The sequence below is a fragment of the Ailuropoda melanoleuca genome, chromosome 8, assembly GCF_002007445.2.
Source record: "Ailuropoda melanoleuca isolate Jingjing chromosome 8, ASM200744v2, whole genome shotgun sequence".
NCBI classification, from domain to species: Eukaryota; Metazoa; Chordata; class Mammalia; order Carnivora; family Ursidae; genus Ailuropoda; species Ailuropoda melanoleuca.
In genome coordinates, this window is record NC_048225.1 from 126,148,522 (window position 1) to 126,219,781 (window position 71,260).

General features: G+C 44.0%; 2 protein-coding genes, 1 non-coding gene and 1 pseudogene across 8 annotated transcripts; all 4 read right to left on the reverse strand.

Annotated features, from left to right (window-relative positions):
* Nucleotides 1–563: 563 nt before the first annotated feature.
* Nucleotides 564–30,749, reverse strand: LOC100471155 (T-cell surface glycoprotein CD1a). 5 transcript variants are annotated; one of them, XM_011217683.3, is made up of 6 exons: nt 3,864–4,054; nt 3,130–3,396; nt 2,164–2,442; nt 1,685–1,963; nt 1,258–1,348; nt 564–1,110 (listed from the first exon to the last, which is right to left on the reverse strand). In XM_011217683.3, the coding sequence occupies exons 1-6, from the start codon at nt 3,922–3,924 to the stop codon at nt 1,017–1,019; spliced, it is 1,071 nt and encodes a 356-aa protein (XP_011215985.3). In that variant the 5' UTR covers nt 3,925–4,054; the 3' UTR covers nt 564–1,016. The 5 variants fall into 5 exon arrangements, with proteins under 5 accessions (XP_011215985.3, XP_034523226.1, XP_034523227.1 ...); XM_034667335.1 differs by lacking the exons at nt 1,258–1,348; nt 1,685–1,963; nt 2,164–2,442; nt 3,130–3,396; nt 3,864–4,054 and adding exons at nt 27,780–27,870; nt 28,200–28,478; nt 28,661–28,939; nt 29,397–29,705; nt 30,261–30,749 and having other exon boundaries at nt 604–1,110; XM_034667336.1 differs by lacking the exons at nt 1,258–1,348; nt 1,685–1,963; nt 2,164–2,442; nt 3,130–3,396; nt 3,864–4,054 and adding exons at nt 27,780–27,870; nt 28,200–28,478; nt 28,661–28,939; nt 29,439–29,705; nt 30,261–30,748 and having other exon boundaries at nt 604–1,110.
* Nucleotides 17,022–20,289, reverse strand: LOC109488341 (T-cell surface glycoprotein CD1a-like). Of its 2 annotated transcripts, none has more exons than XM_019793617.2 (6): nt 20,143–20,289; nt 19,168–19,434; nt 18,258–18,515; nt 17,779–18,057; nt 17,355–17,445; nt 17,022–17,207 (listed from the first exon to the last, which is right to left on the reverse strand). In XM_019793617.2, the coding sequence occupies exons 1-6, from the start codon at nt 20,201–20,203 to the stop codon at nt 17,129–17,131; spliced, it is 1,035 nt and encodes a 344-aa protein (XP_019649176.2). In that variant the 5' UTR covers nt 20,204–20,289; the 3' UTR covers nt 17,022–17,128. The 2 variants fall into 2 exon arrangements, with proteins under 2 accessions (XP_019649176.2, XP_034523230.1); XM_034667339.1 differs by having other exon boundaries at nt 19,144–19,434.
* Nucleotides 30,750–44,397: 13,648 nt separating the features above from the next.
* Nucleotides 44,398–47,288, reverse strand: LOC109488614 (annotated as a pseudogene).
* Nucleotides 47,289–62,249: 14,961 nt separating this feature from the next.
* Nucleotides 62,250–66,075, reverse strand: LOC100470906. Its single transcript, XR_004627431.1, has 6 exons — nt 65,733–66,075; nt 64,949–65,215; nt 63,981–64,260; nt 63,503–63,781; nt 63,076–63,166; nt 62,250–62,929 (listed from the first exon to the last, which is right to left on the reverse strand). It is a non-coding gene; the product is annotated as a T-cell surface glycoprotein CD1a (transcript).
* Between the last annotated feature and the right edge of the window lie 5,185 nt (nt 66,076–71,260).

The following is a 71,260-nucleotide window of genomic DNA, read 5'->3' on the forward strand; positions in this document are numbered from 1 at the left end:
GTCAGTCCTCAAATCGATTTCTTGGGTACTCAGAATGACTTGATATTTATCGAGCTGTGTTTAGGGTCCAGGCAAGCTTGGGATCCTCCTCTTACGCCACCATGTTAACTCCTCCCTGCAGACCCTCTTGTTTCTTTTTCTGTCCTTTCCTTTAACTTTCTGGTGGTGAGAAGGCTTCAGATGTACCCTCCTGGCAAGTTTCTTCTACACAATTTCTCTGCCTTGTTGCACACATATTTGATCTTCAGGCAGCTTCTCCGGTGCTGAAAATGGGTTGTACTTGTTTCAGGCTTTATAACCCACACCTTACCATCCAGAACAAGAGAGAGCATCTCATTCCCCTGCCATCAACCCCAGGAATCAGGCAACAGGTCCAATCCTACAGATGTCTGCAGTTAAATAAGTGGAACGGTCACAGGCAAAACTGTGTTTCTCCTCAGAGGGTCAGAGACATCAGCAAAGATCCAGAGGAGTGTGAATTCCCTCAGCCAGGTGATAAGACTTTTAACGAGAAGACCATCAACCATCTCAACTACTACCAACATGTCAGGAAGTAAAAGAACAAAAAGCTATAAATGTGGCATATATTCAACACAGATTTTTATTGAGGACATGTCCCATGCAGGTGAGATTCCTTGCCAAGATTACAAATATTAAAAAGACATGGACATTGTACTCAAGAAAAGAAAAGGGACCTAAGTGGGGGTGAGAAACAAGGGGTGGGAGGTGAAGTGTAGATTTACAAAAGCTCAGCAAAAGGTGGTGAAAATTCTCACCAGGCAGACACTACTTCTACTTGTGAATCAGGGAGGACTCACCAGAGGAAGTGACTTCTGATGCCTGTGACCCATGGAGTGCTGGGACTTCATTTTACACTGAGTTTAATTTTGAGACTTAAGCTCGAGAACCAAGTCAGAACAACAAATCGCCCTAAATTACACTGAGCTTATATTGACAACTGATCGTTAAGCAGAACTGAAGGACAAAATTGCACACAGAGAGTTGCAAGGACGTTACTACTGAGCTGGGTTTAGGTAAGTACTGGAGCCTGGGATGCTGGGATCTCGCCCAGAACGGAGGTCAGTGCATGGACATCTCCAGTGTGTTTTCCTGGGAAGAACAGAGGAGAAGTCAGTCTGCAGCAGATGGAAGTGAGGACAGCAGAGGGGAAGAGAACTAGGAGCAGGAGGGCTGAAGACAGACTGAAAGGTGGGGAGACACATGGGAAAGAGCAGGAAGGTGGCTCCAGAGACTTACCAGCACCTCCAGAGCCACAGCACCAGACCTGCCACAAGCACCAGGGACACTATCACCACCAGGAAGACCAAGCCCCTGGAGTGGGGCTGCTCTGTGGGTTTAGTGCACAGAGGATGTCATTTCCCATCCACCCCGGGTTGAACTGCATCTCCCTAGTCCTCTTTGCTCTTGTCACCCTCTGCATCACCAACTGCCCTTCCTCCTCTCTCTTCTCCCATCCCGCCTTAGAGATGGACCTTCACCCAACCCTCTGCATCCTCCCACATCTACAGGACACTCACCCTCAGCTCTTCCATTTCTTGGATTACTGAGTATTTTAGTCCTTTGTGGTCTGGATTTCCTACAATCCCCAGTTTTTCATCTGGCTCTCCTGCTCTGCTGGAACACCGCTCACCCCTTTCCCTACCAGGTTCCAGCTTTTTCTCACCCCAGTAGAGGACCATGTCCTGGCCTCCTAGACTGCTGTGTCTCACTCGGCAGGACAGGCCAGCTGCCTCCGTGGCTTTCACATCCAAGGACATCTGAAGATACCACGTCCCATCAGCATGGGGCAGGACGTCGCCTCCCTGGGTGCCCCGCTGCTTCTGCTCGCCCCGCATCCACATCACCCACACGGGCTTGGGGTAGAAGCCGGAGACGTGGCACACCAGCAGCAGATGGCTGGGACCCGGACTGGGGTGAGCGGACAGCCAGGCCTCTGGCCTCACTGCAGACACAGGACAGGTATTCACAGACTGAGAGCGTAGGCCTTCACATCACTTTAGATAGACACAGCTTTCCACCTCTAGAAACCTGTCATCATCATCCCCTCTCCCTCTTGGCTCCTTCTTATCCTGAATTTGAGGGAAGGGTACAAATTTATGAGTGCAGAATAGAGAATTATTGGAGGGAGAGACCAGGACTGACCTTGTCGCTGGAGATATGCCTTCCCTGCATCAAGAAGACCCAACAGGAACTGAGGGCAGGTGTCACTGAGGATCTTGTATAGTATTTCATTGAAAACATGATACTGATTGAATAGTGCGCCGACCTGCTGAGCCCTACTTCCTCCTTTTGGAGATGCCAACCATGATGTGTTCTGGAAATTAATGAGATCTGATCCTTGATAAGCAATCTGCGCAAAGCGTACTGATACTTCTCCAAAGTGGAAATCACAGCCTCCTGCGACCTGTACCTGGAAAGGATCTGGGGTAGAGAGACTATGAGTTAGAGGACAGGGGGAGGGAAAGAGATGAAATGACATGAGTGGAAGCCATGATGTTAGAAGCAGAGGGAGAAGGTCAGGGGATTGGAGGGAACGGAGCACAGTTTGGTTTGACGGCAGGTTCACCCAAAGGGGAAGTGGTGGTGGATGGAGGCAGAGGAAGAGGTGAATGATAGAGGAAGGAACAAATGTTGGAGGAGAGAGATGAAGGGTGTGGGCAGAGGATAGGGAAGGTCTCAGTGGGAGAGCTGGGGTAAAAACAATCTAGGTTGAAGGGGTGCAGTGGGTACAGGGAACACATAGATGGAGTTCACTAATGGGATTGAATGGGAAGAAAAGTACAGTTCAAGGAGTCATCACAGAGTGAGGGAACAGAGGGTTTCTGGTTGCAGGCCAGGGAAAGGAATGATGTCAGAAGACACCAATTGGGGACAGGAGACCACATCCTGTGGTCAATGAGAGGAGTAGGTAGTAGCAGAGGACAGGAAGCTTTTCAAGAATCGGGGTCTGGCTTCTACCCTCCGCATAGATGAGTGTGATTCAGATTTATGATGGGGAGATGTGAGGTTCAAAAGCCAGTGGAGGTTCTTTCCTAGGGGAAGAAGGAACTCAAGAAGACACACACACACCAGCCACCTCCAACCCACCCTGGAGGGAAGTGAACTCACATTCAAGCTGCCATTGTCTGACATGGTTATGAAAGATCTGAAGAAGCCTAATGGAATATGTATAGAATATCCTTTCTAGTTCCACGAGTGTCTCCTTACTGAAGTTGCCCTTGGACCAAGGCCACAGGAAAATGAAAGCGCCAGTCTTGCTGTCCCAGCCATGAGTCTGCAGCTCATCCAGCCAAGCTGAGCCTTGATTTTGTGTCCAGGAATGGTTGTAAAAGGATGAGGTCAGGATAATTTGGAAAAAGGTAGGCTCCTGGAGAGCTGTGGGCAAAGAACAGATTGAGGAAGAGGAGGGCATTGGGAAGAAGACAGAATAGAGAAGAAGGTGCCAGGGTTGGGAACTAAAATCTGGAGGACAGGGAAGCCATAGTTATCTCAGGAGATATGTGCTGCCCCAGAACCCTTGTCCCCATGTATGTGCTGAGGAACCCACATCATGAACACATACACAGAGACAAAAATACACATGTTACACACACAACCACACAGAGAGATGCACACATGCACACACATACACACATATACAAACAGGGAAATACAGGCACATACCCACACATGTACACACACATACACACACCAAGATGTACACAGGCACCTACATACACACTTACACACACACATGTTGAAACACACACAAGCACATGTTTACACATCACACACAAAGACTGGCACAAACACACACATGCACACTCACATGTGCACCCACAGGGCGGGGCCAGAGATCTCACCATCTTCACTGTCACCACCTGGGAGGAGAACTGCGAACAACACAAGTTGCAGGAACAGCATCGTATCTGCAGATGTTCTCTCTTTCTCTGACAAAGTCAGCCTTTGACGGTTGTTTTAACAAACCTACCCACACACAGCACCTCTCCTCTGACTTTCTTCTCAACACACCAGCCTTTCCTGATTCTCTGCGACAATGCAAATGTGCTCCTCCCTCAACCCTGGACACCTACTCAGACTCTCACTTCCCCTCTTGGTCTGACTCTCCTTTCTTGTTTCCAGCTTCTCCTTGTCACCAGCTTCCATCCTGCTCCTTGTCCCCTAATTCAGAACAAATCCTGTGTGGCATAGAAAAGTCACCCTGCCTCTCAGGCCTTTCCTTCTCTGGATAGTAACACATGAGAACACACAGGTCCCTGCACCCAGCACTGGAACCTGCTGTCACTCGGTCCTTCCTGCCCTTGTGACACCCCCCATGTATTTTCTTCCCCATCTCACTCCCACCCCAGTCATTCACATCTGACTTCTCACTGCTTGTGTTAAAAAACAAAATCAACCAGGTATATTTGAATATCCAGTTGTTTTTATTAAGTGATTCAAGAATGGGGCAGCACCCCATCTGGCAGGTATAGAGGAACTCTGAAGAGATGTATAAATGGGAAGAGTTTATAGGAAGGAAGTTGACAGAAGAGATAGGAGTGTTTCAGGGAAGGTCACCTTCCCTTAATTAGGAGAGCAGGGGTGTTATCATGCAGATGACCTCCCCTCCTTGCAGGTGGAGAGGCCCCATGTGACAGGGAACCTCACTGGTGCTGACCAGAGAATTCTCACTGATGGATGAACATTTCTGGGGGAGTGGTAACTGTAGTTAGGTTAGGGATTAAGCAAGTTTTCGGTACTTGACCTGGCCTGAGGTGCCATTTGGGGCCAACTGGTCTCTTTAACCGTTGCTCTATTTGCTTGTCCAGACTCCCCCATGATTGCCTGTGTAACAGAACCAGCAACCACTAGTTCGCCATGATTCTTAGGGAGGAACCAGTAGCCATCACAGAAACCACAGGACATTGAAACATCTGAAGAATACTCCTTCATTCTGACTTGCATTCATATATACTCTCTCACCAAACAGTCACTTAGCATCTGCCTGGATCCAAGGACCTTGCTACACTCATGAAAATAGTTTTCACAATGCCATCACTTTATGCAAGGAGCATTTAATTCTACTTGGGAAGAAAAACACATAAACCAAGATCTATATATTCTGGTGTGCTGAGTTACTTTTTCTTTGTTGGTTGGTTGATTTTAAGTTCTAGTACCATTAACATACAGTGTTATATTAGTTTCAGGGGTACAGTATAAGGACTCTACAATCCTATACATTACTCAGTGCTCATCAATATGACTGTAATGCTAATCCCCTTCACCTGTTTCCCCCATCCCCCCACCCACATCCCCTCTGGGAACCAGCAGTGTGTTCTTTATAGATAAGATTCTGTTTTTACCTTTGTCACTTTTTTTCTTTGTTCATTTTGGTTTTTTTCTCAAATTCCACATATGAAGAAATCATATGGTATTTTTCTTTCCCTGACTGATTATTTCACTTACCATCATACTCTAGCTCCATCCATGTTGTTGCAAATAGTAGAATTTCAGCCATTATTATGTGAGTAATATTCCATTGTGGGTACATACCACACTTTTTTTTTTCCATATTCCTCTCTCTATTGGCACTTGGGTTGATTCCATACATGGAGTATCGTAAATAATGCTGCAGTAAACATTGGGGTGCATGTTTCCTTTCATTTTAGTGTTTTCACATTTTTGGGGGTAAATATCCAGTAGTAGGATTATTGGGTCATAGGATAATTCTGTTTTTAATTTTTTGAGGAACCTCCATACTGCTTTCCATCATGGCTGCACCAGTTTGCATTCCCATCAAGTGTACAAGAGTTCCCTCTATGCCACTTTCTCTACAACACTTGTTTCCTGTGTGTTTTTGAATTTAGCCAATGTGACAGGTGTGAGCTGATATCTCTTTGTGGTTTGGATTTGCATTTCCCTGATGATGAGTGATGTTGAGCATTTTTTCCTGTGTCTGTTGGCCATCCGGATGTCTTCTTTAAAGAAATGTCTACTCATGTCTTCTACCCATTTTTAATTGGATTATTTGTATTTTGGTGTTGAGTTGTCCAAGTTCTTTATATATTTTTGATACTAACCCTTTATCAGGTATGTTATTAGGAAATATCTACTCACATTCAGTAGATTCTCCAATAGTTTTGTTAACTTTTTCCTTTGCTGTGCAAAATCTTTTTATCTTGAGAAAGTCCCTATAGTTCATCTTTGCTTTTGTTTCTCATGCCTTTGGAGACATGTCTAGCAAGCAGTTGCTGCGGCCAAGGTCAAAGCGGTGCCGCCTGTGTTCTCCTAAAGAATTTTGCTGGATTCCTGTCTCATATTTAGGTCTTTCATACATTTTGAGTTTATTTTTGTGTATGTTGTGAGAAAATGGTCCAGTTTCATTCTTCTGCATGTAGCTGTCCAATTTTCCCAACACCATTTGCTGAAGAGACTGTCTTTTTACCATTGGATAATCTTTCCTCCTTTGTTGAAAACCAGTTGACCATAGAGTTGAGGGTCAATTTCTGGGTTGTCTATTCTGTTCTATTGATCTCTGTGTCTGTTTTAGTGCCCATACCATACCATCTTAATAGCTTTGTAATACAGCTTGAAGTCTGGAATTATGATGCCACCAGCTTTAGATTCCTTTTTCAACATTCCTTTGGTTATTCAGGGTCTTTTCTGGTTCCATACAAATTTTAGGATTATTTGTTGCAGCTCTGTGAATAATGTTGATGGTATTTTAATAGGGATTGCACTGAAAGTGTAGATTACTCTGGGCAGCTTTGATGTTTTCACAATATTTTTTCTTCCATTCAATGAGAATGTAATGTTTTTTCATTTCTTTGTGTCTTCCTCAATTTCTTTCTTAAGTGTTCTATAGTCTTCAGAGTACAAATCTTTTACCCCTATGGTTAGGTTTATTCCTAGGTATCTTATGGTTTTTGATGGAATTGTAAATGCACTGATTCCTTGATTTCTCTTTATTCTCTCTTATCATTAGTGTATAGAAATGCAACTGATTTCTGTGCACTGATTTTATATCCTGCCACTTTGCTGAATTCCTGTATGAGTTCTAACGATTTTTGAGTGGAGTCTTTTGGGTTTTCAACATAGCATATCATATCATCTGTGAAGAGGGAGAGTTTGACTTCTTTGCCAATTTGGATGCTTTTTATTTCCTTTTGTTGTCTGATTGGTGAAGCTAGGACTTCCAGTACTATGTTGAACAGCAGTGGTAAGAGTAGACATGCCTGTCATGTTCCTGACTTTAGGGGGAAATCTCTCAGTTCTTCCCTGTTGAGGATGATATTTGCTGTTAGTTTTTCATATATGGTATTTAATATCATTTCATATATGATATTGAAGTATGTTCCCTCTATCCCTACACTGCAGAGAGTTTTTATCAAGAAAGGGTGCTGTATTTTCTCAAATGTTTTTCTGCATCCATTGAAAGGATCATATGGTTCTTGTTCTTTCTTTTATTAATGTGGTGTAACACATTGATCAATTTGTGGATGTTGAACCACTCTTGCAGCCCAGGAATAAATCCCACTTGGTCGTCATGAATAATCTGTTTAATATACTGTTGGATCCTATTATCTAGTATCTCTTTGAAAATAGTCACATCCATGTTCATCAGGGATATTGGTCTGTAATTCTCTCCTTTTTTGGTGGGGTCTCTGCCAGGTTTTGGGATCAAGGTAATTCTGGCTTCATAGAATGAGTTTGGAAGTTTTCCTTCCATTTCTATTGTTTGAAACAGCTTCGGAAGAATAGGTATTATTTCTTCTTTGAATGTTTGGTAGAACTCCACTGGGAGGCCATCTGGCCCTGGACTCTTGTTTGTTGGGAAATTTTTGATTCCTGTTTCAATTTCTTTGCTGGTTATGGGTGTGTTCAGGTTTTCCATTTCTTCCTGTTTTAGTGTTTATAGTTTATATGTTTCTAGGAATGCATCCATTTCTTCCAGATTGCCTAATTTGTTGGCACATAATTGATCATAATATTATTTTATAATTGTATTTTTCAGCATTGGTTATGATCACTCCTCTTTCATTTATGATTTTATTTATCTGGGTCCTTTCTCTTTTCTTTTTGATATATCTGGCTAGGGGTTTATCGATCTTATTAATTCTTTGAAAGAACAAGCTTCTAGTTTGGTTGATCTATGCTACTGTTATTTTGACTTCTGTATCATTAATTTCTGCTCTAATCTTTTTTATTTTTCTTCTCCTGTTGAATTTAGGCTCTATTTGCTGGGTTTTTTTTTTTTTTTCAGCTCCATTAGGTGTAAGGTTAGCTTGTATATTTGAGACTTTTCTCATTTCTTGAGAAAGGCCTGTATTGCTCTCTACTTCCCTCTTAGGACCACCTTTGCTGCCTCCCAAAGTTCTGAACTATCATGTTTCAATCTTCATTTGTTTCTATGTATTTTTTAAGTTCTTTTTTAATTTCCTGGTTGACCTATTCATTCTTTCATAGGATGTTCTTTAACTTCCATGCATTTGTGTTCCATCCAAATTTTCTCTTGTGATTGAGTTCAAGTTTAAAGCGCTGTGGTCTGAAATATGCATGGTATAATCTCAATCTTTTGGTACCAGATGAGACCTGATTTGTGACCCAGTATGTGATCTATTCTGGAGAATGTTCCATGTGCACTCGAGAAGAATGTGTATTCTATGACTTTAGGATGAAATGCTCTGAACACATTTGTGAGATCTATCTGTTCCAGTGTGTCATTCAAAGCCCCTGTTTCCTTGTTGATCTTCTGCTTGGATGATCTGTCCATTACTGTGACTGGGGTGTTAAAGTCCTCTCCTGGAGGAGAGGCAAGATGGCGGAGGAGTGGGGGACTCCGTTTCAACTGGTCCCCTGAATTTAGCTGAATATCTACCAAGCCAGTCTGAACACCCACAAATCAGCCTGAGATGTAAGATTATCCGCCCGGAACTCTTCAGGGGCAGAGGATCATCAGTTGAGAGAAGGAAGGACAGAGTTGTGATCGCACGGACAGATATCGGAGGGTAAACAGAATGGGGAGGGAACCACCAGAAGCTAGCCACTAGGAAGTAATATGATACCACAGTGAAAAAGCATCCTGCACCTGGGGACCAGTGATAGCTTGGAGAGTGGTGGCAGAGGGACAGGAAGGGCCTGATGACATTGCTCAAACAGAATCTGGGAGCCTAAGGGGCAAACGCAGGGACCAGGGCAGCCACTTGCATAGACCCAGGGGGCCGGCTGCCACAGCACAGCCTGCACCCACCCAGACTGTGATCGCTCTTGGTTTTGGAGGCACAGGGGGCAGAGACAAGCAGGAGGCTGGGTCAATGACTACTGAGAGGGTCACTGGGGGCGTGCACCGCCTGTGGGGGGGAACTTACAGAGGGGGAGACTGTGTTCTGGAGGGTTCAGAGAGGAGCAGACTGTGGCTTCTCTCCTCTGGGACGGAGGCTTGGGAGTGGACATTTTCCTTTGCTCTGACCCTCTGAAAAGGCATGAAAGCCGCCAGAGAACAAAAGTCCAAAACACCATTTTCCACGGAGCCCAGCCCCTTGATAGGGGGCAGGGCAACTCTGCCCAAGCAAGGTTGCCTGAAAAACAACGGGCAGGCTCCTCTCCCAGAAAACAAGCTGGAAGAACAAGAGGATGACAACCCAAAGGTCCCCATAAAACTGTAAAACTCCAACCAGGGGACTATAGTATATTGAGCTCCTGGTGTTGCTGCACAGCCTATGTATTTCTTAGATATAACTTTTTAAAAAAATTTCTTCCTCGTGTTTCTTCTCTGTTTTTTTCTTTTTACATACTTATTTCAACTAGAGGTTTAATACAACATATTCCATAGTAAGTTTTTAACTTGTACCTTTTCACGCCTTTATTTTTTTCTTTATATAGATAGATACAGATATAAGCATCAATGTAGTCTTTTTTCCCCTATTCAATACTACCTTTACATATGTACCAGTTTTAATTTCCCTGTAACTCTGGGAAGTAGGGTTCTCTAACAAAGAGAACAAATTACACCCAGGAAGACCTGAAACACCCTACCTCACCCACATTGAGAGATTATAGCCCCTTCCCCCTCCCCCCATTCTTGTTCTGAACTTTATAAATCTCATTCTTGGGTTTCATTTTGGCTGGACTTTTTTTGGTGGTGGCTTCTGATCACTCCGAACTTTCCCAGGGTGCACCTTTCCTGGATTCTGGTTGATATTTTGGACTCTGTACACTCCCTCAACTGCCCCTCAACAAAATGAATAGGAGGAGGAACTCCCAACAAAGAAAAGAACCAGAGACAACGGCCTCTCCCTTAGACCTAATAGATATGGATATAAACAAGATGTCGGAAATAAACTTCAGGGTAACAATTATGAGGACAGGGGCGCCTGGGTGGCACAGCGGTTAAGCATCTGCCTTCAGCTCAGGGCGTGATCCCGGCGTTATGGGATCGAGCCCCACATCAGGCTCCTCTGCTATGAGCCTGCTTCTTCCTCTCCCACTCCCCCTGCTTGTGTTCCCTCTCTCGCTGGCTGTCTCTGTCTCTGTCGAATAAATAAATAAAATCTTTAAAAAAAAAAAAACAATTATGAGGACAATAGAGGCTTGAGAAAACCATTAATGGCAACATAGAATCTCTAAGAGTAGAAATGAGAGCTAATCAGGCCAAGCTTAATGCTATGAATGAGATGCAGTCTAAACTAGGTACTCTAACAGCCAGGGTAAATGAGGCAGAAAACGAATTAGTGATCTAGAGTATAAACTGATAGAGAGGAAGGAACAGGAGGAGGCCTGGGGGGAAAAACAGTTTAAAATCCATGAGAATAGACTTGAAGAAATCAACGACATCATGAAATATTCCACTGTCGGAATTATTGAGATCCCTGAGGAGGTGGAGAGAGAGGACTAGAAGATATATTTGAGCAAATTGTAGCTGAGAATTCCCTAATCTGGGGAAAGAAATAAGCATTCGTGTCCTAGAGGCAGAGAGGACTCCTCCCAAGATCAAGGAGAACAGACCAATGCCTCAGCATGTAATAGTAAAACTCGCAAATCTTAGAACCAAGGAAACCAACCTAAGGGCAGTTAGGGGGAAGAGATTCCTTATGTACAGAGGGAGGAACATCAGAGTATGTCAGACCTGTCCAGATAGACCTGGCAAGCCAGAAAGGGCTGGCAAGACATATTCAGGGTGCTAAATGAGAAGAACATGCAGCAGCCAAGAATACTTTATCCATGGGGCGCCTGGGTGGCACAACGGTTAAGCGTCTGCCTTCGGCTCAGGGTGTGATCCCAGCATTATGGGATCGAGCCCCACATCAGGCTCCTCCACTATGAGCCTGCTTCTTCCTCTCCCACTCCCCCTGCTTGTGTTCCCTCTCTCACTGGCTGTCTCTATCTCTGTCAAATAAATAAATAAAATCTTTAAAAAAAAAAAAAGAATACTTTATCCAGCAAGGCTGTCATTCAGAATGGATGGAGAGATAAAGAGCATCCAGGACTGGGAGAAACTGAAAGAATATGTGACCACCAAGCCAGCCCTGCAAGAAATATTAAGGGGGATTCTATAAAAGAGGAAAGACCCCAAGAGTAATATGGACCAGAAATTTACAGAGACAATACATAGAAACAGGACTGTACAGACAATAGGATGGCAACAAACAAATAACTTTCAGTAGTAACCTTAACTTGAACAACTGAAGTGCTCCCATGAAATGACACAGGGTTGCAGATTGGATATGAAGACAGGACCCATCCATATGCTGTCTACAAGAGACTCATTTTGAACCTAAAGACACCTCCAGACTGAAAGTGGAAGGATGGAGAACAATTTTTCATGCCAACAGACCTCGAGAAAGCTGTGGTAGCAATTCTTATATTGGACAAATTATAATTTAAACCAAAGACTGTAAAAACAGATCCAGAGGGACACTATATCATTCTTAAAGGGTCTAGGCAACAAGAAAATCTAACAATTGTAAATATCTATGTCCCCAACATGGGAGCATCCAACTACATAAGCCAGCTGTTAAGCAAAATAAAGAATCAGATCGACAATAATATGTTAATAGTAGGAGATTTTAACACTCCACTCTCAGCACTAGACAGATCATCTAAACAGAAGATCAGGAAAGAAACAAGAGCTTTTTTTTTTTTTAAAGATTTTATTTATTTATTTGACAGAGATGGAGACAGCTAGCGAGAGAGGGAACACAAGCAGGGGGAGTGGGAGAGGAAGAAGCAGGCTCATAGCAGAGGAGCCTGATGTGGGGCTCGATCCCATAACGCCGGGATCACGCCCTGAGCTGAAGGCAGACGCTTAACCACTGTGCCACCCAGGCGCCCCGAAACAAGAGCTTTGAATGACACATTGGACCGGATGGACTTCATAGGTATATACAGAGCATTCCACCCTAAAACAACATAATACTCATTCTTCTCAAATGCACATGGAACTTTCTCCAGATTAGACCACATACTGGGTCACAAATCAGGTCTCAGCCAATAACAAAAGATTGAGATTATGCCCTGCATGATATCAGACCACAATGCCTTGAAACTGGAATTCAATCACAAGAAAAAAATTTGAAGGAATTCAAACACTTGGAAATTTAAGAGCATCCTGCTAAAGAATGAATGGGTCAACCAGGAAGTTAAAGAAGAACTTAAACAGTTCATGGAAACCAGTGAGAATGAAAACGCATAGGTCCAAAACCCATGGGATACTGCAAAGGTGGTCCTAAGGGGGAAATACATAGCCATCCAAGCCTCTTTCAAAAAAATTTAGAAAAATCCCAAATGCACAAGCTAACCCTATACCTAAAGGAGCTGGAGAAAGAACAGCAAATAAAACCTAAACCCAGCAGGAGAGGAGAAATAATAAAGATTAGAGCAGAGGTCAATGAAATAGAAACCAGAAAAAAAACAGTAAAACAGATAAAAAAATCTAGAAGCTGGTTCTTTGAAAGAGTTAATAAGATTGATAAACCACTGGCCAAACTTATCCAAAAGAAAAGAGAAAGAACCCAAATTAATAAAACCATGAATGAAAGGGAGAGATCATGACTAACACCAAGGAAATAGAAACAATGATTAGAAATTATTACCAGCAACTATATGCCAACAAATTAAGCAAACTGGAAGAATTGGACGCCTTCCTGGAAACTTACAAACTACCAAGACTGAAACAGGAAGAAATAGACAATCTGAATAGATGAATAACCAATAATGAAATTGAAGCAGTAATCAAAAACCTCCCAAAAAACAAAAGTCCAGGGCCAGATGGCTTCCCAGGGGAATTCTAACAAACATGTAAAGAAGAAATCATACCTATTCTACTGAAGCTGTTCCAAACCAAACAAAACAAAACAAACAAACAAATAAAAAAAATAATAAAACCAGAAGGAAAACTTCCAAACTCCTTCTATGAGGTCAGCAATACCCTGATCCCAAAACCAGGCAAAGACTCCATCAAAAAAGGAGAATTACAGACCAATATCCCTGATGAACATGGATGAGAAAATAATAAGATCCTAGCTAATAGGATCCAACAGTACATTAAAAGGGTTATTCACAACCAAGTGGGTTTTACGCCTGGGATGCAAGGGTGGTTCAACATTCACTAATCAATCAAAGTGGTAGAGCACATCAATAAAAGAAAAGACAAGAACCATATAATCCTCTCAATTGATGCAGAAAAAGAATTTGACAAAATACAATCTCCTCCATTCCTGATTAAAATTCTTCAGGGTATAGGGATAGAAGGAACATTCCTCAATATCATAAAAACCACCTATGAAAAGCCCACAGCAGATATCATTCTCAATGGGGAAAAGCTGAGAGCCTTTCCCTTAAGATCAGGAACACAACAGTGATGCCCATTCTCGCCACTATTGTTCAACATATTACTAGAAGTCCTAGCCTCAGCAATCAGACAACAAAAAGAAATAAAAGGCATCCAAATTGGCAAAGAAGAAGTCAAACTCGCCCTCCTCACAGAGGACATGATACTTTATGTGGAAAACTCAAAAGACTCCACCCCCAAATTACTAGAACTCATACCGCAATTCAGCAGTGTGGCAGAATACAAAATCAATGCACAGAAATTAGTTGCTTTTCTATACACTAACAATGTAACTGTAGAAAGAGAAATTAGAGTCAATTCCATTCACAATAGCAACAAAAACCATAAGATACCGAGGAATAAACATAACTAAAGAGGTAAAGGATCTATACTCTAGAAACTACAGAACACTCATGAAAGAAATTGAGGAAGACACAAAAAGTTGGAAAAATATTCCATGCTCATGGAGTGAAAGAATAAACACAGTTAAAATGTCTATCCTGTCCAGAGCAATTTACACTTTCAATGCCATTCCTATTAAAATACCACTGGCATTTTTCAAAGAGGTGGAACAAAAAATCCTAAAACTTGCATGGAACCAGAAAAGACCCCGAATCTCCATGGGAATGATGAAAGAGAAAAACAAAGCTGGAGCATCATGTTACCTGCCTTCAAGCTGTAGTACAAAGCTGTGATCACCAAGAGGCCATGGTACTGACACAAAAACAGACACATAGACCAAAGGAACAGAATAGAGACTCCAGAAATGGACCCTCAATTCTATGATCAAATAATCTTTGACAAAGCAAGAATAAATATCCAATGGAAAAAAGACAGTCTCTTCAATAAATGGTGCTGGGAAAATTGGACAGCTACACATAGAAGAATGAAACTGGACCATTCCCTTAGACCATACATAAAGATAAACTCAGAATGGATGAAAGACCTCAATGTGAGACAGGAATCCATCAATATCCTAGAAGAGAACATAGGCAGTAACTTCTTTGACATCAGCCACAGTAACTTCTTTCAAGACATGTCTCCAAAGGCAAGTGAAACAAAAGCAAAAATGAATTTTGGGACTTCATCAAGATAAAAAGCTTCTGCACAGCAAAGGAAACAATCAACAAAACTAAGAGGCAGCCCACGGAATGGGAGAAGATATTTGCAAATGACATTATATATAAAGGGCTGGTATCCAAGATCTGTAAAGAACTTCCCAAACTCAACACCCAAAAAGCTAATAACCCAGTTAAAAAATGGGCAGAAGACATGAACAGACAATTCTCCAAAGAAGACATACAAATGGCCACAGACACATGAAGAAATGTTCAACACCACTAGCCATCAGGGAAATACAAATCAAAACCACAATGCGATACCACCTTACACCAGTCAGAATGGCAAAAATTGGCATGGCAAGAAACAACAAATGTTGGCGACGGTATGAAGAAAGGAGAACACTCTCACAGTGTTGGTGGGAACACAAGCTGGTGGAGCCACTCTGGAAAACAGTATGGAGGTTCCTCAAGATGTCAAGAATAGAGTTACCCTATGACCCAGCAATTGCACTACTAGGTATTTACCCCAAGGATACAGATGTAGTGAAAAGAAGGAGCACATGCACTCCAATGTTCATAGCAGCATTGTCCACAATAGCCAAACTGTGGAAGGAGCTGAGATGCCTTTCACCAGACGAATGGATAAAGATGTGGTCCATACATACAGCTGACTATCACTCAGCCATCAAAGAGAATGAAATCTTGCCATTTGCAATGATGTGGGTGGAACTAAAGGGTATTATGCTAAGTGAAATAAGAGAAAGACAAATATGATTTCACTCAGGTGTGGCATTTAAGAAACAAAACATAGGAGAAGGGGAGGAAAAATGAAATAAGACAAAATCAGAGAGGGAGGCAAACCATAAGATACTCTTAACTGTAGGAAACAAACTGAGGTTGCTGGAGGAGAGGTGCTTAGGGGAAATGGGGTATTTGGCTTTGGAGAAGAATTTTCCTTGTGTAACCTCCTCCACACTCTTCTCTCTCTCTCTCTCTCTCTCTCTCTCTCTCTCTCTTTCTCTTCCTGTCTCCCTCCCTCCTCTCTCTACTGTCTTAAATCAGGGCTCCCTCTCATCCACAGCATTCATGATCCATTTCTCCCCCAAGTCATGTCTCTGCACCTCCTACCTTCCGTGACGTGGCCTCTTCTCTGCCTCTAGCTGTGCCGTCTGTTCTGTCAGTCCTCAAATTGATTTCTTGGGTACTCAGAATGCCTTGATATTTATCGAGCTGTGTTTAGGGTCCAGGCAAGCTTGGGATCCTCCTCTTACGCCACCATGTTAACTCCTCCCTGCAGACCCTCTTGTTTCTTTTTCTGTCCTTTCCTTTAACTTTCTGGTGGTGAGAAGGCTTCAGATGTAACCTCCTGGCAAGTTTCTTCTACACAATTTTTCTGCCTTGTTGCACACATGTTTCATCTTCAGGCAGCTTCTCTGGTGCTGAAAAATGGGTTGTACTTGTTTCAGGCTTTATAACCCACACCTTATCACCCAGAACAAGAGAGAGCATCTCATTCCCCTGCCATCAACCCCAGGAATCAGGCAACAGGTCCAATTCTACAGATGTCTGCAGTTAAATAAGTGGAACGGTCACAGGCAAAACTGTGTTTCTCCTCAGAGGGTCAGAGACATCAGCAAAGATCCAGAGGAGTGTGAATTCCCTCAGCCAGGTGATAAGACTTTTAACGAGAAGACCATCAACCATCTCAACTACTACAAACATGTCAGGAGGAAAAAGAAGAAGAAAAATCTATAAATGTGGCATATATTCAACACAGATTTTTATTGAGGACATGTCCCATACAGGTGAAACACCTTTCCAAGATTACAAATATTAAAAAGACATGGACTTTGTTTTCAAGAATCCTAAGAATTAGAAGGGACAAGGGTCCTAACTGGGGGTAACAAGTGGTTGGAGGTGAGGTGTAGATTTACGAAAGTTCAGGAAAAGGTGGTGGAAATTCTCAACAGGCAGAGACTGCTTCTACTTGTGAATCAGGGAGGGTTCTCTGGAGGAAATGACATCTCATACTTGTTCTTCCATGCAGGTGCTGGGGCCTCATTCCATTCAGAGATAAATTTGAGGTTTAAGTTCCAGACCAAGTCAGACCAAAAAAAAAAAAAAAAAAAAAAAAAANAAAGCTAAATTACACTAAGCGTATATAGACAACTGATGATTAAGGAGAAATGAAAGACAAAGTTGCACAGATTGTTAAAAGGACATCACCACTGAGCTGGGTTTAGGTAAGTACTGGAGCTTGGGATGCTGGGATCTCACTCCAAGGGGTGACACTGCACTGAGGACTCCACCGTGTTTTCCTGGGAGCAACAGAGGAGGAAGTCACTCTGTAGCATGTTGACATGAGGACTACAGAGAGAAAGGTTACTGGGAGGCGGAGGGCTGAGGACAGGCTGAAATGTGGGGAGACATGTGCGAAGAGCAGGAAGGTGGCTCCAGAGACTTACCAGCACCTCCAGAGCCACAGCGCCAGACCTGCCAGAAGCACCAGGGGCACTATCACCGCCAGGAAGACCAAGCCCATGGAGTGGGGCTGCTCTGTGGGTTTGGAGCACAGACGGTGTCACTTCCCATCCACCCCGGGTTGACCTGCACCTCCCTGGTCCTCTTTGCTCGTGTCACCCTCTGCCTCACCAACTGCCCTTCCTCCTCTCTCTTCTCCCATCCCTCCTCAGAGATGGACCCTTCGCCCAACCCTCTGCACCCTCCCACATCTAGAGGGCCCCCACTCTCAGTTCTCCATTCCTTGGTTTACTGATTTTAGTCATTTTTGGTCTAGAATCCCTAGCAACCCAAATTTTTCATCTGCCTCTCATCCTCTGCTCTAACACCAACCACCCCCTTTTGCAGCCAGGTCCAGCTCTTTCTCACCCCAGTAGAGGACCATGTCCTGGCCTCCTAGACTGCTGTGTCTCACTCGGCAGGACAGGTCAGCTGCCTCCCGGGCCACCACGTCCAGGGTCACTCGGAGATACCACGTCCCATCAGCATGGGGCAGGACGTCGCCTCGCTGGGTGCCCCGTTGCTCCTGCTGACCCCTCATCCACATCACCCACACGGGCTTGGGGTAGAAGCCAGAGACGTGGCACACCAGCAGCAGACGGCCGGGACCCGGACTGGGGTGAGCGGACAGCCAGACCTCTGGCCTCACTGCAGACACAGGACAGGAATTCACAGACTGAGAGGGTAGATCTTCACATCACTTTAGATAAACACATCTTTCTACCTCTAGACACCTGTCACCACCATCCCCTCTCCCTCATGTCCCCATCTTATCCTGAATTTAAATAAAACTTTGCAAATGTATGATTGCAGAATAGAGACTTATGGAGGGAGAGAGCAGGACTGACCTTGCCGCAGGAGATATGCTTTCCCTGCATCAAGAAGACCCAAGAAGAAACGTGGGAGGATGTCATTGATAACCACGTAGTACTGATTGAATAGTTTGCAGATCTGCTGAGCCCTACTTCCTCCCTTTGGAGATGGCTGCCATGTCATGTTCTGGAAGTTCACAAGATCTGATCCTTGATAAGCAATCCTCAGGTAGCATTCTAATGTTTTCCCAAAACGCAGCTCACAGCCTTTGACTACCTGTATCTGAAAAGAATCTGGGAAGAGAAATTGTGAGTTACAGGACAGGGGAAGTGAAAGAGATGAAATGAGATGAGTGGAAGCCAAGGATGGTAGAAGCAGAGGGAGAAGTTCAGGTGATTGGAGGGAATGAGTAGACTTGGGCTTGAGGGGAGGCTTAGACAAAGGGGAAGTGGTGGTCACTGGAGGCAGAGGAAGAGGTGAATAATTGAGGAAGGAATAAATGTTGGAGGAGAAACATGAAGGTTGTAGGCAGAGAACAGGGAAGGGCTCAGTGGAAGAGCTGGGGTAAAAACAATCTAGCGTGAAGGGAGAGCATTGGGTACAGGGAACACATAGAGAGACAGTGCTGCTGGAATTGAATGGGGAGAAAAGTACAATTCAAGGAGTCAGTCCAGGAAAGGGATGGTCATGGGAGGCACTAGTGGGAGACAGGAGAGCACAGCCTGTGGTCAATGAGAAGAGTGGGAAATAGCAGAAGACATGAAGCTTTTCAAGAATCACGGTCTGGCTTCTACCCCCCAGCACAACTGGGTGCAATTCAGCTTTATGATGGGGAGATGTGAGCTTTAGAAGCCAGTGGAGGTTTTTTCCTGAGGAAGAAGGAACTCAAGGAGACATACACACCTGCCACTTCCATCCTACCTGCCCATAGGAATCGGAACTCACATTCAAGCTGCCATTGGCGGACATGGTTATGAAATATCGGAGGAAATCCAGTGGAGAATATATGCAAGGACCTTTCCTGTTCCTTCAGCTCCTTGTTGCTGAAGTTGCCCTTGGACCAAGGCTGCAGGTAAGTGAAAGCGCCAGTCTTGCTGTCCCAGCCATGAGTCTGCAGCTCGTCCAGCCAAGCTGAGCCTTGATTTTGCGTCCGAGAACGGTTGTAGAAGGATGAGGTCAGGATCATTCGAATGGAGATCGGCAACTGGAAATCTGTGGAAAAAAACAGATAGACTGGAAGAGGAGAACATTGGGGAGGAGAACATTGGGAAGGAGACAGAAATGAAAAGAAAGTGCCAGGGCTGGGAACCAAAATCTGGAGGACAAGGAAGCCATAGTTGTCTCAGGAGACATGTGCTGCCCCAGCTCCCTGAGCTTCGTACCCAGCTCTCAGAGAAGCACACGCCTTGGGTTTGGGGATGCTCAGGAAGGAACCAGGCTGGCACTCTCCCTCCCCAGGTGTGTGCTGGGGAGACCATATCACCAGTGCACACACACAGAGACATAAATGCACACATGTACACACACACCATAAGTGCACAGATGTGCATGAGCACAAACATGCATACACAATCCTACAAACTTACAGAAAGTTACATATTCTACCAAGCGAACCTACACGTGCATATGTACACAAGTATACAAAAACGGAGACACACATACACACACGCACATGTACAAACCCATACACATATTAAACCAGACACATATATACAGACAAGCACATGTACACAATGACATACACAGACTTGCACACTCACAGACACACACAGATGCACACAAGGCATCTGTGCACGCAAACTCATACATACTTACACACACATATGCACCATACAGACACACAAGGGCACAAAGACTGGCAAACACACACACACATGCACACTCACATGTGCACCCACAGGGCAGGGCCAGAGATCTCACCATCTTCACTGCCACCACCTGGGAGGAGAACCACGAACAACAAAAGTTGCAGGAACAGCATCGTATCTGCAGGTGTTCTCTCTTTCTCTGACAATGTCAGTCTTTGACGGCTGTTCTAGCAAAACTACTCCCACACAGCCCCTGTCCTCTGACTTCCTTCTCCACACACCAGCCTTCCCTGAATCTCTGCGACAATGCAAATGTTCTCCTCCCTCAACCCTGGACACCTACTCAGACTCTTGCTTCCCCTCCTGGTCTGACCATCCTCTGTGGCCTCCAGCTTCTCCCTGTCACCAGCCTCCATTCTGCTCCCTGTCCCCTAATTCAGATGCTACAGAACAAGTCCTGTGTGACATAGAAAAGTCACCCCACCTCTCATGCCTTTTCTTTTCACCCAGTCAGTAACCCATGAAAACACATGGCTCCCAGCGCCCAGCCCTGGACCCCGCTGTCACTCTGAGCCTCCTGCCCTGTGACACCCCCATGTATTTCCTTCCTCTTTTCACCCCCCATCCCAGCTCATTCACATCCCTGACTTCTCCCTGCTTGCGTTAAAAAACAAAATCAACCAGGTATATTTGAAGATCTAATTGATTTTATTAAGTGATTCAAGAATTGGGCAGCATCCCATCTGACAAGTAGAGGGGAGCTCCTAGAAGTAGCAAAAATGGGAGGTTTTTATAGGAAGGAAACTGTTAGCAAAAGAAAAGAAAGTCATGTTTCAGGGCAGGTCATCTTCCTTAATTGGGAGAGCAGGAGTGTTATCATTCAGATGATCGCCCCTCCGTGGGGGTGTAGAGGGCCCATGTGACAGGTCACCTCAGTGGTACTGACCAAAAAATTCCTTACTGATGGGTGAACATTTCTGGGGCAGGTGGAATCTGCAGTTAGATTAGGGGTAAAGCAAGGTTTAGAGACTTGACCTGGCTCTAGGGACCATTTCGGGCCCATGGGTTTCTTTTTAACAGTTGCTCTATTTGCTTATCCAGATTCCCCCGAGATTGCCTGTCTAACAGTATCAGCAACCACCAGCCCACCATGATTCCTAGGGAGGAACCAGTAGCCATCACAGAGACCACAGGACATTGAAACATCTGAAGAATGCCCCTTCAGTGACTTGCATTCGTATAGTTTCACTCACCAAGCAGTCACTTAGCACGTGCCTGGATCTAAGCATCGTGTTACACTGATAAAAATACAGTGTTCACAGTGCAATCACTTTATGCAGGAGTTTTTAGTCTACTTGGGAAGAAAAACACATAAACCAAAAATATACATTTTGGTGTTACTTTTTCTTTTGTTATTTTTTTTAATTCCACTATAGTTAACCTTTAATTAGTGTTATATTAGTTTCTGGTGTACAATATAGTTATTGAGCAATTCTATATGTTATCAGTGCTCATGAAATAATGTAATGCTAATCCCCTTCAGCGATTTCCCCCATCCCCCACCCACCTCCCCTCTGGGAACCAGCAGTACATTCTCTGTAGATAAGAGTCTATTTTTTCCTTTGTCACTTTTTCCTTTGTTCCTATGTTTTGTTTCTTAATTCCACATATGAACGAGGCCACATGGTGTTTGTCTCTGTCTGAATGACTTATATCACTTTCCATCATGCTCTCCAGCTCCAACCATGTTGTTGCAAATGGAGAGACCAGTTATTTTTATGTCTTAGTAATATTCCATTCTGGGTACATACCACATCTTTTCTCTTTATTCATCTAACCGTGGACACTTGAGTTAATTCCATATGTTGACTACTTAGTAAATGGTGCTGCAGTAAACATTGGGGTGCTAGTTTCTTTTCTTTTCTTTTCTTTTCTTTTCTTTTCTTTTCTTTTCTTTTCTTTTCTTTCTTAAAGATTTTATATATTTATTGGACAGGGAGAGACACAGCGAGAGAGGGAGCACCAGCAGGGGGAGTGGAGAGGGGGAAGCAGGCTTCCCGCTCAGTGGGGAGCCCGATGCAGGGCTCCATCCCAGGACCCTGGGTCATGCCTTGGGCTGAAGGCAGATGCTTAATGACTGAGCCAGCCAGGCGCCCCAGGGGTGCTATTTTCTTTTCATTTTAGTGTTTTCACATTCTTTGGGTAAATACTCAATAATACAAAAAAAAATCTAGTAGTAAAATTTATTGGATCATATAGTAATTCTGTTTTTAATTTTTTCCAGAACCTCCATAGTGCGTTCCACAGTGGCTGACCAATTACATTCCTACCAACAGTGTGCAAGGGTTCTTTTTTCTTGACATCCTCCTCAATATTTGTTTCTTGTGCTTTTCTTTTTCTTTTTTTGTAAATTAACCAGTGTGACAGGTGTAAGGTGATGTCTCATTGTGGTTTTCATTTTCATTTCCCTGATGATCAGTGATGATGAGAATCTTTTCACCTGTGTGTTGGACGTTTGAATGTCTTCTTTGGAGAAATGTCTCTTCATGTCTTCTGTCATAGGGTAGTTCTATTTTTAACTTTTTGAAGAACATCCATGCTGTTTTCCAGAGTGGCTACACCAGTTTTCATCCCCACCAACAGTGTAAGAATGCCCCCCTTTCTCCGCATCCACACCAACATCTGGTGTTTCCTATGTTGTTAATTTTAGCCATTCTGACAGGTGTGAGGTGCTATATCATTGTAGTTTTCATTGGTATTTCCCTGACGATCAGTGATGTTGAGCTTCTTTTCAGGAGTCTGCTGGCCATCTGCATGTCTTCCTCAGAAAAACGTCTGTTCGTGCTTTCTGCCCATTTCTTAACTAGATTATTAGTTTTACGGGTGTTGATTTTGGTAACTTTTTTCTACATTTTGGATACTAAACCTTTATCGGAAATGTCATTTTTCAAATATCTTCTTCCATTCTGTAGGTTACCTTTCAGGTTTATTGATCGGTTCTTTTGCTGTACAGAGGTTTTTATCTTGATGATGTCCCAATAGTTTGTTTTTCTATTCTTTCCCTTCCCTCAGGAGAATTATCTAGTAAGAAATTTCTACAGCCCATATTAAAGAGGTTGCTGCCTATGTCCTCCTCTAGGATTTTCATGGCTTCCTGTCTCACATTTGGTTCTTTCATCCATTTTGAATTTATTTTGAGTATGATATAAGAAAGTGGTACAGTTTCATTCTTTTGCATGTTGCTGTCCAGTTTTCCCGACACTATCTGTTGAAGAGATAGTCTTTTTTCCATTGGATATTCTTTCCTGCTTTCTCAAAGATCAGTTGGCCATAGAGTTGTGGGTCCATTTCTGGGCACTCCATTCTGTTCCATTGTTCTATGTGTCTGTTGTTCTGCCAGTACCATACCATCTTGATGACTAGAGTTTTGTAATATAGCTGAATTCCAGAATCATGATGCCTCAAGCTTTGCTTTTTCTTTTTCAAAATTGCTTTGGCTATTTGGAGTCTTTTCTAGTTCCACACAAATTCAAGTTTGTTTGTTCCAGCTCTGTGAAAAATGCTGATTGGCGGGGCAGGGAAATGGCACCAAGCCCCTCTCTTGTCCATAGAGAAGGGATTCCTTGATCCTGATCTCAGGGAAGCCCTCCCAGAAGAGCGAACAATCTCCCCTTGTGTGTTCCAGGTGTCCCTCAGATCCCTGCCGTCACCCTATCTGTGCCCTAACCTTCTGCCCACCAGGCAACACAGTGGCCTTGTGCTCCATCCCAGGCAGGCTTGCTGAGTTTTAAACCTCCAAACGTTAGGAACCTGGCATGACAGGTACCCATGCTGGTTGCCTGGGGCAGGGTCTCACCACACTGAGACCGGTGCAGGTTTGTCCCAGAAGGGCAGGTGCCCTGAAACACAGGGGCATGGAGTTTGTAGTAAAGTGCGGCAAAGAACCTGTGTCCAGGTTAGCCACATGCAGCACGTGTCTCAGTGTCAGTGCTCTGGGGTGGAGGAGGGCAATGTTGCCGACCAGCTCTTTTGTCCCCAGAGAGTGCTGCCACCTCTCCCAGATGAACCGGAAATGGGGAGACTCACTCTATCCCATGTGTCCCAGGGGATCCTCAGATCATGCTGTCTGTCCCCAGATTTCTGCCCTCCTTCTCCACAAGAGCACAGCAGTGCCTACTGGGCTCCACATTGGCCATGCTTCGGACCTCTAACTCTGGTCTTTGAGCCCCACTGATTGCAAATTTCACAAAAATCAACCCCTCTTGTTTTCCCGGTCAATGGCTGTGGAAAAGTTTCTTCCTTGTGTGACACCCTGTGTTCTCCCCACTCTCTCTCTCGCTCTCTCTCTTCCTCCTCTGTATGAGACCAGAGCTCCCTACCCTCCATAGAACCCATAATTGTATCTCTCCAAAAGCGTGACTCCCCACCTCCAACCTTCCGTGATGGGGCCTCTTGTCTCCCTGTGGTTGTGCAGTTTATTCTGTCAGTCCTCAGGTGGATATCTTGGGTGTTCGGAATGATTTGCTATTTACCTATCTGTGTTCTAGGGTTGAGGCAAGCTTGGGGTCCTCCTACCACTCCACCAAATTAGCTCCTCCCCCTCATCCTCTTGTTTGGTTTCTTCTTTTCTTTATCTTTCTTGTGGTGAGAACACTTTATGTCTATGCACTTAGCAAATTTCGCATATACAATTTCTCTGCCTTCTTGCATGCAGATTTCATCCTCAGGCTTGCTTCTCTGGTGATGAAAAACCAATTGTACTTATTTCCATCTTTATACCCTGCACCTTATCATCCAGGACAGGAGCGAGCTTCTCTTTCCCCTCCATCGACCACAAGAATCAGACTTCATGGAACCTGTGCCACCTAGAGTAGCTGTCGGGCCCTGCACCATCCCTCTGGGTGAGGATGAGTGGCAACTGTCTGATGATTGGCCTGAACCACAGCTCACCTGTCTATCCTTAAGCCTGTCTCATTGTCAAGGATGCATTCTCCTGATGGCCTCAGGCTGATCAGAGCGCAGAGCTGCTCATGAGGGTGGAGTCAACCAACCAAAAACTACATGGTGGCCATGCAAGAATAACAAGGCGGCCTGGAAGTTAGAGAAACAGCCAAGCAGTCTGATCCAGGCAGGAAGATTGCAGAAGTCCCATGATTTGCACCTCCCCTTCCCTTATATTCACCTTTGCCAAGTCTTCCATTTCAATGTTATTTTCCAGAAATATTCACATGTGGGCTGAGAACTTGCATGTGGTCCTTTTGAACATTCTCCTGCCCTGGTCACCTCCCTCAGCCCCTAAACAAAGTAGAACTAAGTTCCTTTCCCCTACATCAACCCACATTAGCTCTTGCATTAAGAAAATAGAAACACAATGAAGAAGGTAAACAAATCAGGAAAGCAAAACTTTCAAGCTCCGAAGACACGAAAGACCTTTTCCTCCCCACTACTTGACACTCAAAATGTCCCAGCTACATGGTTAGGGCTTGAGAATGGTTTGTTGAGTTAGTTAATGAAACTGAGAGTAACTGAAGTCTAGCCATGGATGTCTCCACTCGCACTGCCATGGGGGTCATCGCTCACAAAATGTCCATCTTCATTATTCATGGAGTCTTTCTGTGCTGATTGGCCTGCCTGCTGACGTGGATTTGTAACCCCCAGACACATGCATTCACCACTATTTGCAGAGGCAGAGGCAGAGGGAGAGTCCTGAAATGTGTCATCCACCTTATGTGTTGCCTGGTGAGACTGAACCAAATCCCCTCCACCTTCCCATGTTAATTCCCACACTGTAAACACTTATCTTGCTCATGGCCCATTTGGTGCCACACTTTCTGAATTAAATGCTCTTTCTTGGTGATTTTAGTATTTAAAAAGATTGTGAAGCCCAGAGCTTCAGGGCTAAATTCTGTCCTAAGCACAAGAAGGTGGAATGTGCCTCATGACCAAACGTGTGCAGGTGCGGCTTGCTCAGGCTTCCTATGCAGAGCTGTGGGCCATGAGGTCAGAGGTAATGAATTACCAATTAGGGAATCCAGGTAAAGGAATAGGACATTCATGACACCTATGTGGAGTCACACCAGAGAGTACCAAATTAACACCTAGACACTAGGATAACACCAAGGAGAAGGGGAGAAAGAAGCTATACTTGCAGATTCACGAGATGATGATTATTTCTCATTTGTTTCTAAAAGCACCATGGGCAACAGCTGTGGGGCTAAACCCAAAGGCACTGGTGATCACAGTTCCCAAGCTGGGAAATGTCGCACTTCTGAGCTAGTATTTCAGCATAGGGAAATATGGCACGCAATGAATTATTTAGAAATACATATATATTAAGAAGCTGTCTTTAAACAGAAACACACATGAATCCAGGCTGTGTACTCCCCAGTTGGAAAGTGTTGTACACAGAGGCTCCTTGGAACCCAACCCCAGATGTCCACCAGGAGCCATGGCTCAGTGTCCACGACCTCAGGGACTGTAACACGGCAGTCATGAATGCCAGGGGCACCGTATGCATGCTCCTGGCTGGATCCACATTCATTCCTGAGCACAACACTCTGGTTTTCTCTCCTGGAACGTGTCATTTTTGTACAGAGACACACTGGCACTGCTACCTCTCAGGCGTCACTTTTATCAGTGCCTCTCACATTTGATGAATCTGTGAACTCCCTGCCAACTTTGCTAAAAGGCGAGGTGTGATTCCGTGAGTCTCAGCTGAGACCAAGACCCTGTATTTCTAACAGACCCAAGGTGACAGCTCTGCTTCTGTCCCTGAGCCTCACAAACAGCAAACCTCCCACCTTCTTGTTTTGATTCAGAATCCTGGGAACAACAGCTCCGCTCGAATAGCTGTCTGCAGTAACTAACTGGAATGTTCACAGGTAAAACTGGGTTTCTCCTCAGGGTCTCAGAGATGACACAAGCAACCATGACGAGGTGAAGTCCCTTGGTCAAATGGGAAGACTTGTAACAAGAAGAGCATCAAACATCTTAATGACCATAAACAGGTCGGGGGGGGGGGAAGAACAAAACCTATAAACTTGGCAAAAATCCAACACAGGTTTTTATTGAGCACATCATTCCAGGTGAGACACCTTGCCAAGGATGCAAATAGTTGAAAACAAAACAACAAAACGAAAGAAAACAAAACATGGACTTTGATCTCAAGAGGACTAAGCATTAGAAGGAGAGAAGGGACCTCACTGGGGACAACACTGGGTGGGGTCAGAAATAGATTTACCAAAGTGCAAGGAAACATTGAGGGAATTTTCACCAGGCAGACACTGTTTCCACTAGTAAATCAGGGAAGGCTCTGAGGAACTGAGATTTGATGCCTGACGTCCCATGCAGGTTCTGGGACTTTATTCCACCAGAGTTAAATTTTGAATTTTAAACTCCCAGAATCGGGTCACAAACAAATCCCACAAAATTACACTGAACTTAAACTGACAACAGATCATTAAGCAGAACTGAAGGACAAAGTTGCACACAGAGTTGCAAGAACATCACCACTAAGCTGGGTTTAGGTAAGTACTGGAGCCTGGGCTGCTGGGATCTCGCCCAGAACGGAGGTCAGTGCATGGACATCTCCAGTGTGTTTTCCTGGGAGGAACGGAGGAGGAGTCAGTCTGCAGCAGGTGGCGGTGAGGACTGCAGGGGGGCAGGGTACTGGGAGCACTAGGGCTCAGGACAGACTGAAAGGTGGGGAGACGCATGGGAAAGAGCAGGAAGGTGGCTCCAGAGACTTACCAGCGCTTCCAGAGCCACAGCGCCAGACCTGCCAGAAGCACCAGGGGCACTATCACCGCCAGGAAGACCAAGCCCATGGAGTGGGGCTGCTCTGTGGGTTTGGAGCACAGACGGTGTCACTTCCCATCCACCCCAGGTTGACCTGCACCTCCCTGGTCCTCTTTGCTCGTGTCGCCCTCGGCTCACCAGCTGTCCTTCCTCCTCTCTCTTCTCCCATCCCTCCTCAGAGTTGGACCTTCACCCAACCCTCTGAATCCCCCACATCTAGAGGGCCTCCACCCTTAGCTCTCCATCCCTTGGTTTACTGATTTTAGTCATTTTTGGTCTAGAATCCCTAGCAACCCAAATTTCCATCTGCCTCTCATCCTCTGCTCTAACACCAACCACCCCCTTTTGCAGCCAGGTCCAGCTCTTTCTCACCCCAGTAGAGGACCATGTCCTGGTCTCCTAGACTGCTGTGTCTCACTCGGCAGGACAGGCCAGCTGCCTCCCGGGCCTCCATGTCCAGGGTCACTCGGAGATACCACGTCCCATCAGCATGGGGCAGGACGTCGCCTCGCTGGGTGCCCCGCTGCTTCTGCTCACCCCGCATCCACATCACCCACACGGGCTTGGGGTAGAAGCCAGAGACGTGGCACACCAGCAGCAGATGGCCAGGACCCAGACTGGGGTGAGCAGACAGCCAGGCCTCTGGCCTCACTGCAGACACAGGAGATATTCACAGACTGAGAGGGTAGATCTTCACATCACTTTAGATAAACATATCTTTCTACCTCTAGAAACCTGTCACCAACCCCCCCCCTTGGCTCCTTCCCTGAGGGAATGATGCAAATTTAGGAGTGCAGAGTAGAGAATTCATGGAGGGTGGGAGCAGGACTGACCTTGTCGCTGGAGAGCTGCCTTCCCCGCATCAAGAAGACTCAAGAGGAACTGGGGGCAGGAGTCACTAAAGAGTGTGTGTAGTCCCTCATTGAACACATGGTACTGATTGAATAGTTTGCAGACCTCCTGAGCCCGACTTCCTCCCTCTGGAGATGGCCACCATGTCAAGTTCTGGAAGCTCACGAGATCTGCCCCTTGATAAGCAATCCGCACGAATCCTACTGATGCTTCCCCAAAGTGTAGCTCACAGCCTTCTGCCAGCTGCACCTGAAATGGATCTGGGGAAGAGAAGTTGTGAGTTACAGGACAGGGGGAGTGAAGGAGATGAAATAAGATGAGTGGAATCCCTGGAGGGCAGAAGCAGAGGGGAAAGTTCATGGGATTGGAGTGAACGGAGTACATTTTGGGTTAACAGAGGCTCACACAGAGAAGAAGTTGTGGTCCCTGGAGGCAGAGGCAGAGGTGAGTGATAGAGGAACGAACAAAGGTTGGGGGAGAGACACGAAGTACGTAGGCAGAGAATAGGGAAGGGCTCAGCAGGAGATCTGGGGATAAAAAACAATCTAGGGTGAAGGGAGTATAGTGTGGTACAGGGAAAGCATGGACAGAATTTGCTGCTAGGATTGAATGGGGAGAAAAGCATAGATCAATCGTCAGTCACAGAGTGAGGGACAAGGGGGTGCCTGGTTGGAGGCCAGAAAAGTGGTGGTCATGGGAGACAAGACACACACACACCTGCCACCTCCATCCCTCCTTCCCTGAGGAAACTGAATTTACATTCAAGCTGCCATTGTCGGACATGGTCTTGAAACACTTGACGTAATCCAATGTAGTATGTGTACAACAACTTCTCCAATTTGCTCAGCTGCTCAGTGCTCCAGTTGCCCCTGGACCAAGGCCACAGGAAAATGAAAGCGCCAGTCTTGTTGTCCCAGCCATGAGTCTGCAGCCCATCCACCCAAGCTGAGCCTTGATTTTGTGTCCAGGAACGGTTGTAAAAGGATGAGGTCAGGATGATTCGGAGGGAGATTGGCTCCTGGAAGGCTGTGGAAAAAGAACAGATTGACTTTGGAAGGGGAGGTCATTGGGAAAGAGAGAAAAAGGAGAAGTAGGTGGCAGGGAGGGGAACCAAAATCTGGAGGACAGGAAGACATGGTTGTCTCAGGAGACATGCGCTGCCCCAGAGCCCCAGACTTCATACTCACCCTTCAAAAGAGCACAGGGCACTGGAGTCCGGGAGGCTCAGGGAGGAACTGGGCCGGCACTCTCCCTCCCCAGCTATCTGGTGGGGACCCACTCCACAAATGGTCACATACACTCACGAACACACACATTTACAAACTCACACAAATTTACACAACTTTACACACTCTTACACAAACATACACAGATACAAATGCACACATGTGTACAGACACAGAGACACTCATATATGCATATACAAACACAGACCTACAGGCACACACAGAGTTGCACACCTATACACAAATACACACAAACTCATACATACTTACACACATATGCACACATACAGACACACAGGCATATGTACACACATCACACACACATGCACCCACAGGGCAGGGCCGGAGATCTCACCGTCTTCACTGTCACCACCTGCAAGGAGAACCGCCAGCAACACAAGTTGCAGGAACAGCATCGTACTTGCAGATGTTCTTTCTTTCTCTTAGAAAGTAGGTCTTTGACGTCTGTTCTACCCAACCTACCCTAGACACAGCACTCTCTTCTGACTTCCTTCTCCGAACACCAGCCTTCCCTGAATCTCTGCGACAATGCAATTGTGCTCCTCCCTCCACTCTGGACACCTACTCAGACTCTCGCTTCCCCTCCTGGTCTGAGTCTCCTTCTGGCTTCCAGCTTCTGCCCGTCACCAGCTTCCATCCTGCTCCCCGTCCCCTAATTCAAATGCTACAGAACAACGGTCCTGTGTAGCGTGGAAAAGTCCCTCCACCTCTCATGCCTTCTCTTCTCATCCAGACAGTAACCCATAAAAACACACAGCTCCCTGCACCCAGCACTGGAACCTGCTGTGATTGGGGCAGCACCCCTTCTTGCAGATAGAAGGGAGCTCTGAAGAGTGATATAAATGGGAGGTTTGTGTAGGAAGGAAGTTGGCCAAAGAAGAGGAAGGAGTGTTTCAGGGATGGTCACAGTCCCTTAATTGGTAAAGCAGGGAATCTTACCATGCATGTGACCTCCCCTCCTTGGGGGTGGAGAGGGCCCATGTGACAGAGTATCTCCCTGGTGAACATTTCTGGGGTGGGGGAACCATAGTTAGGTTAGGGATTAAACAAGACTAGGGGACTTGGCCTGGACCAAGGTGCCATTTTAGGCCTCTGGGTTTCTTTTTAACAGTTGTCCTATTTGCTTCTCCGGATTACCCCATGATTGCTTGCGTAACAGTATCAGCAACCACCAGTTCACTGTGATTCTTAGGGAGGAACAAGTAGCCATCACAGAGACCACAGGACATTGAAACATCTGAAGAACACCTCCCTTCAGTCAGACCTGCATTAATATATATTCATTCACCAGTCACTTAGCACCTGCCTGGATCTAAGCACCGTGCTACACTCATGAAAATACAGTGTTCGCAGAGCAATCACTTTATGCAAGGAGCTTATCTTCTACTTGGGAAGAAAAACCATAAATGAAGAACTATGCGTTTTGGTGTGCTGAATTTTATTATAACGTGCAGACTCTAGACAAACACACGTCTGCCGGACAGAATATATTCTAAAGTGGTGACCCTTGCTGATGTTTGCTCACTCAGAATCTTGACTCACTGTTGGGCCCCAGGTGGTTTCTACTCCCTTGCGATCCCCACATCTAACTGAGGGCCTGGCAAGTGGGAGGTGCTCAATAATTATTTTTCAATTATTGAATAATTCAATTCCGGATCCACTTACTCTTAAATATTATGGAGATCTTCAACATAAAACTTTTTTAAGCATCACAAAGTCTTAGTGGTAATCCTACTGGATGAAATGAGAATCTTACACATTTCTTCTTGAGAATAAAGCCATATGCTAATAATCAGGAAGTTTACACAGAAAGCCCCGCTATAAATCTCCTCTTACTTGTCATGCAAAAAAAACATGAGCATTTGTAGCAAGTGAAGTTAGTAGAGTGTTCTAGAATCATGTATCCAGATTCCCTTCTTAGTGTTCCTGCTCGAATGTTCTATGCTTGTCTTATCATGATCTGGCCTCTTCTAGACATGACGACCTTCCTCTTTCATGGTGTTCTTAAGTGTCTAAAGGCTCTTCAATATTTGTTTGTGCTTTATATCCGGATAAATGTGTTTGAGCTATTTGTCTTGTTATGTCTTGGCTAACAAGTAAACAGAAGTAAGCTCAGGCTAATGTTAAAAAGATAATTTTTTTTTTTTTTTGGAAATGGTCAATTGGAATATAGAGAGAGCTCACTCCCATAGTTAAGATTATGAAAAGCAGGATAATCAAAATCATGTCTTTGAATCCATCAGAGCTAAAGGATCAGGGCAACTTGTTAACCTGAAATCCTGGGAAAAACAGACTCCTCCAAGGAAATAGGAGATGCAAACCCTTGCTTTCTTGGGGCAGTAGCTCTATAAGTCAGAAAGAAGAATTCAGCTAAAATTGTTAACAAATGACTGAGGGTTAGCATGACACCTGGAGCCCCTCAGAGTCACAGACGCAGGAAATTCGCTGTATCTCTAGGCTTTTTTCAGTCAGCCTCACTGGGAGCTCCTAACAGATTGGAGTCCAGAGAACTGCTCTTGCCTAGTACAAACCTGAGGCCTGAGAGGACCTGCTGCCTGAGAAGGGCAGAAGGCCACCATCTGCAAAACGAATGAAGCCTTCCCCAGGTATGGGAAGGGCAGGGAGCCCCACTGCCTCAGGGCACAGGTGAAGACACAGGGCTGCTGGGGGAAAGGGTTCCTGCAGGGAGAGACAGTCACACACCCTGTCCCAGACCAAGAGGTTCCATCTGCTGAGGAAAAGGTGCGAACCCTTAGAAGGCCCAACCCCAAAACTGAAAAACAAAGCACCTGGCTGAGGATGAAATGAACCAGAACAGAACTAGTGTCCCTACTCTCTGTCCCAAGCCGGCTGGCCAGCAGGGTACCCTGAGTGACTCTGCTGGTGGCGGGGCAAGAGTCTGAAGTTACATCCCCATGAAGCTCTTCCTCTTAGAAAAAGAAAATCACAGGCCCAAAAAATGGTGTCGTGTAGACCCAGTTCCCACACTGGGGCTTCACACTGGGACTTCCTACCCAATCTAATTACAGTTTCAACCTCCCCCAGATTTTGTCCTTAAGCACTCAGGCAGGGAACTCTTCTTTCCACCAGCACTACTGAATCTGTCACCTGGGTCCTCTCCATCCCCCACAGGCAGATGAGGTCATGTGTGTGATAAGACCTCTTACTTTTCTCCAAGAAAACAGGTCTGACTCCTCAATCAATGCTCTCTTGCTACTAACTCCCTGGCCCCAACCTTTCTCTACAAAACCTTCCATTTCGTAAGCTCCTCTGAGAGCTCCCCTGTGTGCCAGACAGGGAGTCTCCTGATTCATGGATCACCTAATAAAGCCAATTAGATCTTCACTTATATGTGGTTGACGTTTCTTATTGAACAGTTCTGGAGTTTGACTCTGGGTGATTAAATGTAGACGTGAGAAAGGAAGGAGCTTGGAGGAAGAGATTATTCCTCATATCTTAAATATCGGCACACAGAGCTGCTTCTCATACCTGTTGGGACCACTCTCAGAATACGTTTACCATACAAATAGGAAAAGCTGAATAAGTGAGGAAATGAATGATGAATGGATGTATTGTGTCAAGACGAATTCCATGGAAAATTTCTTACAGTTTGAGTATTTAACTGTCTTCGCCATGACACTTCCTGGTTTGTTATATGTGCAGCTTTTCCTTTCATCTGTAGGAAAACACTGGATTGTAAATATTTGTCAGTCACTAATCAGCAGCAGACCCAGCACCTCAATTCCTGACCAGTGTTTTGTTAGAAATCCATAGAAACACCCAGGACAAGGATTGCTCCAGATGTCAGGGCTAACACACAAGATAGGCAAGGACTGTCACAAGATGAGAACACATGAAAAAAAAAAAAGCAAACAGGCAAGAAAAAGAATAGAGGAATACTTTCAAGAATCAAAGGAAAGGAAGAATGAAGGGAGGAGGAAACATGCAAGGAAGAGAGACATTCGCCCAACACCTCTTGGGGGCCACATCCATCTCTATCACAGGGGAGCTACCAGTCAAAAAAGATAGACATACACCTTGCTGTGTTGAAGCCATGTGGGGATTGTATTGGCTGATGGAACTGGGGAACTTAGGGTCACTGGGGCTCCAGCATCTTCTGTGGGTTTGTGTGTCTGCCTTCACTTTTCCAATGCTTTGGTTTTGTTATTGCTGCTGTTCTCAGCATCACTAAAGTATGACGACAAATGAACATTGGACCTCTGGACAGTGTGCAGCTTTCCAGCCGCCCAGGAAGGAAGGCTGGGAGGCACCACGGGCCATGTGGGCCCTCACTGGCTCTAACAGGGGCAGCAGGGCCTGTGACGTGACATGAACGAAGGTCCTCCTCAGGAATGTCTTCCAGCAACTCCTCAGAGAGGACGGCCTGAGGAGCCATGGGAGCCCGGGGCACATGGGGCGTGCAGGGAGCTGATGCTCACGTCCTTACCCGAGTGTCTCCAGGGAGGGCAAGCAGCATTTTGGAAAGAAAATGCAGAATTGGTCAAGAAAACTTCTATTGAAGCAAATCATGAAAATTAATCTCTTATGTAGCATTCCTCGCATGTTTTAATACTTTTTTATTTGCTGGGCAATAAACTCTGCTTTCTTTTTAAGAACATAAAATGAAGTAACCACTTGCTGTTTTACTGTATGTGTACATGGAGACATGGTGCCCACGACCAGACCAGTTAACTCAGCCACCGCCTCACATCCTAACCCTCTTCTTTCCTTTTTCTTTCTTTGAAAAAAAATTTTTTTAATTCCAGTTAGTTAACATACCGTGAATATTAGTTTCAGGTGTAGAATTCCGTAATTCATCACCTACATACAAGACCTGGTACTCATGACAAGTGCCCTCCTTATTACCCATCGCCCATCTAGCCCATCCCCACCCACCTCCCTCCATCAACCCTCAGTCTGTTCTTTATCTTTAAGAGTCTCTTTTATGGTTTGCCCCTCTCTCTTTTTTTCCTCCTGTGTTCACCTGTTTTGTTTCTTAAATTCACATATGAGTGAAATCATATGGTATTTGTCTTTCTCTTACTGACTTATTTCACTGAGCAGAGTATATTCTAACTCCATCCACCTGTTTGTATATGGCAAGATTTCATTCTTTATTATGGCTGAATAATCTTCCAGTGTGTGTGTGTGTGTGTGTGTGTGTGTGTGTGTATCTCACATCTTCTTTATCCATTCATCAGTCAACAGATATTTGGGCTCTTTCCAGTACTTGGCTATTGTCAATAAATGCTGCTATAAATCTCAGGGTGCCTATGTCCCTTTGAATCAGTGTTTTGTATCTTTTGGGTAAATACCTAGTAGTGCAATTGTTGAGTTGCAGGGTAAGTTCTATTTTTATCTTTTTGAAGACATCCATACTGTTTTCCGAAGTGGCTTCACCAGTTTTCATTCCCACCAAGAGTGCAAGAATGCCCCCCTTTCTCCGCATCCTCACCAATATCTGGTGTTTTCTGTGCTATTAATTTTAGCCATTCTGACAGGTGTGAGATGATATCTCATTGCAGTTTTCACTTATATTTCACTGATGATCGGTGACGTTGAGCATCTTTTCATGTGACTCCTGGCCATCTGCATGTCTTTTTCAGAAAAATGTCTATTATGTCTTCTGTTCATTTCTTAACTGGATCATTGGTGTTATGGGTGTTGATTTTGATAAGTTCTTTATAGACTTTGGATACTAACTTTTTATCAGATGTGTCATTTTTCAAATATCTTCTTCCATTCTGAAGAATTCTTAGTTTGTTTATTGTTTCTTTCACTGTTCAGAAGGTTTTTATCTTGACGATGTCCCAATAGTTTATTTTTCTATTCTTTCCCTTGTCTCGGGGGACCTATCTAGTAAGAAGTTTCTATGGCCTCTATTAAAGTGGTTGCTGCCTGTGTTCTTCTCCAGGATTTTCATGGTTTCTGATCTCACATTTAGGTCTTTCATCCATTTTGAATTTATTTTTGAGTATGGTGTAAGAAAGTGATCCAGTTTCATTCTTCTGTATGTTGCCCTCCAGTTTTCCCATCACCACCTGTTGAAGAGATAGTCTTTTTTTCCACTGGATATTCTTTCCTGTTTTCTCAAAGATTAGTTGACCATAGAGTTGAGGGTCCATTTCTGTGCTCTCTATTCTGTTCCATTGATCTATGCATCTGTTTTTTTACCAGTACCATACCGTCTTTTGACTAGAGCTTTGTAATATAGCTTGAATTCCAGAACTGTGATGCCTCAAGCCTTGCTTTTTCTTTTTCAAAATTGCTGTGGCTATTCGGGGTCTTTTCTAGTTCCCTACAAATTTTAGGTTTGTTTGCTCTAGTTGTGTGAAAAATGTTGGTGGTATTTTGATAGGGATTACATTAAATGTGTAGATTGCTTTGGGTAGTATAGGTATTTTAACAATATTTGTTTTTCCAATTCATGAGCATGGAATATTTTTCCATTTCTTTGTGTCATCATCAATTTCTTCATCCATGTTCTATAGTTATCAGAGCACAGGATTTTTCCCACCTTGCTTAGGTTTATTTCTTTTTTTTATAATAATTTTTTATTATATTATGTTAGTCACCATACAGTACATCCCGAGTTTTTGATTTAGGCTTATTTCTATATATCTTATGGGGTTTGGTACAATTTTAAATGGGACGGATTCCTTGATTTCTCTTTTTCTGTTTCATTATTGGTGTGTAGAAATGCCACAGATTTCTGTACATTAATTTTGTATCCTGTGACTTTACTGAATTCATATATCAGTTCTAGCAATTTTTTGGTGGAGTCTTTCAGATTTTCTATATAGAATACCATGCAGTCTGTGAATAGAGAAAGTTTTACTTCTGCCTTGCCAATTTAGATGCCTTTTGTTTCTTTTTGTTGTCTGATTGTTGAGGCTAAGGACTTGCAATGCTTTGTTAAGTCAAAATGGCTAGAGTGAATATCCCTGTCTTGTTCCTGACCATAGAGGAAATGCTCTCAGTTTTTCCCCATTGAGTCTGATTTTAGCTGTAGGTCTTTCATATATGGCTTTTATGATGTTGAGGTATGTTCCTTCTATCCCTACTTTCTTGAGTTTTTTTTTTTTTATCAAGAAATGGTACTTTTTCTGCATCTAAAGAGGTCATATGATTCCTATCCTCTCTTTTTTTAATGTCGTGTGTCATGCTGATTGATTTGGGGATATTGAACCACCCCTGCAGTCCAGGAATAAATCCCACTCGATTGTGGTGAATGATTGTTTTAAAGGACTGTTAGATTCAATTTGCTAGTCTCTTGTTGAGAATTTTTACAGCCATGTTCATCAGGGATGTTGGCTTCTAATTCTCCTTCTTACTGGGGTCTTTCTCTGGTTTGGAATCAAAGTAATGCTGGCTTCATGGAATCAGTTTGTATTCTTCCTTCCATTTCTATTTTTTGGGTCAGTTTGAGAAGAATTGTCATTAACCCTTCTTTACATAGTTGGTACAATTCCCCTGGGAAGCCATCTGGTGCTGGACTTTTGCTTGTAGGGAGATTTTTGATTACTGATTCAATTTCTTTGCCTGTTATTGGTCTGTTCCATTTTTCTATTTCTTCCTATTTCAGATTTGGTAGTGCATATGTTTCTAGGAATTTACTCGTTTCTTCCAGATTGCCTTATTTTTTGGCATATGACTCTTCATAGTATTCTCTTATAATTGTTTGTATTTTATGACCTCTCCATTTTCGTTTATTATTTTATTTATTGGATTCCTTTCTCTTTTCTTTTGGATAATTCTGGCTAGGGGTTTATCAATTTTATTGATTCTTTCAAAGAACCCACTTCTGGTTTCTATGATCTGTTGTACTGTTATTTGTTTGTTTGTTTCTATATCATTTATTTCTGCTCTAATCATTATTATCCCCCTTCTTCTGTTGGCTTTAAGCTTTACTTGCTATTCCTTTTCTAGCTCCGTTAGGTGTAAGGCAAGGCTGTATATTTGAGACTTTCTCACTTCTGCACGTAGGCCTGTATTGCGATATACTTCTTCCTTATGACCACTTTGCTGCATCCCAAAGTTTTGGATGGTCATTTTCTCATTTCCATTTGTTTTCATGCACTGTTTTATTTCTTCTTTAATTTCCTGGTTGATTCATTTATTCTTCAGTAGGATGTTCTTTAATCTCCATGTGTTTTTGGTCTTTTCAAATGTTTTCTTGTGGTTGACATCCAGTCTCATAGTGTTGTGGTCAGAAAATTTCTGTCATGTGATCTCAATCTTTTTGTACATATTGAGGCCTGATTTGTGACTCAGTATGTGGTCTATTCTGGAGAATGCCCCCTGTGCACTTGAAAAGAATGTGTATTCTGCTGCTTTTATATCAAATGTTCTGAGTATTAAGTTTATCTGGTCCAGTGTGTCATTCAAAGCCATTGTTTCCTTGTTGATATTCTACTTAGATGATCTGTCCATTGCTGTAAGTGGAGTGTTAAAAGTCCCCTACTAATATTGTAGTATTATTAATGAGTTCTTTTAAGTTGGTAATTAATTGGTTCACATATTTGGGTGCTTCCAAATTGGAGGCATCGATATTTACAATTGTTTGATCTTCTGTTGGATAGATAATATATATTATATAATATATATTTTATATATTAATATAAATATAGTATATATTTTATATATTAATATAAATATAGTGTGTATTTTATATATTAATATAAATATAGTGTATATTTTATATAATATAGTGCCTTTCTTCAGCTCTTATTACAGTCTTTGGTGCAATATCTATTTTGTCTGATTAAGTAAAGTTACTCCAGCTTACTTTTGACATCCATTAGTATGATAAATGGTTCTCCATCCCCTCACTTTTAATCTGCATGTGACTTTAGGTCTGCAATGGGTCCCTTATGACAGCATATAGATGGGTCTTTTTTTTTCATCCATTCTGACATCCTATGTCTTTTGATTGGAGCATTTAGTCCATTTATATCCAGAGTGATTATTGAATAGATATAGATTTAGTGCTATTTTATAACCTGCTTTGTTTCTGTTTCTGGAGATTTTCTCTGTTTCTTTCTAGTATTTGTCATGTTTGCTCTTTTTTTCCCACTCAAAGAGTCCCTATTAATATTTCTTGCAAGACTGGCTCAGTGGTCATGAACTCCTTTAGTTTTTGTTTGCCTGGGAAACTATTTATTTCTCTTTCAATTCTGAATGACAGCCTTGCTGGATAGAGTATTCTTGGCTGCATATTTTTCCCATTCAGCACATTCAATTTATCATTCCATTTTCTCTGGCCTGCCAAGTTTCTGTGGAGAGATCTGCTACTAACCTTATTTGTCCTCCCTTGTAAGTTAGGGACTTCTTCTGTCTTGCTGCTATTTGGATTTTTTTCTTTATATTTTGCGCATTTAACTATGATATGTGTTAGTGTTGGTCTGCTTTTGTTGATTTAGATGTGAGTTCTGTGTCTTCTAGATTTGAATGTCTGTTTCCTTCCCCAGTGCGAGGAAGTTTTCGGTTATAATTTGCTCAAATAAACCTTCTGCCTTCTTTTTCCTCTCTTCTTCTTGAATTCCTAAGATATGAATGTTTTTTTACATTTTATGGAGTCACTGAGTTCCCTAAGTCTATATTTGTGATCCAATATTTTTCTTTCCCTCTTCTTCTCAGCTTCATTTTTTTTCCATAGCTCTGTCCTCCATATCGCTTCTTCATTCTTCTGCTTCTCGCTTTCTTGTAGTCATTACATCCATTTGGTTTCACATCTTGGTTACAGCTTTTTTTTTTTTTTTTTTTTTTTGGCCTGACTAGTTTTTAGGTCTTTTATTTCTGCTGTAAGGGACACTGGGTGTCTTCTATGCTATTCTCAAGTCAGGTAGTATCCCTGTGATTTTTGCTTTAAATTTTGGATCAGGCATATTACTTATCTGTTTCAGTTAGTCCCTGGCTGTGACCTTTTCTTGCTCTTTCTTTTAGGACGAATTCCTCCATCTTGGCATTTTGTCTAGGTCTCTGTCTTCTGTGTATTGTGAGAGCCTGTTATGTTTCCTGTTCCTGAGAGTAATGACCTTATGAAGAAGATATCATACACTGTACAGGGCCTGTTGCTTCAGGGAGTGTCTCTGGTATGTGCTGTGTGTATTCTGCTATTGTGTTTCAACTGTTCTTCCCCTCCAGTCAGTCATCTGCAGAGGGTATCCTTGACCGTAGTGGGGAGTGTTTGGACCTTACTCAGTGTGTGGTGAGTTTTAACTCTGTGTGCTCTGGTCTGCTTATTAAATGAGACCTGTTGATATTTTCACTAGAACTGAAGTTTTGCAGAACTATATGGTCAGTTCATGTGGTGAGTGTGGAGATTTCCACTGGTCTTCTGGGGGAGGAGCCTACTGCTCTGGTTCTCAGGCACACTTGCCCAAGAAGGAAAGCACTTGAAGAGCACAGGGGGTGGGATGGGTGCAAGCAGTATAGGCCACCACTGCTGACACCGTCCTGCTTACTGAAGTTAGTTTATGCTGAGTGGCAGGGGAGGGAAAAAGCACCAGCCCTACCCCCTCCCCTAGAGAAGGGCTTCCCTACTGCTGCTATCAGGGAGCACTCCCAGAAGAGCAAACATTTTCCCTTGGTATGTTCCAGGTGTCCCCGAGATCCCTGCCTTCACCTTATCTGTGTCCTGACTTCCACCCACCAGGCAGCACAGTGATGCCTGTGTTCAATCCCAGGCATTAAAACTCCAAATATTAGAGACCTGGCATGTCAGGAACCCATGCTGGTTGTCTGGGGCAGGGTCTCACCACACTGGAACTGGTGCAGGTTTGTCCCAGAAGGGCAGTTGCACCCAAGCACAGGGGCATGGAGTTTGTAGTAAGGTGCAGCAAATAACTGGTGTCCATGTTAGCCACCCTATATGCTCTGTGGTGGGGGAGAGTAATGGTGCCCACCAACTCTTTTATCCCCAGAGAGGCAGTGCCGCCTCTCCCAGATGAACCCCCAAAAGGTGAAACAGTCTCTCCCATGTGTCCCAGGGGATCCTTAGATTGTGCTGTCTGTTCCCTGACCTCTGTTCTCTTTCTTCACAGGAGCACTTCAGTGCCCACTAGACTCAACATCAACCACAGCACAGACCTCTAAAACCCCAGTTTTTGAGCTCCACTGGTTGCAAATTTCACAAAAATCAACCACTCTCGCTTTCCTAGTCAATGGATGTGGAGAAGTCTTTTCCTTCTGTGATACCCTGGGTGCTCCTCTTTCTTTTCTCTCTCTCTCTCTCCGTTGTACATGACCAGGGCTTCCTCTCTTCTGTAGAATCTATAATTGCATCTTCCCCCAAAGCATGACTCCCCACCTCCTACCTTCCAGGATGGGGCCTCTTGTCTCCTTCTAGTTGTGAAGTTTTTCTGTCAGTCCTCAGATCAATATCTTGGCTATTCAGAAGGATTTGTTATTCACCTGGCCATGTTCCAGGGTTGAGGCAACCTTAGGGTCCTACTACTACTCCACCAAGTTAGCTCCACCCCACTGATACTCTTCTTTTCCTTTCTTTTCTTTTCTTTTCTTTTCTTTTCTTTTCTTTTTCTTTTTTCTTTTCTTTTCTTTCTTTTCTTTCTTTTCTTTTATCTTTCTTATAGTGAGAACACTTTGGATGTACGCTTTTAGCAAATTTCACATATACAATTACTCTGCCTTCTTTCATGAGGATTTCATCCTCAGTCTTGCTTCTCTGGTGGTGAAAAATGGATGGTACTTGTTTCCATCTTTATACCCTGCACCTTCTCAACCAGGACAGGAGAGAGCATCTCTTCCCCTTCCATCGACCACAAGAATCAGACTTTGTGGAACCCGTGCTACCTGGAGCAGTTGTCTGGCCCTATTGCAGACATCCCATGATTTGCTGTCTCCATTCCCATATTTTCACCTCTGCCACCTCCCCCATTTCAACGTTATTTTCCAGAAATATTCACATGTCCTGGGCTGAGACCTTGCATGTGGTCCGTTTGAACATTCTCCTGCCCTGGTCTCCTCTCTCTAATTTGTTCTAAACAAATTAGAACTAAGTTCCTTTCCCCTAGATCAACCCACATTAGCTCCTGTACTAAGAAAATATAAATACAATGAAAAAGATAAACAAATCAAGAAAGCAAAACTTTCAAGCTACGAAGACACAGAAAATCTTTTCCTCCCCACTACTTGACACTCAAAATGTCCCAGCTACATGGTCAGGGCTTTAGAATGGTTTGTTGAATTAATTAATGAAACTGAGGGTAACTGAAGTCTAGCCATGGATGTCTCCACTCACACTGCCATGGGGGTCGTCGCTCACAAAATGTCCATCTTCATTATTCATGGAGACTTTCTGTGCTGATTGCCTGCCTGCTGACGTTGATTTGTAACCCCCAGACACAGGCACTCACTGTTATTCATAGAGGCAGGGAGAGAGGCCTGAAATGTGTCACCCACTTTATGTGTTGCCTGGTGAGGCTGGACCAGGTGCCCCTCTGCCTTCCTGTGCTAATTCCCACACTGTAAACATGTGTCTTCTTCATGGCCCCTTTGGTGCCACATTTTCTGAATTCTATGTTCTTTCTTCATGATTTCAGTGTTTAAAAAGGCCCTGAAGCCCAGGGCTGCAGGGCTGACTGGTGTTTCTAAGGAGAAGAAGGTGGGATGTGACAAAGGCAAGGCTTGATCAGGCTCCCAATGCAGAGCTGTGGGCCATGAGGTCAGTGGTAATGAGTCAACATTGCCGTAAATCCAGGAAAAAGAATAGGATATTCAAGGCATCTATGAGGAACCACTCCAGAGAATGCTAAATAACATCTAGGACACTGTGATAACACCATGGAAAGGGGGGGAAAGAGCTATATGTGTGTATTTATAAGATGTAGACTGTTTCCTGTCTGTTTGCTTCTAAAACCATTGTGGGCAGCACAGCTACGGGGCTGAAAGACAAAGACCCTGGCAATCACAGTACCCAAGCTGAGAAATGTTACACTTCTGAGCTAGTATTTCATCATAGGGATATATGGCACACAATGAATTATTTAGAAATACACACACACATATACACATATATGTATACATACATATACACATATATATGTGTATATATATAAATATATATAATATAAATATATAAATAATTATATAAAATAAATATATAAATAAATATATTTATATTATATATTATAATATATTATATCATGTAATATATAATTAAATATAATTATATATTATATATTTATATTATATTATATATTTATAAAAAATAAATATCTAAAATATATATATATATCTATATATATAAAGACAAAGAAGCTGTCTTTAATCAGAAACAGTTATGAAACCAGTTTATGTAGTCTTCACTTGGCAAGCGTTGTGAGCAAAGGCTCCCAGGAACCCAACCTCGTACTCCCCTCAGGAACAATGGCTCAGTGCCTGTCCCTCAGTGGCTGTAACACAGCAGTCATGAATGCAGGAGGCTCCTTCCTGGATCCCCATTCATCCCTGAGCACAATACTCTTACTGTCTTTCCCAGAGCATCTATTTTCCGTTCAGGGACACACTGGCACTGCTACCTCTCAGGCATCACCTGTATCAGTGCCTCTCACAGTTTATGTACCTGAGAATCCCTTGCTGATTTTGCTAAAATGCAAATTGTGATTCAGTGGGTCTCAGCTGAGACCAAGACCCTATATTTCTAACAAGCCCTAAGGTGACAGCTCTGCTGCTGTCCCTGAGCCCCAGAAACATTAAGGGCCTGAATTCTGCCTTCTTCTTATTCAGACTACTTGGAACAACAGGTTCACTCCAATAGTTGTGTATAGTCAATAACTGGAATGTTCACAGGTAAAACTATTTCTCCTCAGGATGTCAGAGATGAAACAAGGAGCCATGAGATTGTGAAGTCCCTTGGCCAAATGAGAAGGCTTTTAACAAGAAGAGCACTAAACATTTTAACCACTACAAACATGTCAGGAAGGAAAAGAAGAAGAAAACCTATAAATTTGACAAAAATTCAACACAGATTTTATTGAGCACATATCCCATGCAGGTGAGACACCTTATCAAGGAGAGAAAAAATATTTAAAAGACATGGACTTTGCTCTCAAAAGACCTAAGCATTAGAAGGAGAAAATGCACCCAAGTGGGGACAAAAAGGGCTGAGGTTCAGGAATTGGTTTGCCGAAGTGCAGCTAAACATTGTGGGAAATCTCAGTTGGCAGGGACTGTTTCCAATTGTAAATCAGGGAGGGCTCTGGAGGAACTAACATTTGATGCCTGACGTCCCATGGATGTTCTTGGACTTCGTTCCATCCAGAGTTAAATTCTGAGTTTTAAAGTCCTGGAATCAGGTAACAACAACAAACCCCACTAATTACAGTTAGCTTATATTGACAACCGATCATTAAGGAAAAATGAAAGACTGAAGTTCCACACAAACAGTTGCAAGGACATCACCGCTGAGCTGAGTTTAAGTATGGCCTGGCCCCTGGGCTGGTGGGATATCATTCCAAAGGGAGGCGAATGCACTGAGGTCTCCAGTGTGTTTTCCTGGGAGGAACAGAGGAGTCCTTCTGCAGCAGGTGGAGGTGAGGACTGCAGGGGAGAAGGGTACTGGGAGCACTAGGGCTGAGGACAGACCAAAGATAGGGAGACACATGGGAAAGAGCAGGAAGGTGGCTCCAGAGACTTACCAGTGCTTCCAGAGCCACAGCGCCAGACCTGCCAGAAGCACCAGGAGCACTATCACTGCCAGGAAGACCAAGCCCATGGAGTGGGGCTGCTCTGTGGGTTTCTTGCACAGATGGTGTCACTTCCCATCCACCCAGTGGCGAATGGCACTTCCCTCTTCCTCTTTTCTCCTGTCACCTTCTGCCTCACAAACCATCCTTCCTCTCTCTTCTCCCATCCCTCCTCAGAGATGGACCCAACACCCAACTTTCCACACCCTCCTCATCTGCAGGACCTTCACTCTCAGCTTTTCCATTTCTTGGGTTACTGATTTTCTTTTTTTTTTTCTTTTTTCCTTTTTTATTTGTCATTTTGGTCTGGAGTCCCTAGATTCCCAAATATTTCATCTGGCTCCCCTCTCTGCTCTATCACTACCCTCCTTCTTTCCCAGCTGGGCCCCAGCTCTTTCTCACCCCAGTAGAGGACCATGTCCTGGCCTCCTAGACAGCTGTGTCTCACCAGGCATGATAGGCCAGGTGCCTCCATGGCTTTCACATCCAAGGACATCTGAAGGTACCACATCCCATCAGCATGGGGCAGGACGTCGCCTCGCTGGGTGCCCCGCTGCTTCTGCTCACCCCGCATCCACATCACCCACACAGGCTTGGGGTAGAAGCCAGAGACGTGGCACACCAGCAGCAGACGGCCAGGACCCAGACTGGGGCGAGCAGACAGCCAGACCTCTGGCCTCACTGAAGAGATAGGACAGGTATTCAAGGTATTCATAGACTGAGAGGGTAGAACTTCACATCACTTTAGATGGACACATCTTTCTACCTCTAGACACCTTTCACCATCCTTCCCTCTCCCTCTTGACTCCTTCTTACCCTGAATTTGAGGGAATGGTACAAATTTATGAGTGCAGAGTAGAGAATTCATAGGGGGAGAGAGAAAGACTGACCTTGTCACTGGAGATATGCCTTCCCTGCATCAAGAAGACCCAACAGGAGCCGGGGGCAGGTGTCACTGAGAAGCTTGTGTGCTATTTCATTGGTAACATGGTTCTGATTGAATAGTCTGCAGATCTGCTCAGCCCTACTTCCTCCCTCTGGAGATGGCCACCATGACGTGTTCTGAAAACTCATGAGATCTGATCCTTGATAAGCAATCCTCATGAAGCCTACTGAAGCTTCTCCAAAGTGTGAACACATCTTAATACTACCTGAACCTGAAAGGGATCTGGGGAAGAGAGACTGTGAGTTACAAGACAGGAGTAAAAGAGAGTTAATGAGATTAGTGGAATCCATGGAGGGCAGAAGAAGAGGTAGAAATTTAGGGGATTATAGGGACTTGAGGAAAGATTGGTTTGAGAAGTGACTCAGACAAAGGGGAAGCGGTGGTTGCTGGAAGTGGAGAGAGAGGTGAAAGTTACAGGAAGGAACAAACGCTGGAGGAGAGACACAGATGATGTGGGTATAGAATAGGGAAGGGTTCAGCCGGAGAGCTAGGGTAAAAACAATCTAGGTTGAAGGGAATCCAGTGGAAACACACAGACAGGCACTGCTGATGTGATTGAATGAAGAGAAAAGCACAGTTCAAGGACTCCGTCACAGAGTGAGGGAGCTAGGGTGTCTGGTTGGATGCCAGGGAAAGGGGTGGTCATGGGAGACACTAGTGGGAGAGAGGAAAGCACAACCTGCAGTCAATGAGAAGAGTGGGAGGTAGCAGAACACATGAAGCTTTTCAAAAATTGGGATCTGGATTCTACCCCCAGATGGCTGTGATTCCATTTTACGGCAGAGAGAGGTGAGGTTCAGAAGAAAGTGGAGTTCATTTCCCACAGGAAGAAAGAACTCAAGGAGACACAAGTGTCTGTCACCTCCATCCCAACCACAGGGAACTGAACTCGCAATCAAACTGCCAATCGCTGACATGGTTACGACATATCGAAATAGTTCCAATGGAGTATCTGTAGAATGTGTTTTCCATTTCTTTCAGCTCCTGATTGCTGAAGTTGCCACGAGACCAAGGCTGCCCGTGAATGAAAGCACCGGTCTTGCTGTCCCAGGCATGAGTCTGTAACTCATCCAGCCATGCTGAGCCTTGATTTTTTTGTCCAGGAAATGTAAAACGATGTGGTGAGGATAGTTCAGAAAGAGATCAGCTCCTGGAAGGCTGTACCAAAAGGACAGTTATAGGGAGGAAAGGAGGGCAATGGGAAGGAGAAAGAATGGAGAAGAAGGTGCCCAGGGAGGAGAACCAAAGCCTGAGGATAGGGAAGCCATATTGTCTCAGGAGACATGTGCTGCCCAGAGCCCTGAGCTATGTACCCATCCTTCAGAAGAGCAAGGGTCCCTGGGGTCAGGATGCTTAAATGAACCAGGCTGACGCTCCCAACCCCAAGTACGACTGCACACACAGAAAGACACAAATGCACACGTGTACACACGTGCACACACAGAGATCACACATATCCTCACACATATGCACATATACAAGCACAGCTATACAGACACACACCTCCACGTGTACACACACAAACACACAGAGATGCACTTAGGCACCTAAACACATACACACAAAATCAAATGTACACAAACACATGTACATACATGCACACACACACACGTAATTGCACCCACTGGGCAGGGTCAGCGTTCTCACCATCTTCACTGTCACCATCTGGGAGGAGAACGGCCAACAGCAAAATTTGCAGGAACGGCATTGTATTTGCAGATGGTCTTTCCTTCTCTTACAAAGTTGGCCTTTGGTGTTTGTTCTAACAAACCTACCCTCACACAGCCCCTCTCCTCTGACTTCCTTCTCCACACACCAGCCTTCCCTGAGTCTCTGCCACAATGCAAATGTGCTCCTCCGTCAACCCTGGACACCTACTCAGAATCTCACTTCCCCTTCTGGTCTGATTCCTTCTGGCTTCCAGCTTCTCCTTGTCACCAGCCTCCATCCTGCTCCCCCCTAATTCAGTGGCTACAGAACCAGTCCTGTGTGGCATGGAAAATGACCCTATCTCTTGTAGGGTCCTGACAGTAATCCATGAAAACATGGCTCCCAGCACCCAGCCCTGGACCCTGCTGTCGCTGGGTCCCTCCTGCCCTTGTGACACCCCCTCCCCCATGTATTTACTTTCCCATCTCTCCCCCACCACAGCTCATTCACATCTCTAACTTGGCACTGCTTGTGTTAAAAAACTAAATCAACCAGGTAAATTTGAAGATCTAATTGGTTTTATTAAGTGATTCAAGAGTCAGGCAGCATCCCATCTGGCAGGCAGACGGGAGGTTTGAGGAGTGTTGTAAATGGGAGGTTTTTATAGGAAGGAAGTTGGCAGAAGATACTGGAGTGTTTCAGGGAAGGTCACCTTCCCTTATTTGGGAGAGCAGGGGGTCTTATTATGCAGGTGACTTACCCTCCTTGGAGATGGAGAGGACCCATGTGACAGAGAACCTCACTGGTGCTGGCCAGAGAATTCTCACTGACAGGTGAACATTTCTGGGGGAGGTGGGAACTGTAGTTAGGTTAGGGATTAAGCAATTCTGGGGGACTTGGTCTGGCCCCGGTGCCATTTTGGGCCAACGGATTTCTTTTTTTTTTTTTTAAGATTTTATTTATTTATTCGACAGAGATAGAGACAGCCAGCGAGAGAGGGAACACAAGGGGGGAGTGGGAGAGGAAGAAGCAGGCTCATAGTGGAGGAGCCTGATGTGGGGCTCGATCCCATAATGCCGGGATCACGCCCTGAGCTGAAGGCAGATGCTTCACCGCTGTGCCACCCAGGCGCCCCCAACGGATTTCTTTTTAACAGTTACTCTATTTGCTTGTCCAGATTCCCCCTGGACTGTAACAATATCAGCAACCACCTGTGTGCCATAATTCTTAGGGAAGAGCCACTAGCCATCACAGAAACCACAGGACATTGAAACATCTGAAAAATATCCCCTCTGTCTAACTTGCATTAATATATATTGACTCATCAAACAGTCACTTAGCACCTGCCTGGATCCAAGCACTGTGCTACACTCATGAAAATACAGTGTTCACAGTGCAATCACTTTATGCAAGGAGCTTTCAGTCTACTTGGGAAGAAAAACACATAAACCAAGAACTATACATTTTGGTGTGCTGAGTTAGTTTTTCTTTGGTTATTTTTTTTTAATTCCACTGTAGTTAGCATACCATGTTAATTAGTTTCTGGTGTATGATATAGTGATTCAACAATTCCATACATTACTCAGGGCTCAGGAACATAAGTATAATTTTACTCCTCTTCACCTGTTTCCCCCATCCCCCCATCCACCTCCCCTCTGGGAACTAGCATTGTGTTTTCTATAGATAAGAGTCTGGTTTTTTTTCTTTTCCACTTCACTTTGTTCTTTTATTTTTTTCTTAAATTCCACATATGAATGAGACCATATAGTATTTGACTTTGTTTGACTGACTTACATCGCTTACCATCATCATCTCTAGCTCTATCCATGTTGTTGCAAATGGAGGGATCAGTTATTTTTATGTCTGAATAATATTCCATTGTGTGTATATTCCATTCTACATCTTTTCTCTTTATTCATCTCTCTATGGATGTTTGCGTTGTTTCCATATGTTGGATACTTAGTAAATAATGGTGCAGTAAACACCAGGGTGCATATTTCATTTTGTGTTTTCATATTCTTGGGCAACTATCCAATAATACAAAAAATATCCAGTAGTAAAATTGCTGGATCATATAGTTATTCTGTTTTAAGTTTTTTGAGGAACCTCCATAGCGTTTTCCACAGTGGCTGCACCAGTTTACACTTCTACCCACAGGGCACAGTGGCTCTTTTTTCTCGACACCCTAAACAAGACTTGTTTCTTGTGTGTGTGTGTGTGTGTGTTTTAATTTAACTGATGTGACAGGTGTGAGGTGATGTCTCTGTGGTTTTGATTTGCATTTCCCTGATGCTCACTGATGTGGAGCGTCTTTCCTCTGCGTGTTAGACATCGGAATGTCTTCTGTGGAGAAATGTCTATTCATGTCTTCTGTCCATTTATTAATTGGATTATTTCCTCTGTTAGGTGTTGAGTTGTTCAAGCTCCTTATATATTTTGCATACTAACCATTTACCACATATGTCATTAACAGACGTCTACTTACGTTCAGTAGATTGTCTTTTGGGTTTGTTGCTTGCTTCCCTTGCTTTGCAGAAGCATTTTATTTTGATGTAGTGCAACGGTTTCTTTTTTGTTTTGTTTTGTTTTTGTTTTTCTGCTTTTGTTTCCCTTGCTGAGGAGACATATCTGGAAAAATGCTGCTGTGGCTGATGTCAAAGAACTTATTACCTTTACTCTCTTACAGGATTTTTACGATTTCAGGACTCACATTTAGGTCCTTAATCCTCTTTGAGTTTATTTTTTCTATGGTGTAAGAAAGTGGTCCAGTTGCTTTCTTTTGCATGTAGATGTCTAGTTTTCCCAATACCATTGGTTGAAGAGACTTTCTATTCCCCATTGCATATTCTCACCTCCTTTGTCAAAGATTAATTGACCATAAAATTGTGGGTTTATTTTTTTAATAATAATTTTTTATTATATTATGTTAGTCACCATACAGTACATCCCTGGTTTTTGATGTAAAGTTCCACGATTCATTAGTTGCGTATAACACCCAGTGCACCATACAATACGTGCCCTCCTTACTACCCATCACCAGTCTTGTGGGTTTATTTCTAGGTTCTCTACTCTGTTCCATTGATGTATGTGTTCATTTTGTGCCAGTGCCATACTGTTTTGATCACTAAAGCTTTAGTATAACTTGAAATCTGGAATCGTGATATCTGCAGCTTCATTTTTCCTTTTTAAGATTGTGTTGGCCATTCAGAGTGTTTTGTGCTTCCATACAAATTTTAAGATTGTTTGCTCTCATTTTGTGAAAAATGCTGTTGATATTCCAAGGACATCATTAAATCTGTAGATTGCTTTGGGTAGAATGGACATGTTACCAATATTTGCTCTTCCATTCCGTGAGCATGGAATGTCTTTCCATTTCTTTGTGTCACTTTCAATTTTCTTTTTTTTAATAATAATTTTTTTATTATATTATGTTAGCCACCATACAGTACATCCCAAGTTTTTGATGTAAAGTTCCATGATTCATTACTTGCATATAACACCCAGTGCACCAAGCAATATGTGCCCTCCTTAATACCCATCACCAGCCTATCCCATCCCCCCCTGAAGCCTTCAGTTTGTTTCCCAGAGTCCATAGTCTGTCATGGTTCATTCCCCCTTCTGTTTACCCCCCCCCCGTCTTCTTTCCTTTCCTCTCCTACCAATCTTCCTACTTCTTATGTTCCATAAATTAGTGAAACCATACAATAATTGTCTTTCTCTGCTTGACTTATTTTGCTTAACATTATCTCCTCCAGTCCCGTCCATGTTGCAGCACACATTGAGAAATTGTTCTTTTGTATGGCTGAGTAATATTCCGTTGTATATATGGACCACGTCTTCTTAATCCAGGCGTCTGTTGAAGGGCATCCCGGCTCCTTCCACAATTTAGCTATTGTGGACAATGCTGCTGTGAACATTGGGGTGCATATGGCCCTTCTCTTCACTATGTCTGTATCTCTGGGGTAAATACCCAGTAGTGCAATTGCTGGATCAGGGTAGTTCAATTTTTAACTTTTTAAGGGACCTCCACACTGTTTTCCAAAGTGGCTGTACCAACTTGCATTCCCACCAACAGTGTAAGAGGGATCCCCTTTCTCCACATCCTCTCAGGAAAAAACATCCACTTGCCTTGTCTATCTTTGCCATTCTAACTGGCGTAAGGTGGTATCTCAGTGTGGTTTTGATTTGAATTTCCCTGATGGCTAATGATTTTGAACATTTTTTCATGTGTCTGTTAGCCATTTGTATGTCTTCATTGGAAAAGTGTCNATGTGAGACAGGAATCCATCAAAATCCTAGAGGAGAACATAGGCAGCAACCTCTACGACATCGGCCAAAGCAACCTTTTTCATGACACATCTCCAAAGGCAAGAGAAACAAAAGATAAAATGAACTTTTGGGATTCATCAAGATAAAAAGCTTCTGCACAGCCAAGGAAACAGTCAAAAAAAACTAAGAGGCAGCCCACGGAATGGGAGAATATATTTGCAAATGACACTACAGATTAAAGACTGGTATCCAAGATCTACAAAGAACTTCTCAAATTCAATACATGAGAAACAAATAATCAAATCAAAAAATGGGCAGAAGATATGAACAGACACTTTTCCAGTGAAGACATACAAATGGCTAACAGACACATGAAAAAATGTTCAAAATCATTAGCCATCAGGGAAATTCAAATCAAAACCACATTGAGATACCACCTTATGCCAGTAGAATGGCAAAAATTGACAAGGCAAGAATCAGTATAATTAATGATCAGCATATACTTTTTGACATTTTGTTACTTATTTTGTGTTTTTTTAACTTTATTATTTTATTTTTTTATAATAATAGTTTTTTATTATATTATGTTAGTCACCATACAGTACACCCCTGGCTTTTGATGTAAAGTTCGATGATTCATTAGTTGCGTATAACACCCAGTGCATGTGTTTGTTTTTGTAGTTCTCTATTCTCCCATGGTTAATTGGCTTTCTTTATTGACATACATGGATTCTTCTCTCTTGATTTTTTGCATATGTATTACTAATTTTTGAATTGTTATCATTCACTTTGTATATAAGAGCTTCTCTCTATAGCAGTCATTATTAAGTTAAGTTCACTAAGTTTAAAATCATTCTTACTCCTCTCCACCCCTAAGTTTTTGAAATATGCATCCTTTTATTTTGTGAGTCCCTTGACTGATTTTTATTTTGTGAATCCCTTGACTAATTTTATGGATCTCCTCATTTTTACTGCTTTTCTAATTCCTTTCCTTTCATCTTCCTTTCCTTCCCACTCAGAGTCCTCTTTAACATATCTTGCAGTGCAGGCTTAAGTGTTCAGGAATTCCTTTCACTTTAATTTGTCTGGAAAACTCTATCTCTCATTCTCTTCTGAATGATAGCCTTGCTGGATAGTGTTCTTGGCTGCGGATTTTTTCCTTTCAGTACTTTGGATATATCATGCCATATTCCTTCTGATCTATAATTTCTGCTGAAAAATCAGCTGATGCCTCTATGGGTTTCCTTTGCATATAACTTTCTTTTCTCTTGCTGTTTTTAAATTCTCCTTCATTGCTACTTTTTGCTATTTTAATTAATATGCATCATGCTGTAAACCTCTTTGTGTTGATTTTGTGGGAAGCTCTCTATGCCTCTTGATTTTGATTTCTGTTTCCCTCACCAGTTTTGGGAAGTTTTCAGCTATTATTTCTTCAAATAAATTTCTTGCCCCCTTTCTCTCTCTTCTCTTTCTATCATCTATAATGCAAATATTTTCATGTTAGGTGGGTTGCTGAGCTCCTTAAGTCTATTTTCTTTTGTATTTTTTCCCTCTCTCCTGTTCAAATTGGCTGCTTTCCATACCCTCTCTTCTAGATCATTGATCTGTTCTTCTCCTTCTTGTATTCTCCTGTTCATTCCATCTAGGGTATTTTTAATTTCAGTTATTGGGTTCTTCAACACTGACTGGTTCTTTTTTTATGTTTTCTGTCCCTTTGTTGAGGGTCTTATTAAGGTCCTCTATTTTTTCTCAAGTCTAGTGAGTAACTTCATGACCATTACTTCAAATTCTCTATCAGGCATATTACTTATCTCCTTTTCACTTAGCTCTCGGGCTGTGATTTTGTCCTGTTCTTTCATTTGGCACATATTCCTCTGTGTCCTCATTTCGTTTAAGTCTCTGTTCTCTTTCTGTATGTTAGGAAAGTTAGCTACATCTCTTGTACTTGAAAGTCATGGCCTGATGAAGAAGTTCTGTAATGTTCTGCAGTGCAATGTCCCCTGTTCACCAGAGACTGACACCTCAGGGGTACCTCCTGTGTGTGTTGCATGTCTGCGGTAGAAGCTGAGGCATGTTTTGTTTTAGTCCAGTAATTTGCAATGGTCATCTTTGCCTGTTGTGTTTTGGGTTTGGTTCTGTGTTCTTAGTGGGCCATTCAGCAGCCTCCTTAGCCGTAAGTTGTGTCAGATTAAGTGATTGTCATGGACAAAGTTGCACTGATCCATAGGCACATTCCCTGTGTTGTCCCCTGAGAAGATTTCATTGGTGGAAGGGCCCTGCGATAGAACAAATGTCTACCTCGCCCTCTTCTAGAGCCTCAGTCAGAATGTTCTGTGTAGTTATCGTTCCTTCTGCCCAGGGCAAGATTCACTATCCAGTAGAGTGGCCCCTGTCGGGAATGCTTGGGCATCACCAGGCTTGTGACACCACTTTGGATGGGCTCCTGCCGAGATCTTATTGGAATGCGCAGAACCTCAGAATAGCATGGGGGTGGGTGGCACAGTGTTAGCAGAGTTTCCACAGGTTTGCTGTCGAAGCAGCCTACACCCAATGGGATGCAGGCAGTCTGGGTTGAAGGGGGCAGATCCACAGAAGCACACTGGGACAGCATGCACAGTGTGAACAAGGTTTGCACAGGTATGCTGGGGGAGGGAAACTGGAGTTAAGGGTCTGACTAGAGGGAATATGTCTGCAGGGGAACATGGGCGTATGGCATGCTAATAGCAAGAGAGTTAGTGAATGTTGGCTCTATGTGGGTTCCCACAGTTGTCTGTGTTCTCACGCTTAGGGGAGGAGGGGGGAAATGGCTCCTGCTGGCTCATGTATTTCTGGAGGAGTCCCCCAACGATCTTTGTCCCTTTGGGGCATGCTCTGAGAGTTGAAAAATTGTACTCCCTCCCCCAGGCATACTTCAAACTGTGTCTTCCGTGCTGTAACTCTCTGGGGCTATTGACGGCGCTATCTCTTATAGACCCGGGAGATTCAGTTTCCTCTTGACCTTGTAGATCTTCCAGAGCTGAGCCTGCTGACGTCTTATACTCCAGGCGTTAAGCCCCGTGGATTGTAAAAACTCCAGAAATCATGATTTTCAAAGCCAATATTATGGGAATCCATCTACCCCAGGTGGGCTCCTTGGGGTGAATCTGCTTCTATTCCTTCTCTGTGGCTGCTGCATCCCTTCCCTTCACGGTCATCCTGTGCATCCCTTCAGCTCCCTACCCCAACTCCACCCATCCTGCCCTGTTAGATGCAGCCTCTTCTCTACATTTATCTGTGGATGGTTAGTTATGTCAGTCTTTGGGTCATTTTCTTGGTTATTTACACTGATGTGGGTGTTATCTAGTCGGAAGAGGTGATCTTAGGGCCCTCCTACAGCATCATCTTCCCCCGATCTTCATGAGCTTAGTCTTATTATAACGTACAGGCTCTACCCAACAACATGACTGCTTAAAATATTTTCTAAGAGTGACCCTTAGCTGATGTTTGCCCTACCCAGAATCACGGCTTCATTGGTTGCCTTTGGACGTTACATATACATTCCTCTTAAAATGGATACCCAACATCCAAATGTGGGACTGGCAAGTGGTAGGCGCTCAATGAGTATTCTTAAATGATTGAATAATTTGGTTGAGCAATCTATACATTAAATGCGGTCCCTACCAAAATACCACCAGTAGTTTTCAAAGAGCTGGAATAATCCTAAAATTTGTATGGAAATCATGAAAGACCCCAAATAGCCAATGCAACCCTGAAAAAGTAAAAGCAATGCTGGAACCATCATGATTCTGGACTTCGAACTACATTACAAAGCTGCAGTCCTCAAGATAGTATGGCGCTGGCACAAAAACAAACACACGGGTCAGTGGAACAGAACAGAAAACCCAGAAATAGACCCAGAACTCTATAGTCAACTAATCTTTAAAAAAGCAGGAAAGAATATCCAATGGAAGAAAGACTGTCTTTTCCCAAATGGCGTTAAGAAAACTGGACAGCAACCTTCAGAAGAATGAAAGTGGATTACTGTCTTACACCATACAGAAAAATAAATTGAAAAATAGATGAAAGACCTAAATGTGAGACAGGAAACCATCAAAATCATAGAGGGGAATACTGGCAGCAACCTCTTTGACCTCAGTCATAGCAAGTTCTTACTAGACACATCGACAGAAGCAAGGGTAATAAAAGCAAAAATGAACTGTTGGGACCTCAAGATAAAAAGCTTCTGTACAGTGAAGGAAACAATCAACAAAACTAAAAGGCAGCCTTCAGAATATGAGAAGATATTTCAAATGCCATATCTGATAAAGGGTTAGTATTCAAAATCTAAATGGAAAGCAACACCAAAATAAAACTCAACACTGAAAAATAAATAATGCAGTAAAGAAATGGGTACAAAACATGAACAGACACTTTTCTAAAAAAGACATCTAGGTGGCTACAGACACGTGAAAAGGTGCTCAACATCACTGATCATCAGGGAAACGCACATCAAAACCATGAAAGACCACTCACAAATATCAGAATGGCTAAAATTATCAAAACAGGAAGCAGACGTGGGTGAGGAGGCAGAGACAGGGGAACCTACTGTTGATGGGAAAGCATACTTGCGGTAACTCTAGGAAACAGGATGACGGCTCCTCAAAAAGTTAAAAATAGAACTTCCCTATGATACAGCAATTGCACTACTAGGTATTTGCTCAAAGGATACAAAAATACAGATTGAAAAAGGCACATGCACCCCAATGTGTAGCAGCATTATCGACAATAGCCAGACTCTGGAAAGAGCCCAAGTGTCCAATGACAGATGAAAGGATAAAGAAGTTGCAGAATATGAATAGAAAGGACTATTATTCAGCCATCAAAAAGAATGAAATTTTGCCATTCGCAATGATGTGGATGGAACCAGAGTGTATTATGTTAAGTGACGTAAGTCAGTCAGAGAAAGACAAATACCATTTCACTTGTATGTGGAATTTAAGAAACAAAACAGATGAACATATGGGAAGGGGAAAAAAAGAGAGAGAGAGGGAGGCAAACCATAGAGATTCTTAACAACAGAGAATAAACTAAGGGATGATGGAGGGAGGCGGGCAGAGGACGGGTGTTAAGGAAAGCAGTTGTGATGAGCAGTGGCTGTTTTATGTAAGCGGTGAATTCCTGAATTCTAAAACTGAAACCAGTATTACACTATATGCTAACCAACTAGAATTTAAGAAAAAATTGAAACAAACAAACGATAAGTGAATTTTCTATCAGGCATACTAATTATCTCTTTTTCACTTAGACCGTTTGCTGTGATTTTGCCCCGTTCTTTCATTTGGGACATCTTCCTCTCTCTCCTCATTTTCTCCAACCCTGTCTGTTTCTGTGTGTCAGGAAAGTTAGCTCTGTTTTCTGCTCTTGAAAGCACCGACTTCACGAAGAAGAGGTCCCGTGGTGACCTACAGTGCCGGGTCCCCTGTTCTTCAGAAACTGGGGCAGGAGGGCGTCTCTTACGTAGCCTGCAGGTGCCCTCCTGTGGTGACTGACCTGCATTTGCCTTCCATCCTGTCACCTGCAATGCCTCTCATTGTCTGTTGTGGGCAGGGTTTGGTCCATGTGGTATTAGTGGTCCGGTGTGGGGCCTCCGTGGGTTTAAGTTGTGTCAAACCAAGCATATGCCAAAGATGGAGTATCAGTGAACTGCAGGACACATTCCCTGTGTTGTCCCCTGAGAAGCTTTCATGGGTGGGAGGGTCCTGCCATTGGACCAGCTTTCAGCCACCAGCCCACATCTGGGGCAACAATAAGAAAGTTTTGCATAGCTTCTGTCCAGGACAGGACTCCCTTTGGAGTGGTGTGGCCCCTGTCAGGGCTGCTCGCACCCTGCCAGGCTTGTGGCACCACTCTGACTGGGCTCCCCCCAATAGCATCCTGGAATACGGAGGCGGGGTGCAGGATGTCTGGAAGGTTTGCATAGGTAAGCTCTGGGAGGGGACTGTAGACAATAGGACGTAGGCACCTTGTCCTTTCCTCTCTACAAAAATCCTGGAGTAAATTTCTGCCGGTCACTAAGCAGCAGAAGCAGGAAATCAATTCCTGATCAGTGATTTGTGAGAAAATCCACGAAAACACCCGGGACAAGGATTGCTCCAGGTTATCAGGGTTAATAAGCAAGACCTGTGACAGGGTAAGAGTGTCACAAGACGGGGACACATGAAGAAAAAAGCAAACAGGCAAAGAAAGGAATAGAGGAATGTTTTCAAGAATCCAAGGGAAGGAAGAGGAAAGTAAGGAGGAAACTTCCAAGGAAGAGAGACATTAACCCAGCGTCCCCCCTGGGCCACATCTACGTCCATCAGAGGGCAGCTTCCAGTCTGGGGCAGAAATCCACCTTGTTGGAGTAAAACCATGTGGGGATTGTATTGGCTGGTGGACTGGGGAGCTCAAGGTCAGTGGGATTCCAGCACCTTCGGTGGGTCTGTGTGTCTGCCTTCGCTTTTCTGATGCTTTGGTTTTCCTGTTGCTGCTGTTTTCACTGTCACTGAAGTATGATGACAAATGAACATTGGGCCTCGGGACAGTGTGCAGCATTCCAGCTGCCCAGGGAGGAAGGCTGGGAGGCACCACGGGCCGTGCGGGACCGCACAGGCTCTAACAGGGGCAGCAGAGCCTGTGATGTGACATGAACGAAGGTCCTCCTGAGGAAAGTCTTCCAGCAATTCCTCAGAGAGGACGGCCTGAGGAACCATGGGAGCCCGGGGCACATGGGGCGTGCAGGGACTTGCACGTGAATGCTCACGTCCTTACCTGAGTGTCCCCAGGGCGGCAGGCTGCATTTTAGAAGGAAAATGCAGAACTGGTCAAGGAAACTTCTACTGAGGCAAGTCATGAAAATTAATATTTTATGTAGCATTCATCACATGTTAGAATATTTTTATTGCTACTTTCTTTTAAAAACATAAAATGAGGTAATCACTTGATGTTTGGTGTATGTGGACATGTTGACGTTGAGACCACAACCAAGCCAGTTAACTCGGCCACCACCTCACATCCGGAACTTCTCTTTTCTCTCTCTTTTCTTTTGTTTTTCTTTCTTCTGCTGAGAATAGTTGGGGTCTGCCCTCTGGGCAAATTTCATGTATCCAGCTATTCTGCCTTCTTGCATGCAGACTACATTCTCAGGCTTGCTTCTCTGGTGCTGAAAACGGATTGTACTGGTTTCGGGCTTCATACACGGACCTTATCATCCAGGAGAGGAAGGGCATCTCTTTCCCCTCCCATTGACCACAAGTATCAGGTTCCCTGTGACCCGTGTCCCCTGGAGCAGGTGCCGGGCCCTGAACTATCACTCTGTGTGATACAAGTGGCCTCTGTCTGGTGATTGGCCTGACCTGCAGGTTACCTGTCCATCCTTCAACCTGTCTCATTGTGGTCTCAGGCTGATCAGAGCCCAGGGCTACACAAGAGGGGGGAGTCAACCAACCAAAATTCACAGGGCGGCCACACAAGGGGAATGAGGGATACTGCAAGTTAGAGAAATAGCCAAGCACTCTGATCCATGAGAGAAGATTCCAGAAGCCCCATGATTTCTTCTACCCATTCCCATATTTTCACCTTTGCCACCTCTCCCATCTCAACATTATTTTCCAGAAATGTCCACATGTGCAATGGGAGAAGCCTGTATTGGCATCCTCTGGAAGTTCTTTTGCCCTGGGCCCCTATATCAGCCTCTGCACAAATTAGAACTAAGTCCCCGTCTCCTGGGTCAACCCACATGAGTTGCCGACTAACCAACTGGTTAGAAACAACAATGAAAACCACATTCAAATCAGGAAAGCAAAACTGTCAAGCTCCTAAAACAGTGATGACCTTCTTGTCCCCACTACTTGACACTCGGGATGTCCCTGCTGCAGGTCAGAGCCCAAGAATGGTTTGGGGAGTTAATTAATGAAACCAAGGGTCACTGAGGTCTAGCCGTGGCATCTCCACCCGCACTGCCGTGGGCGTCGTCAGTCACAAAAGTCCAAGTCCATTATCACGGAGTCTGTCTGTGCTGACCAGCCTGCCTGCTGACGTGGGTTTGTATCCCAGACACACGCGCTCACTGCTCGNTCACATATACAAGGCTTCATCTCAGGCTTGCTTCTCTGGTGCTGAAAACCTGATTGTATTTATTTCAGGCTTCATACACGGACCTTATCATCCAGGAGAGGAAGGGCATCTCTTTCCCCTCCCATTGACAACAAGTATCAGGTTCCCTGTGACCCGTGTCCCCTGGAGCAGGTGCCTGGCCCTGAACCACACTCTGTGTGATACCAGCGGCCTCTGTCTGGTGATTGGCCTGACCTGCAGGTTACCTGTCCATCCTTCAACCTGTCTCATTGTGGCCTCAGGCTGATCAGAGCCCAGGGCTACACAGGAGGGGGGAGTCAACCAACCAAAATCCACAGGGTGGCCACACAAGGGGAATGAGGGAGACTGCAAGTTAGAGAAACAGCCAAGCACTCTGATCCATGAGAGAAGATTCCAGAAGTCCCATGACTTGCTCTCCCCCTTCCAACTTTTCACCTTTGCCACATCTCCCACATCAATGTTATTTTCCAGAAATGTTCACACGTGTAGGGCGAGGAGGCTGCATGTGGTCCCTCTGGACAGTCTTCTGTCCTGGTCTCTTCTCTCAGCTCCTAAACAAGTTAGAAAGAAGTTCCTCTCCCCTAGTTCAATCCACATAATTTGTTGACTAACAAACTGGTTACAAACAACAATAAAAACCATAAATCAGGAAAGTTAAACTTTTAGGCTCCGAAGACACAGAAGACATTTTCGTCCCCACTACTTGACACTCGGGATGTCCCTGCTGCAGGTCAGAGCCCAAGAATGGTTTGGGGAGTTAATTAATGAAACCAAGGGTCACTGAGGTCTAGCCGTGGCATCTCCACCCGCACTGCCGTGGGCGTCGTCAGTCACAAAAGTCCAAGTCCATTATCACGGAGTCTGTCTGTGCTGACCAGCCTGCCTGCTGACGTGGGTTTGTATCCCAGACACACGCGCTCACTGCTCATCATGAACACGTGGAGCGTCCCAACACGTGTCACCCACCTCGGGTGACTCCGGGGGAGACTGAAGCAGGGGTTGCTCGGCCTTCCTGTGTTCCCCCCGCATAGTGGACACGCGTCTCATTTGCTGTTCTTTTGGTGCCACATTTTCTGCATGTTCACGCTACTCTAGGGATGTCACTGTGGAAAACGGCCCTGACGCCCGGAGCCGCAGGACTACTGGTGTCCTAAGCCCAGAAGGCGGATGCACCTCGTGACAAAACAGCTGAGCAGGTGCGGCTGGCGCGGGCTCCTGACGCAGAGCTGTGGGCTCCGAGCCCGCTGGTGACGAGTCGGCAGTGCAGCACATCCAGGAGAGGAACAGGACTATCCGGATGTCCTCGTGGCGCCTTTCCAGAAAGTGCTACGGTAACATCGAAGAGGCTGTGATGACGGCATGGGAAAGGAGCAACAGCAGCTAGATTCAAGATTCATGAGACGATGACTGTTTCCTGTTTCTTAGTCTCTAAAATCATTGTGGGCAGCACAGCTGCGGGGCTGAAAGCAGACCCTGGCGATCACAGTAGGCAGCTGGGAAATGTTGCACACGTCTGAGCTCATGTTTCAGCAGAGGGAAATACTCCATACAATAATTACTTACAAATACATCTGTGCACTAGAGAAGTTGTCCTTAAACAGAAACACACGTGAAACCAGGCTGGGTGGTCATCGGGTGGCAAGTGTTGTGAGCAGAGGCTCCCAGGACCCCAACCCCACAATTCCCCCAGGAGCAACNCATGTTTCAGCAGGAGGGAAATACTCCATACAATAATTACTTACAAATACATCTGTGCACTAGAGAAGTTGTCCTTAAACAGAAACACACGTGAAACCAGGCTGGGTGGTCATCGGGTGGCAAGTGTTGTGAGCAGAGGCTCCCAGGACCCCAACCCCACAATTCCCCCAGGAGCAACGGCTCACTGTCACGGACTCCATGTCCCCAGGACAGTAACACGGCAGCCACGGAAGCCAGAAGACACTGTATGCACTGTCCTTGCTGGATCCCCATTCATTCCCGACCACAGCACTCCTGTTCTCTTTCCTAGAGCGTCTTTTCCCTTCAGCGACACGCTTGTATGCTACGTCTCAGACGTCACATGTACGCACCCGTGAATCCCCTGCTGATTTTGCTAAAGGACAAATTGTGATTCAGTGAGTCTTAGCAGAGGACAAGACCCTATTTTTTTTTTTTTTTTTTTTATAATTAATTTTATTTTATTATATTATGTTAATCACCATACAGTACATCCCCTGATTCTGATGTAAAGTTTGATGCTTCATTAGTTGCGTATAACACCCAGTGCACCATGCAATACGTGCCCTCCTTACTACTATGGACTATGGGAAAGACCCTATATTTCTATCCAGCCCCATGGTGACAGCCTTGCTGTCCCTGAGCCCCACAACCAGCAAGCATCCTGCCTTCCTGTTTTTATTCAGAATACTGGGAGCCACAGATCCATCCCATCGGTGTCTGTAGTTAAATAATAGAAACCTTCACAGGAAAACTCATTTCAACCTAGGGGCCTGGAGATGTCAACAGGACAGGGAAAGTGTGAACTCCCTCCACCAGGTGACAAGACATTTAATAGGAAGCCCACCAAACATGTCAACTACTACAAACATGTCAGGAAGCAAAAGAAAAAGAAAACAACCTATGAATTTAGCACAAATTGAACACATTTTTATTGGGGATATTTTCCATGAAGGTGACTCTCCTTGACAAGGATACAAATATTAAAAAGACATGGTCTTTGCTATCAGAAACCCTAAGAATTAGAAGGGAAAGGAATACTGCGGGCAATAAGGGCCGGGATCAGATAATAGATTAGCCAAGTGCAGGTTAAAGTGGTGGAAATTCTCACCAGGCAGAGACTGCTTCCACTTCTTTTTTCTTTTTTTTTCTTTTTTTTTTTGTATATTCCTCTTTTTTTTATGTTCAGTTAGCCAGCATATAGTACATCATAAGTTTTTGATGTAGTGTCTAATGATTCATTAGTTGTGTAAAACACCCAGTGCTCATCACAACACATGCCCCACGTCTGAATCAGGGAGGACTCACTGGAGGAAGTGACATCTAATGCTTGTGACACATGGTGGTTACTGGGACTTCATTTTAAACTGAATTAAATTTTGAGAGTTAAGTTGCAGAACCAAGTCAGAACCCCAATGCTGCTAAATTACACTGAGCTTATATGGACAGCTGATCATTAAGCAGAACTGAAGGACAAAGTGGGACAGAGAGTTGCAAGGACGTCACCACTGAGCTGGCCTCAGGTTCCTCCTGGAGCCTGGGCTGCTGGGATCTTGCCCAGAACGGAGGTCAGTGCATGGACATCTCCAGTGTGTTTTCCTGGGAGGAACGGAGGAGGAGTCAGTCTGCAGCAGGTGGCGGTGAGGACTGCAGGGGGGCAGGGTACTGGGAGCAGGAGGGCTGACGACAGACTGAAAGGTGGGGAGACACATGGGAAAGAGCAGGAAGGTGGCTCCAGAACTTACCAGCGCTTCCAGAGCCACAGCGCCAGACCTGCCAGAAGCACCAGGGGCACTATCACTGCCAGGAAGACCAAGCCCATGGAGTGGGGCTGCTCTGTGGGTTTGGTGCACAGACGGTGTCATTTCCCATCCACCTGAGGTTGAACTCTACCTCCCTGGTCCTTTTTGCTAGTGTCACCCTCTGTCGCCCCAGCTGCCCTTCCTCCTTTCACCTCTCCCTGCATCAGGGAGATGTCCCTTTCACCCAACCTGCATCATCCCATATTTGCAAGACCAAGACCTTCACCCTCAGCTCTTCCATTTCTGGGTTACCGATTTTGTGTCCTTTTTGGTCTGGAATCCCTAGATTCTCAAATTAATCATCAGGTTCCCCAGCTTTGCTAGAGAAATACCCACCCCTTTTCGCAGCCAGGCCCCAACTCTTCCTCACCCCAGTAGAGGACCATGTCCTGGCCTCCTAGACTGCTGTGTCTCACTTGGCAGGACAGGCCAGCTGTTTCCGTGGCTTTCACATCCAAGGACATCTGAAGATACCACGTCCCATCAGCATGGGGCAGGACGTCGCCTCGCTGGGTGTCCCGCTGCTTCTGCTCATCCCGCATCCACATCACCCACACGGGTTTGGGGTAGAAGCCAGAGACGTGGCACACCAGCAGCAGACGGCCGGGACCAGGACTGGGGCCAGCAGACAGCCAGGCCTCTGGCCTCACTGCAGACACAGGACAGGAATTCACAGACTGAGAGGGTAGATCTTCACATCACTTTAGATAGACACATCTTTCCACCTCTAGAAATCTGTCATCATCATTCTCTCTCCCTCTTGATCCTTCTTACCCAGATCGTGAGGGAATGGTGCAAATTTATGAGCACAGAATGCAGCATGCTTGGAGGGAGGGAGCAGGACTGACCTTGTCGCTGGAGATCTGCCTTCCCTGCATCAAGAAGACTTGAGAGATAGCGGGGACAGTGGTCAGTGATAAGTTTATGCATTAAATTCATTATCTTCATGGTCCTGATTGAATAGTCTGCAGACCTGCTGAGCCCTACTTCCTCCCTCTGGAGATGGCCACCATGACATGTTCTGGAAACTCACGAGATCTGATCCTTCATAAGCAATCCGTATGAAGCCAACTGAGGGTTCCCCAAAGTGCAGCTCACAGCCTCCTGTCAGCTGTACCTGGAAGGGATCTGGGGAAGAGAGACTCTGAGTTTCAGGACAAGGGGAGTAAAGAAGATGAGATGAGACAAGTGGAAACCAAGGTACTAGAAGCAAAAGTGACCGTCAGGGGGTTGGAGGGGATGGAGCACAGTTTGGTTTGAGGGAGCCCTCACACAAAGGGAAGTGTTGATGGATGGAGGCAGAGGAAGAGGTGAATGATTGAGGAAGGAAGAAATGTTGGAGGAGAGACATGAAGGGTATGGGCAGAGAATAAGGAAGAGGTCAGTGGGAGAGCTGGGGTAAAAACAAGCTAGGGTGAAGGGAATGCGGTGGGGACAGGGAACACATAGACAGACCTCACTGATGGGTTGAATGGGGAGAAAAACAAACAGTTCAAGGAATCAGTCACAGAGTGAGGGAATAGGGGGTGCCTGCTTGGAGGCCAGGGAAGGGAGTGGTCACAGGAGACATTAGTGGGAGACAGGAGAACAGAGCCGGTGGTCAATGAGAGGAGTGGGAAGTAGCGAAAGACATGAAACTTTTCAAGAATCAGGGTCTGGCTTCTATCCTCCGCCCACATGTGTGAGATTCAGATTTATGTTGGGGAGATGTGAGCTTCAGAAGCCACAGGAGGCTCTTTCCTAGAGAAAGAAAGAACTCCAGGAAACACACACACACCTGCCACCTCCATCCCCCCTCTGAGGGAGCTGAACTCACATTCGAGTTGCCATTCACTGAAATGGTCATGAAAACATAGAGGAAGACCAATGGAGTTTGAATAAAATGCCTCTTCTGCTCTAATCACCTCCTCGTTGCTTAAGTTGCCCCTGGACCAAGGCCACAAGAAAATGAAAGCGCCAGTCTTGTTGTCCCAGCCATGAGTCTGCAGCTCATCCAGCCAAGCTGAGGCAAGATTTTGCGTCCGGGAACGGTTGTAAAAGGATGAAGTCAGGATGATTCGGAGGGAGATCGGCTCCTGGAAGGCTGTGGAAAAAGAATAGATTGACTTTGGAAGAGGAGGTCATTGGGAAAGAGAGAGAAAGGAGACAAGGGTGGCAGGGAGGGGAACCAAAATCAGGAGAACAGGGAAGACATAGTTGTCTCAGGAGACATGTGCTGCCCCAGAGCCCTGAGCTTCATACCCAACTGTCAGAGAAGCACACAGCCCTGGGGTCAGGGATGCTCGGGAAGGAACCAGGCTGATGCTTTCGTCCCCAGGTATGTGCTGGGGAGCCCACACTACAGTGCAGACACACACACACACACACAAACACAAACAAACACACACCACAAGTGCACAGGTGCACATACGCACAAACACACTTACGCAAAAGAACATACAGATACATATACACACAAGTATACAGACACAGAAACGCAGGTACACAAACACACACACACATATTAAAACACACACACAGTCATGCAAGCACATCTACACACACACACACACACACACACACACACACGTGTACCCACTGGGCAGAGCCAGAGATCTCACCATCTTCACTGTCACCACCTGGGAGGAGAACCACAAACGACACAAGTTGCAGGAACAGCATCGTATCTGCAGGTGTTCGTTCTCTCTTTCTCTTACTCGGTCTTTGATGGTTTTTCTAACAAACCTACCCCCACACAGCACTGTTCCTCTGACTTCCTTCTCCACACACCAGCCTTCCCTGCGACTCTGCGACAATGCAAATGTGCTCCTCCCTCAACCCTGGACACCTACTCAGACTCTCGCTTCCCCTCGTGGTCTGACCATCCTCTGTGGCCTCCAGCTTTTCCTTGTCACCAGCTTCCATCCTGCTCCCCGTCCCCTAATTCAGCTGCTACAAAACAAGTCCTGTGTGGCATGGAAAAGTGACCCTACCTCTTGTGCCTTTCCTTCTCGCCCAGACAGTAATCCATGAAAACACATGGCTCCCTGCACCCAGCCCTGGACCCTGCTGTCACGCTGTCCCTCCTGCCCTTGTGATACTTCTCATGTATTTCCTTCCCCTTCTCACCCCCACCCCAGCTCATTCACATCTCTGACTTCTCCCTACTTGTGTTTAAAAAAAAAAAAACCCTAAATCAACCAGGTAAACTTGAAGATCTAGTTGGTTTTATTAAGGGATTCAAGAATTGGGCAGCACCCCTTCTTGCGGGTAGAGGGGAGCTCCGAGGAGTGGTGCAAATGGGAGGTTTGTAGAGGAAGGAAGTTGACAAAAGAAGAGAAAGGAGTGTCAGGGAAGGTCACCTTGCCTTAATTTGGAAAGCAGGAGGTATTACCATGCAGATGACCTCCCCTTCTTGGGGGTTGGAGATGGTCCATGTGACAGATCACCTCACTGGCGCTGACCAGAGAATTCTTCACTGATAGGTGAGCATTTCTGGGCGCGGTAGTAGGTTAAGGATTAAACAACATTTGGTGACCTGGCCTGGCCCAAGGGTTTCTTTTTAATGGCTACTCTATTTGCTTGTCCAGATGCCCGCATGATTGCCTGCGTAACGGTATCAGCAGCCACCAATCCACCATGATTCCTAGGGAGGAACCAGTAGCCATCACGAGACCACAGGACACTGAAACATCTGAAGTATACCCCTTCAGTCTGACTTGCATTAAGACGTATTCACTCACCAGTCACTTAGCACCTGCCTGGATCCAAGCACTGTGCTACACTCATGAAAATACAGTGTTCACAGTGCAATCACTGTGTGCAAGGAGCTTTCAGTCTACTTGGGAAAAAACCATAAACCAAGAACTGTAACTTTTGGTGTGCTGAGTTAGTTTTTCTTTGATTTGTTCTTTCCTTTAAATTCAGCTAACACACAGTGTTGTATTAGTGTCTGATGTAAAATATAGTGATTCAGGAATTCTAGACATTACTCAGTGCTCATGAATGTAAGTGTTATTCTAATCCCCTTCACATCTTTCCCCCGTTCTCCACCCACCTTCCCTCCGAGAACCAGCAGTGTGTCCTTTGTAGATGTCCATTTTTTTTCTTTTGTTCCTTACATTCCACATATGAACGAGACCTTTTTTTTCTCTTGTTTCTTTTGTTTCTTAAATTCCACGTATGAGTGAGACCATATGGCATGGGTCTTTCTCTGATTGGTTATTTCACTTCCCATCCATGTTGTTGCAAATGGCAAGATTTCAGGCATTTGTATGTCTGAGTAATATTCCCCTGTGTGTACAAAGCACACCTTTTCTGTTGTTGTTAATCCATCTGTCTACGGCAGCTCGGGCGGCTTCTATAATTTGGCTCTTGTAATGAATGCAGCAGTAAATATTGGGGTGCATGTTTCTTTTCATTTTAGTGTTTTCACATTCCTTGGGTAAATATCCAGTAGCACATTTACTGGATCAGGTGACATTTCTGTTTTTAATGCTTTGAGGAACCTCCATACTGTTTGCACACTGGCTGCCCCAGTTTGCGTTCCCACCAACAGGGCATCAGGGGTCCTTTCTCTCTACATCTTCCCCAACACTTTTTCTTGGATGTTGTTTACATTTAGCCAGTATGACAGGTGTGAGATGATATCTCTTTGAGGTTTTCATTTGCATTTCCCTGATGATGAGTGATGTTGAGTGTTATTTCATGTTCTGTTGGGCATCTGGATGTCTTTTCAGTGAAATATCTATTTATGTCTTTTGCCCATTGTTTAATTGAATTATATGTTCTTTTGTGGTTGAGTTGTACAAGTTTTCTTTTTTCTTTGCAAGTTCTTTATATATTTTGGATAATAACCCATTATCAGATATGTTATCAGCAAAAGTCTATTCACATTCAGAAGATTGTCTTTCAGTTTTGTTGATTATTTCCTTTCCTGGGAACAAGCTTTTTATTTTGATGTAGTCCCAATAGTTTATTTTTTCTTTTGTCTCCCTTGCCTCGGGAGACATCTAGAAAAATGTTGTTGGGGCAACTTACTCATCTTTTCTGATGGCTGAGTAATATTCCATTGTATATATGAGCCCCATCTTCTTTATCCATTCCTCTGTTGAATGACATCTCAGCTCCTTCCACAGTTTGACTATTGTGGACATTGCTGCTATGAACATTGGAGTGCACGTGCCCCTTCTTTTCACTACATCTGTATCCTTGGGGTAAATACCAGTAGTGCAATTGCTGGATCATAGGATGCCTAGGAATAAACCTAACCAAAGAGATTAAAGATCTGTACTCTATAAACTACAGAATACATATGAAAGAAATCGAGGAAGACACAAAGAGATGGAAAAACATTCCATGCTCATGGATCAGAAGAATAAACGTTGTTAAAATGTCCATGCTGCCCAGAGCAAATCAGCACCGTTTTCTTTTTTTCTTTTTATAATGTTCAATTAGCCAATATATAGTACGTAATGACAACACCATTATCAACACAGTTGAAAAGCCTGTCTTTTTCCTGTTGCATAGTCTTGCCTCCTTTGTCAAAGATTCAAAGCCCATAAAATGGGCTCTCTACTATGTCCCATTGATGTATGTGTCTATTTATATGCCAGTACCATACTATTTGATTACTATACCCGTGTAGGATAACTTGAAATCTGAATTTCCAGCTTTTTTTTTTCTTTTTCAAGTTGCTTTGGCCGTTCAGTCTTTTGTGGTTCCATACAAAGTTTCAGATTGCTTGCTTTCATTCTGTGAAAAATGCTGTCAGTATTTTGATAGGCAATCTGTAGTTTGCTTTGGATAGGATAGATGTGTTAACAATATTTGTTCTTCCAAACCATAAGCTTGGAGCATCTTTCCATTTCTTTGTGTCACCTTCAATTTTTTTTCATGAATGCTTTATAGTTTTAATAGTACAGGTCTTTTGCCTCTTTGGTTAAGTGTATTCCTAGGTGTTTTATTATTTTGGTGCAACTATAAATGGAATGGTTTGCTTAATTTCTCTTTCTGCAACTTCATTATGGTTTTAAAGAAATGCAAAGGATTTCTCTGTATTGATTTTGTGCCCTGAGACCTTACTGAATTAGTTCTAGTAGTTTTTTGGAGGGAGTTTTTAGGGTTTTAGGTAAATAGTGAAAGTTTTACCTCTTCCTTACCAATTTTGATGCCTTGTATTCCTTCCTATTGTGATTGCTGTGGCTGAGACTTCCAGTACTATGTTCAATAAAAGTAGTGAAAGAGGACATCCTTGTCTTGCTCCTTAACTTAAAGGAAAAGCTCTCAGTTTTTAACCACTAAGTGTGATGTTAGCTGTGGGTTTTTCATATGTGACCTTTATCATATTGAGTTATGTTACCTTTAAATCTATTTTCTTGAGGGATTTTATCATAATGGATGTTGTACTTTGTCAGATAATCTTTCTGCATCTAATGAAATGATCATACAGTTTTTGTACTTTCTCTTGTCATATATCATGTTGATTGATTTGTGAATTTACACACTTGTATCTCAGGAATAAATTTCACTTGATGGTGATGAATGATTTTTTTACTGTATTGTTGGATGCGGTTTACTGATATTTTGTTATGGATTTTTCCATCTTTTTCGTCAGAATTATTGCTCTTTAGTTCTCTTTTTTTGTAGTGTCTTTATCTGCTTTTGGTATCAGGGTAATGCTATCGCCTCATAGAATGAATTTGGAAGCATTCCTTCCTCTTCTGATTTTAATAGTTTGAGAAGAATTGGTATTAACTCTTCTTGAAATGTTTGGTAAATCTTTGAAGCTTTCTGGTCCTGGACTTTGGTAAATCTTTGAAGCTTTCTGGTCCTGGACTTTGGTAAATCTTTGAAGCTTTCTGGTCCTGGTCCCGGGAGTTTTTTCATTACTGATTCAATGTCATTGCTGGTAATCAGTCAGTTCAAACTTTCTATTTTTTCCCAGTTCAATTTTGGGAGGCTAAATGTTTCTGGGAAACTGTCCATTTCTTGTAGGTTGTCCAATTTCTCGGCATATAATTTTTCATAATATTCTCTTACAATCCTTTGTATTTCTTTGATGTCAGTAGTTATTTCTCCTCTTTCATCTCTGATTTTATTTGAGATCTCTCTCTGTCTCTCTCTTGTTCTTGCTTTTTTTAAATGAGTCTGGCTAAATGTTTATCAATTATGTTGATCTTTCCTAAGAATTTGTCCCTGGTTTCATTGATCTGTTCATTTGTGGATTTTTGTTTGTTTTGTTTTGTTTTTTTAATTTCTATATCATTTATTTCTGTTATTATTTCCTTTCTTCTACTGCTTCTGGGGTTTTTTGTTCTTTCTCTAGCTCCTTTAGTTGTATGGTTAGGTTGTGTATTTGAGATTTTTGTTTCTTGAGGTGTGCCTAGATTGCTATAAACTTTCCTCTTAGAACAGCTTTTGCTATTTCCCCAAAACTTTGGACTATTGTGTTTTAATTTTCACTTGTGTCCATATGTTTTTTGATTCTATCTGATACCTTGGTTGACCCATTCATTGTTTAGTAGCATGTTAATTAACTACCATGTATTTGTGCTCTTTCCATATTTTGCTTTGGTTTATTTCTAGATTCATACTACTGTGGTCAGAAAAGATGCACGGTATGACTTTGACCTTTTTGAATTTGTTGAAACTTGTGTTGGGGCCTAATATGGGATATATTACTGAGAATGTTCCAAGAGCGCCTGAAAAAAACGTGCATTTCGTTGTTTGGGGTTGGAATGTTCTGAATATATCATTTAGATCTATCTGGTCCGATCTGTCATTCAAAGCCACTGTTTCCTGTGTGATTTTCTGCTTGGATGTTTTGTTCATCCATGTAAGTGGGGTGGTTAAGCCCCTACTATTACTGTATTATTATCAATCACTTCCTTTATGCTTGTTATTAGCTACTTTATTTCTTTGGGTCCTCCCATGTTGGGTGCATAACATTCATAATTGCTATATGCTCTTGTTGGATGATTCCCTTTATTATTAAATAGTGTCCTTCTTTGTCTCTCGGTACAGTCTTTCTTTTATTTTATTTTATTTAATTTATTTTTTTTAAAGATTTTATTTATTTATTTGACAGAGATAGAGACAGCCAGCGAGAGAGAGAACACAAGCAGGGGGAGTGGGAGAGGAAGAAGCA

Bases quoted from the DNA above. Each gene is read 5' to 3' on its own strand.
- LOC109488341 (XM_034667339.1), bottom strand. From the start codon at position 20,203: ATGCTGTTCCTGCAACTTTTGTTGTTCGTGGTTCTCCTCCCAGGTGGT. The intron at 18,058-18,257 runs GTCAGTCCTGCT...CTGTGTCTGCAG, and splicing joins AGCATATCTCCTGCGGCAAG to TGAGGCCAGAGGTCTGGCTG. The intron at 17,446-17,778 runs GTGAGAAAGAGC...CCAAACCCACAG, and splicing joins GGACATGGTCCTCTACTGGG to AGCAGCCCCACTCCATGGGC.
- LOC100471155 (XM_034667335.1), bottom strand. From the start codon at position 30,321: ATGCTGTTCCTGCAACTTGTGTTGCTGGCGGTTCTCCTTGCAGGTGGT. The intron at 28,940-29,396 runs GTGTGTGTGTGT...TCTCTTCCCCAG, and splicing joins AGGAGGGATGGAGGTGGCAG to ATCCATTTCAGGTGCAGCTG. The intron at 28,479-28,660 runs GTCAGTCCTGCT...CTGTGTCTGCAG, and splicing joins GGCAGCTCTCCAGCGACAAG to TGAGGCCAGAGGCCTGGCTG.